We start from the raw sequence: 72,089 nt of genomic DNA, 5'->3' as shown, positions 1-72,089 counted from the left end.
AGTCTCCTTGGATTTTCATATCCATTTCAATTGTTTCAAGAGCTCACAAAAAAATTCAGAAAAATTCTTCTTTGCTTCCTCTTGTTTCGGCACTTCAAAAGAAAAAAAAAATTCTTGTTGTTCCATCAAATCTTTTGATCAAAGGGTAAGTTTAATTGAATTGTTAATTATAGATTTTAAATACAATATATTTTATGTATGATGATATCCTATGACTTATTGGAGGATTGAATGAAAATTTTCTCTAATAATCCTTTAATAAACTATAATTTGTTAAGAGGATTAAGAAAAGGAACTTCATGATCAATATTCTTTAACAAAATTTATATTTGTTATAAGAATTAAGTATTTAAAGTTATATTGATATTTAAATAAATTTCTTATGGTCTACTTTTCTCTAACAAAATTTCAATTTGTTAGATGAAATTTAAATGGTATGGATTAAGTAATATAGTCATCCAAAAATTTATAAATCATTTAGCAAAATTTGATTTGTTTGAATGATTGTTTATATAAATATATATATATATATATATATATATATATATATATATATATATATATATATATATATATATATATGTATATATATGTATATATATATGTATATATATGTATATATATATGTATATATATATATATGTATATATATATATATATATATATATATATATATATATATGTATATATATATATATATATATATATATATATATATATATATATATATATATATATATATATATATATATGTATATATATATATGTCTTGATTTAAAAAGGATGGTTTGGTTTTATCATTCTCTACAAAATTTTAATTTGTTAAGAGAATTAAGTATTTAATTTAATTATCATAATTTATAAAACTTTAAGTTTCTTGAAGGATTTTGTGAATGCGGTCTTGTTAGATGTATTTTGGTCATGGAATTTAAAGGATTAATCATTTGAATAATGTATATATAAAAATAATAATAATAATAATAATAATAATAATAATAATAATAATGATAAAAAAAAAATAATAATAATTTTCGGGGCAGCAGCAGTTCTGTCTCGGTAAAGGTGCCGATCCGGATACGTTAGTTGTGTTCCGTTGTTGTTTTATGTACCGGTGCGTTAAAAAAAAAACTCATTAAACGCTTAAAATAAGTAAAAATAGTAATTGGATGTTAGAAATTATGAAAATTGGTACCCAAGGTAATTGACATGTTCCGGACGCAGTGGCAAAGTCGGATTTTTCATTGGATTTTCTAAACTGTTCGAACTGTTCGTTTAAGTTTCTGGTTAATATGTAAAATTTAGAACTAATGGGTATGGGATGTAAACATTTAAAATTATTAAGTCTTAGTAACATTTGAATAGTATGGAGTGGATTAAAGGTGTAAACACGTTCTAATACGTGGTCGTTTTGTGTGTGTGTTATTTAGGACCTCGATTCATATGAGGGCGAAATTTCTATCGTGATTAAATATCGTTTGGTTGGAGCGCTTAAAGGTACACGTTTAGACCATACTGTTTATGTGGTTGTGCAAGTAGTGTTGTTTCATTTCTAATCGAGGCATTGTAAATCACATAAGGATTAGACACTTCAAATAATTTGAAAGAAATTAATTGGAAATTGAGAATTTATGTATTATGTTACCCAAAGGGGTTAACAAATTGGTTTGGATTATACAATTATTGTTCCTATGGCAGTTTTGGATCATTACGGTCACCATGGGGGTATGCATACTTTAGCCTTTGACGACCCGAACAGGACGGGCAACGTTACAAGTTGAGATTAACTAATAATGAATGTAGTAGAGCCTATGCATGCTAGGATAAACATATTGCTTGTGTTCAACCCGAATGATATTTGTATGAAGTCTCTGACGTGTATTGGTTTGTTTCTTTGGAACCTACTGTGTGTTGTCATACGACGACTAGTAGGTTGATTGCAGGTGGGGTCTGGAGTGAGGTCTCGAATTAGAACTCGTAATCATCAAGACTATGCTGTTATCTTTTTGTCTTGGATTATGAGTAGAAAGAAACTCTGTATTTATGTAACAGGAGATAGTGTAGTTTTCTTTTCGCTTCCGCTTATTTCAGTTAGTCTGTCTAGAGGCCTTTAGGCTCTCGAGTTGTACGTAAGAGCTTCCGCTGACTTATTTTTCTTTCATGCTGGTACTGTTTTCTATTTTAGCTATATTTCTTTATCGACGGAACGTTGACAATTCTAGAATCCTAGAGAAAAGTCTTCTCTAAGGCCCAAAGAGTGAACCGGAGTTTGTATTTCCATATGGATTTCCGAATCACTTAAACCGGACCGTTACAGGTTTCAGGGGTGAGCCATTTAATAGGATGGACATCGATGCTGAGCTGACACAGTTCATAATCCATCTTATCCATGTCCTACCAAAATCTAACTTTTCCATTACAAGTTCCAAAAATGACCAGTTTACCGAATCGTACGCCTTTTGGAAATCTAGCTTTATTAGAGTACCAGGTATCTTCTTTTTTTTCAACCATCTTAGGGATTCATTTGCAATCAATACACCATCTAGAATCTGTCTGTTCATCACAAAAGCGCTCTGGGATTCATCAAAGAGGAGTAATCACTTCTTTGAGGTGTGAGGATAGGATTTTGGAGATAATCTTGTAAAGGGCACCCACCATGGTAATCTTGACTATGAACGGCCTTTTATCAAACATAAATCCATTCATATCACATGCCTTTACTCTATCTTGTTGTTCCAAGAATCTCACAAGATTCACTCCTTTAGCTACCATCACAAATTTGTCTATATTAAGATCCTTCCAAATTCTCTTTACATATCCCTCCATCACATGTAAGGGAGGATTAGCACCCAAAATAAAGCATACAACAGCAAATTCCCAAAAATGAACCTCATCAACGATATCATCAAAGTCAATTTTAATAGGTTTACGGGAGGAATTATTACTTACAGATAGGGGCACACCGTCGGCTGATTTTAGAAGGAGCTGGGCTGACGACATTACAGCAGAGGCAGCCGTAGGACTTCCTGACACCACTTTCGCCCAGCTTGTCCTCTCTTCCTGAAGTTGAATCACCGGAGTAGCCACGGGGCTAGAGAGTTGTTGCTGCGTTGGAGAAGCTACCTTCAAAGGAGGAGAGGTTGCTGGCACCAGATGCTTTCTTAAGGAAACACTTGCCTTCGACGGGAGAAAAGGCTTTAATGGACCAGCTGAGGTAGAACGACTAGAGCTTGAAGATGCTCTTGGAGAAGAAGGATTCTGCTCTTTCCCTGCATTCTTTCTTGGATGCCCTCTATTCTTTGCCATAGTAATGGCGAATTTGCGAAACCTATGGCGGCACACTGAAATCGCCAAAACAGAGGGTTTCTAGAGGAAGAATATTATTATTATTATTATTATTATTATCATTATTATTATAAATATCTTGTTGTTCTTGTTGTTATTGTTATTATTATTATTATTATTATTATTATTATTATTATTATTATTAACTAATTGAACAAAATTATTAAAAGTAAGTTAAAGAAAATTATAATTCGTCGAACAAAATTAGTTGCAAAATTAATAAAAATAAATGGTAGGAATTTTTCGGAAATTAATTTAGTAGTAATTTATTCGGAAATTCTGACTAACGCTTGTCAGTCGAAAAGTTAGTTGAAAATTTCAGACTTTTTTGAGTTAGTCTGAAACTTTCGGTCGGAATTGCTCCTTTTTTTGTAGTGTAGCGCGGTTAGAGAAAGAAAAGAACATTTTCATGTATTCTTGAATTGAAGAGGATGATAAGATCTATTTTTCACTAAATTAAAAATTAGAAAAGTCTTAAAATAGGTTAGAAACAACCTTACTCTCTTTTGTTGAAAATACTTTAATCTTACCTAAAATCATTGTTCAAGGTCTAGTTTGAGTATTTGGTAAGTGAAAAAAGCTTCTCAAAATTTTTTAAATGTTTTTATTTAAAATATATTGAATTTAATCATTGTTTAAAGAATTTTTTTCTTATATTAAATTAAAAAAACAAGGGAAAATAATAATTATTTTCTAATAAATGTAGAACTAATTAAGTTGGATGAAGATTTTGAATTTAAATCATTGATAAATTTTTTTTATTTTTTTTAGTTTTCTCTTAAAATATACTATTTCCGTGGCAAGATCAAAACTTGCGATAAATTTCAAATTCAGGTGTCATAATTTATAACACAATTCCATAATAGCTATTTACTCGTGACCTATAAGTCTTTATTTGCCACGATAAATATTTACCCGTGACATAGTTGGTGGCACAAATTTTTTTGTCACGATAAATATTTACCTGTGACATAATTTTTGGTACAAGTTTTTGTTTGCCACAAAAAAATTTCCCGTGGCATGATTTGTGGCGCAAGTGCTTGTTTGTCACAATATTAATTTACCTGTGGCACAAGTATTTACTTGCCACGGTATATATTTACCCGTAGCATAATTTGTGGCACAAGTGCATCTTTGCCACGATATATATTTACCCTTGGCAAAAATTTTGGGTATGATTGTGATGTTGTCTTGAAATCTATTTTTCCCGTGGCAAGATCAAAACTTGCCACATATTTTGAATTTCCGTGGCATAATTAGTGGCACAAGTGGTAATTTGTAGTAGTGTGAAGACCCGTAATTGAGGATTTGTTGTATTGTAGAGACCTGTTTGCCCTAATTGATGTAGTCAATGGTAGTGATGATGGCGTTGTAGCTAAAACCTAAAAACCTGAAAAAAAAAAAAGGATAAAAACGAATGGGGAAAATTAAAGCGGAAGATTTTTGGTACCATTAGGCAATGGGTAGACACTAGTATCTTCAATCATATATACTAGAAAACCAACCCCTATGAGTTGTGGAAGAAATTAGAGAGTCTTTATGAAAGGAAAACTGCTTACAACAAAGTGTCCTTGATGATGAATTGTAGGCTTTGTTCTTTTATAATTTTTTTGTCAGATAGTTGGAAGACTTTTATAGTGACTATTAGTAACTTTGCTCCAAATGGTGTGATTTCTTTTTATGTCATCAAAGAAAGTATATCCAATGAAGAATTGAGAATAAAGGAGATGAGAGTTGATAATTCACAAATTTTAGTTGTTGAGAACGGAAAAGAAGAAAGAATAAAGGTCCCAAGAGGCATGGTAAATCGCATAATATGTAACACTTCGGCCCCATCACACCGCCAGTGACTACCCATAAAGGCTGTAAACTTACCCAATATACCAACTTAAGTCCTTTCGGCACACTTTGTCCTTACTCGTGCGCACCCGAGAAACTTTCCAGGAGGTCACTCATCCTATGATTGCTCCTCACCATGTATGCTTAAATATGGAGTTCTTAGCAAATGGGCTTCCTTGAAAAGAAGATGCACCTTATTGATATGGGTAATATATCAATCCTTTTCAAAGCTCAACTCGGGACGTCACACTCACCCCTCACTTATAATAGCTACGTCCACATTGGACATTAGTTTCAGTATCCTTTCCCTCACTAGTTGCACTGAACACGCTATTAGCCATAGTCGCAAGGTTGCTCTAATATCACTTGTAACACCCCAGCCCCATGAGACCGTTGATTATTACCCATGGATGTTGTAGACTTACCCTACATAAGTTCTTTTAGAACACTTTGGCATCACTTGTGCGCACCTAGGAAAACTTCCTAAGAAATCATGCTGCCTAAGATTGCTCCCCACTAAGCACGTTTAATTGTGGAGTTCTTAGAAAATGGTCCCGTTTGAAAAGAACATACACCTTGTTGATAAAGCTAGTCTATTAATCATTTTTTATAAAATAAAATATTAAATTTTAAAGGTGTTACATAATAGGTCTAAGTCAAGAGAGGGCAAGGAGACTAGGACATGTCATTATTGTAAGAAGCCCAATCATGTTAAAAATTAACAAGTCTTATATTGAATAAAAATAGAGAGAATTAGGTATCTTCTCCATTGAAGCAAGTACCGTCATTTCTAGGTATGGTCCTGGAATCGAATCTCAACTAATTTCTCTTCTTTCTTCAATCTACTCTATAATCGAAAAAACAAAAATAAAATAAAATACAATGATAAATAAAAAATTAAATCATTGAATCGAATCTCACCAAATATTTTACATTTTTGAGTCAACCTTTTATTTAAAGCGGTAAATAAAAATTGAAAAGGAAAAGGCAAAACTACATTTATCTCCACCGCAACGTTTAAATGTAGAAAGTGGAAAGTACTCGTTTGAATTGAAGTATAAAAGCAGAATGAGAACGACCTGCCTGCCATAGTATTCACTCTTTGTCTATACCACCAACGGCCCACCTTTTTTTTTAAGGAAGACCCAGAATTTTTGAATTTAAATACAAAGTATAATAATTAACTTAATTTTTTAATTAACTTAATTTTTTAATTAATCACTTTAAATTATGAGTAATAATTACTTTAACATATTAAATATACATACATCAAATCAATAGAGATGATTTTACTATGAGATTATTAAATTTAAATAATTAAAAATAAATTATTATTATGACTTCCTCTGTTTCTTTTTGTTTGTCCACTCTACCTTTTGCACATATTTTTATAGTAAATTTTAAGCTTTAATATTTCTAAGTACGCATCATAAAAAATTATAAAAATTATATATTGAAAAACTTTACATCAAGATGAATCTAACAAGATCTCACATGAATATATTTTATTTTCAATATATATACTTCAAAAATCGAATTGAAGTTTTTCTCTTTTAAAGTGGACAAACTTAAAGTGAACAAATAAAAAAGAACTGAGGGATTATTTTTTTTTTTTTTTTTGAGAAATAAGATTTTTATTTCATCAAGAACCTAACCATTTACAAAGAACATGGAACAAAAGGATTAGGATTATTATTATTATTATTATTATTATTATTATTATTATTAATAATAAAAAGTAGATAGTGAAATCGGGCCCACAAATTTTGCACGGAAAATTTATTTGAATATCATTAATATTAAATTTTCGAAGAAATTTATAATTATGTATTAGTATAGTATTATTTTATTATTAATTTTTTTTAGAAAAAATTACCTAGAATAATTCAATTTTTTTATGATTTTCCTATAATAATCTCATCTATTGATTAACCATGAATAATCCTAACTTTTGGGGTATTTGCGTAGAGTGTGCTTGGGTAACCCAATGACTTGCTATAGTAGGTAATTCACCAAAAAAATAAACTAAAAATTAATGTAAAATTAGAAAAAAAAATGAAAATTTACATAAAAATTTATGAATAATTAAAAAAATCAGAAATTTTTTTTAACATTGTTTTACATCTTTTTCGACATTTTATTTTAATTTATCTTTTTTTTTAAAAAAAACTTGCCATAACAAGTCATCCGATTGCTGAGTTTACTCTAGGAAAAATACGCTTCAAAATTGGGATTATTGTAGAAAAATTATGAAAAAGTTGAATTATTCTACGTAATTTTTCTTTTTTTTTACTTTAGAATACATTGTTTGATTACCATCATACCATGTAAATTTATATTAAGAATGAAAATAGAATTCATGGTTATCTAGTACTCCTACTTAATCATCATCATACTCAGTGTATCCCGCTCATAGACAAAAATGGGATGAGAGAAGCTCGAACTCTCGACCTGAGGATTACTCAGAAAAGCTATGAGACCTACGCGCTAGCCAACTGCGCCACCACCCCTTATCTGGTACTCCTTGTTTATAAGAAGTTAAACTTTATATCGATTCTAAATTTTATATTTTTAATTATCTTCTTAAACAAATAAAATTCTAACATAATTTTTAATTGAGATGGTCTTACGGTAAAATCAATTTTATTGAGCTAATACAATCTATACATATAGTGTTAAAGTAATCATTCATAGTTTTAAAATTATTATTTTTAATAGTTTCAGAGTAATCACTTGTAAGTGTGATCACTTGCAATTTTAAGTGGCCATTTATAGCATTAAAGTAATAACTTATAATTTTAAAGTAATAACACGTTTGTGGAATGAAGTGAAGAAGCAGATCACGAATTACAACACAGTGATTAACCTCAACAGCAAGAGAGTGGGCAGAGAAGCAGCAAACAAAATCAAATTCGATGAAGAAAAGTTTAAGGCCATTAAATATGAACTCAAGTGTACTCAGCATTCAGTAGCAAAGCAGATGGAAGTGTCACAAACAACGGTGTGTAGGTGGAAGAAGAACAAAGTCATAATAAAGCACACAAATGCAATCAAACCGACTTTGAATGAAAACAACAAGCTACACTGGTTAAGCTTTGCATTATCTAAATGTGAATATGATGAACAAAATGATGCATTCAAGTTTAAGCCATATACTAACATTGTTCACATAGATGAAAAACATTTCTATCTAACCCGAGAAACACAAACTTATTACCTAGCTCCGGGTGAAGTAGAACCACATAGAGAGTGTCAATCTAAGAAATTCATTCCCAAAATCATGTTCATGTGTGCTGTCGCAAAGCCAATATTTACAACTAACGGTGATGTATTTTTTGATGGCCTTAAGGTTTGTCAAGACACATTTATATTCAACAAGATAATGCGAAGCCACATATAGCACATAATGATAGAGAATTTTTGGAGGAGGCTATGAAAGATGGATTTTATATACAATTAGTGCAACAATCTCCAAATTCCCCTGACATGAATGTATTAGATCTAGGTTTTTTTAGATCAATTCAAGCTTTGCAATATCAAAAAGCTGCTTACAATGTAACACAGTTAGTTAAGGCTGTGAATAATGCATTTCAAAATCTAAGTCCGCAATGTTTAAGGTTTGTAATCATCACTTTACAAGCTTGTAAGATAAAGGTCATGAAAAGACAAGGGGGATTTGACTATCACATCCCTCACATGAACAAAACAAAGGCAGCAAGGGAAGGAACTTTACCAGATTACCTAAGTATTGAAAAACAACTGGTTGTTGATTCACTTTAACATTTATTCACAAAGCTAAGTACAGATAAAATGAATCAGCTTGTGGAACTAATTGGCTATGCAGGGGGATTGATCAAGGGACTATGCAAGTCAATGGCAATGTTGACATTGGAATGTAGAATTATCAGAAAACAACAACAATCAATTTCAACCACAACTTCATTATTTTTGGGAGCAACAAAGCAAATGAAAAACAACACAGCTTCATTATTTCAACAGGAGTAACAAAAACCAGCATATGAAGCACAGAATAGCAACCAACACATATTTTTGGGACACACAGTAAAGCAACAACAACACAGAATAGCAGCCAACACAACGTTAACCAACACAGCAACATGTTTCAAATGTAAATTCCTTTTGACTTTGGAATTATTTTTGGGATCTTTAACATGGGATGTTTCAGACGCAAACAACAAAAATTTTATGTTGTTTTCAATGATACATTTGTATTCAAATATTCATTAATGAAAAAATTGGTTGTTTCAATACTCTCAGGTAAACTTATTTATTTTTTTGAAATCATTGAGTGGAAAATTGAACATCTTTGTGCTTAAAACGTTGGAAAACAATCCAAACCCCGTTTGTTCGATTTATGGTGGATAAAAATTGCTCTCACTTACAGATCACAGAGCAATGAAATAAAATGCATACAGAATTGTTTAAATTAAAAATCATCATCAGTGAATATCAACATGCACCAACACGAACAGAAACTCACTTGAGAAAGGACCAAGCTTATCAAGCCAATCTTCTTCTTCACAATCAGTATTCGAAAAAACAGCATCAATGAAAGAATATTCACGATCAGGATACATATCAGGCTCAGGTGTGTAAATGGGTTCACCTTCAGAGTCAAGTTCTCTTCCCCACTTAGGATCAGTCTCAACAGAAAGTTGAGTCATCATAGTAATCAAAAGACTCTTCCTCAAATGATTTCAGTCCAGATCTAGGGTTTCCATCATCGAACCCCTTAACTCAATCTTAGAAGGCGATTTGTTAGGGGATTTGGGATTCTCAGAAGTAAAGAAGTAGGCGAGTTAGGGTTTTTCATGGGTGAGTTGATTGTCGAGTTAGGGTTCTTCAGGGGTGAGGTTAATGGCAGTTGAGGATTCTTCAAGGGTGAGGTTAAAAGGCGAACTGGAGTTTGCCATGAGAAAAACATGAAAGAAATTAAAGAAGAGGGAGAAAACACAACCTCGATTTAGGGTTATCATAGAAGAACACGAAATAAATTAAGGAAGATGGTGAAGCATCAACCCAGAATTAGGGTTCTTAAAGGGCGGAATATGAAAACATCAAGGGGAATGGGGATGGGTAGGGTTTTACGGTTAAAAAGGAGGGAATGTTTAATGGGTGGGTATGTTAATTAGGTTTTAGATATGTTGATTAATTAAAAGGGAGGAAAATTAGTATGGATAGTGGAGGGTATAATTGAAAATAGGATAAAGCTACTAAGGGCATAAAAGTCAAAAACCCATACCAAAAATAGAAATGTGACAATTAACGTGACTTGACCATAAAAGAAAATGGGACACATAAGTTGAATAGGAGGGAGTATTTTACAATTATTAAAGAAATCAATTGATTGTATGAGTATATTTTCATAATGAGACAATCTCATATAAGCTTTGCAAAATTCTTATTATCAACATCTTGAAATTTAAATGAATTTAATGTTGAGAAATTTGAGAAAAATTATCTTCATTTGACAGATAAAAAAAGTTATATACTCCCATGCAATGATTTTGTATGATTTATTTTTTGCATATTTGCAATGCTATAATTTAATGCTTAATACATGTAATTGTATATAATTAAAAATTACAAAAATTAATATTAATCAAATTTTAAAATCAAATAAGATTTAATTTGACTATGATTTATCATATGGATTAACGAATAAAAAACTAATACAAAATGACCTATGAATATTGAATAATACTTCCTGCGTTCTGAATTACTTATACCTATGAATTAAGATAAATTACTTTCAATTTTTTTTTCTATTTTAGCCATTTAGATGGTAGGTGAAAAAATAATAATGTGATAGGTGGAAATAAAGTATGGGTAAAATATAGAATGATTAAGTTGTTTTTTCTAAAGATTAAAAGTATTATATATGAAACAGAACTAAAAATGACTCGTCTTATACTAGACCGTCTCACCATAAGACATAATCATGATATTATTATCCAATTTTTTTAATTGATCGCTTTAAAATTATAAATAATTACTTTAAAATACTAAATATACATAGGTCAGTTCAATAGAGATATATCACTATTAGACCGTTTCATTTAAAAATTTGTGATAAATAAAATGTAAAATGTGACAATTGCATTGAATTTGAGGGAGTAATCACTCTTAGCTATATCTTTCCATGTATTTGTGATTTTCTCAGCATTTTTCTTATGAAAAATAAGAGAAATCATCTTATCTTTTAATTGATACTTCCTTAGCATATATACATTCTTTGTAAATATTTTGGGGTAAAAATAATGAATATACAAGTATAATTTTCCTTATGAGCATTTATAAAATTGGAAAAAAACAAAACCTCTGGTTCATCTTTGTCTTTGTGTACAAACACTTGTGATTACAGGTCTCTTTTATACCATATTTTAAAATTATCCTATTTCCTTCAGTTAGTTAAGATCTGCTTCAAAACTTTTTGTTCTTTCCTGGTTATCTTTATATGCTTAATTTTCATCGTTTTCTTGTCGTCTTTCTCAAGTTCACTTACTTTTTTCACTGGGTTTTAGTAATTTGTTTTTTATTTGATGGGTTCATACTCAATGTCAGTTTAAAAGAGGTTTTATGCAAGTTTTAGGGTTGTAATCTTTGTTTTTATTTTTTATTTGTAAAATTAATTTCCTTTTTTTTTGGTCACTTCAAAATGGGATGTTTTTCATTCTTATTCTCAAAGAGAAAGATTTTCAAGATTGAAGATACTGACAGGGCAAGATCTGCTTCATGTACTTCAGGTATGAATTTCATGTAAAAGCTGCATAAATTTCTGTTAAAGTTTCTACCTTTATAATTGGGCATTTTAATTGTTATTGATTTCAGTTAAAGTTGCTACCTTTATAAATGGGTATTCTAATAGCTATACTGTTCTAACTTTATATCAATTTTCATGTAAAATTGTTGCTGAAAATGGTTGATTGATGTAGTGAATAACAATGGAAAGGTTGATTTGCATAAGAATGGTGAGTGCAAGACATTTATTGAATATTGTTCTTTTCTGATTTTCTTGAATTGGGTATTAATGAAATTTTGATTGAGGAAATGTGCAAATTTTTGTAGAAAATGGTAATGGTGATGCTAATTTAGGGAATGTTAGAGTAGGTGATCAAACTGCTAGGTCGAAAAGTCCAGCAAAAAGCTTCTCATACCGCGAACTTTGTGTTGCAACCGGAATGTTTAATAGTGCTAATAAGATTGGTGAAGGTGGTTTTGGTAAAGTTTTCAGGGGAAGGCTGGAGACTGGGGAGGTAAACTTTGGTCTTCTTGCATTCACTTTGGTTATCATTTTGCATTATTTGAAGAAATTGTGGAAATTTAAATGTTAGAATACTCGATTTTGGTGTGCCGGGCTCTTTTTGGGTAAAATTGGCCACAATCCTCTAGCCTCTCTGTGAAGGGGTATGGGTATGGATTGTCTGTCACTTTCCTTTACCCAGACCTATTTTTTAGCGTGATATTGGGTTGATGATATGATGAGTAGTTGTCTACATGTGAGGTATTTTAACAATTAATGTTAGATCCTGCATTTGTTGGCAGATTGTTGCTATTAAACAATTGAATCATGAAGGAGTCCAAGGAAGTCAGGAATTTATTATTGAAGTTCTCATGCTTAGCCTTCTTCACCACCCGAATCTTATGAGCTTAAAAGGGTATTGCACTGATGGCGATGAAAAACTCTTAGTTTATGAGTATATGCCACAGGGTAGCTTGGAGGACCATTTATTCGGTAAGCGTTTTTAAAATATATACGTTGAGATTGTTATATATATATATATATATATATATATATATATATATATATATATATATATATATATATATATATATATATATATATATATATATATATATATATATATATATATATATATATATATATATATATATATATATATATATATATATATATATATATATATATGGTATGAGTTGCGATAATTCTTATGTTTGAAGATTGTTCGTTTACAACGAGTTCATTGTAGTTTAGTTGTGTTTTGGCGAAAATATGTACTTTTTTATTTATTTGAATATGTCAGTTTTGATCACTGCAGTGTGATCTAGAAATAAAGTAATGCTTTTTATATTTCTCATGATATCTAGATTTTAGATTTCAAGAATAATGTCTTGTGACTTTGACTATTCGTGCATAGTGCTAGTTTTTAGAGTATTTATTCATGTCGTAAGCATTGAAAATGGTGTTACTATGCCTGGTTCCTCTTTTTTTATTTGTGGGTTGTCTAAGATTCTGTGTTACAACACACGAATAAATAAATCCAATGGGATACGGCAAGTATTGATCTGTTGTATTGTCAACTTGTGACACATGATGTCTTATGGCTCAATATAGTTCATTATGGCCGCCTTTGGGAAATCAATGTAATAAAATAGAATGACATAGGAGTACATGATCTATCAAATTGTACCAGATTGATGGCCCAGAATTATAACTTTATAGGATTAAATGAACCATCAAACTTTTTTATGATGTTTCCTATTTGTGTTAAGAAACGACTTGCTCCGATGAAAATTTTAAATTTAAAGAGTTTCTGGTGGTTTGTTCTGCCCTTTTGGTTCTTGTTGTTTATGTAGAATTGTAATAAAGGGTTTTGGTGCCACCGTTTAATTAAAGTTAGAACAAAAAAAGGATTTGGTTTGAGATTCATTTCATTTTGATCTCAAGCTACCTAGAGATTTACCTTATAAGCCGAAATAAGATTATCTGCTTTCAGGATGCACAATCCTATCTGTTGTGATTGGCTATATAATCAAAAGAGATATATGAAGCTAACATTAGGTGAGATTTGCTGATATATATATTTATATATATGTTTTCTCGAAAGAAATTTTAGTTTTGAGTTTATAGGAAATATTAGCACTTGACAGATGAGTAAGAAACGTTACCACATTTATATCAAACAAAAAAAGAAGAAACGCGACCACATTGGAAGAAGACTGCTTTTGTTGAGTTACAGGAATTTGGCTTTTATTTTACCGGCAACATAACTCCTAGATTAAACTACAAAGGTTCATGTTAGAAAACTCCTTGTGGAATAGCGAGCAGATACATTTGATGGCATGATCCCTTAAACCCATCGAGTAGTTTGGGTACTTCCTCAATATAGTCTTCTTTTATTCTGACCCTGCTTGATGCTTGAAATTTTGAAAATAAGCATGTTATCAGATTCTTTTTGCTTGGTTAGACCATGTGACTCAAGAATACGAGTATACGACATGTCTTAACGTGCAAGAGAGGTGGCAGACCAGTCTAAGGGATTAATTGCGTGGAGACCAACTATTTGTTTGAAACTAATTTTTTTATTCCAAATTTAGCCATCTGAACTTTACAAAATACAATTGCATTGCTATTTGCAGAAACCTGATTTGATCATGCTAACAGCCATTGGTTGCTACACTAAAGAGAAGTTGTTGACTATGTTAAACATTTACGAGCGATTGATTTATCACTATCATACAGCCACTTCCTATTAAGCAGATGTTCCACTAGTTGTTACTTTGAATACTACTTAATTTCTCAAACATTATCACTACTTTTGGATAACATTTTTCTAAGGAAAAGGAAATGTTTCAGAAGGGAGGGAAGGGGCAAGGGGGGATGATGGGTGTGTTTCTCTTCCAAAATTTTCCTATGTTGGAAGGATTTGTTTTGCTAAAATTTTGAAGGAGTTCCTCCTTCAAATTCTCTTTCCTCCATTTCCCTCCCTTCTGCTAAAAGTATCCATTTACGCTTTTAAAGTTGACAATGCCTGTCAGATGTTGGTAACTCATTTGGTAGAAAGTTGCCATAGCAACATGTTGTCGTTCCTCAGTTTTAAGTATGATGTTTGCTCATATATTCAACTATTTGTCCATCTATACCTGCTCAAGTAACATTTTATAATTATAATTTTCTTCCTGCATTCTCGATAGTTGGGGCTCCACACCAACCCACTCACTCTTAGTCTCCTTGCTATGTTTTCTTAACTTTGAGATGTAATGGGGTGCACATAGTAAAAACATGGTTGTATCGCATCGTATCAGCCGTGTTGTAAAGGTTTTAAAAATAAACGAACTGATATTTCCCGCATTGTAAAGGTGCTAAAAATCCGCGTTTTGGACCGTATCAAGGATATCTTATGATTTTGACCCATATTTAGACGTTATGGTAACCGCATCACTCCTGTTACCGCATCAAAGTTCCGTTACCACGATTGTGACCGTTATATTTACTATGATGGGGTGGGTGTTTTTTGGCTATCGTTTTTCGGTCTTCCCGAGATTTATAGGGCAGTACTTCAAAGTGGTACTGCAAGTATGCTTGTTTTTCTCTAGATTTTACCGAGATTCAAGTTGTACTATTTTTCCCTTTCTTGATCTTGCCGTTTTCTTTTTGATTTATATTCATCTTTTACTTCATTGGCTAACTGCTATGATTTGATTAATTGTTCAGAATAAAATGCTAGCTTCTTTTTTCTTCTTATATGCATTCAAAATATTGATACCTCTTTTTTTTCCAATGAGATAAACAGATTTGGTCCCCGGGAAGAGCCCATTGGACTGGAACACGCGCATAAAAATTGCTGTTGATACAGCCAGGGGTATGGAATATCTTCATGTCATAGCCAACCCACCTGTTATCTTCCGCGACTTGAAACCAGCAAATATATTACTGGACAATGACTTCCGTGCCAGGCTCTCAGACTTTGGGCTCGCCAAATTGGGACCTGTTGGTGACAGGACCCATGTCTCTACCCGTGTGATGGGAACTTATGGCTATTGTGCACCCGAATATGCCATGAGTGGTAAACTGACTCTAAAATCCGACATTTATAGCTTGGGTGTTGTTTTATTGGAAATTATCAGTGGGCGCAAGGCTATTGACCCAAACAGGAGTCGTGCAGAGCAAAATTTAGTTAATTGGGTAAGAGATCTTCTCATAGATCACAATAATATTTGCAATTATTTTCTTCTCGTGATTTACTATTAGATTAATATTCTATATGCACATATAGAGCTATTCAAAATAGACTCGATGATCCAAAATTTACGCGACCTCGTAACCGAACTTGATTTGATCCGACTTAAAAAAATGATTTACAATTATGTAAAAAAAAAATATGGACACAAACCCGATTTCAAACCGACTTGAAACATCTAACCCGAAATTAACCAGATGACCCGAATTAACACCTCTATGCACATATCTGACCTACTCTTCCTTTCTCGACCTCCTCCCAACCCCATCCCTCTTAATGAAGGCAATGTGAATACCAAATGCAGAAGAAGCTAAAATGACATGATGCACCTTGGCAATTATGATACGATTATGATACTAAAGCTTTAGTCTAAAAATGACATAAATCGTTCGTTACTCCTTTTTTAAACAATGTTGTCTTCCTTGAGTACTTGTAAGGTACATCTACCTATTAGGTATCTCAGAATGAGCTTCAGAAGTCTGTTCCAGTAACTACGTATAACGAAATGACCTTTGCTTTATTTTTCTCATCCAATATCTTTAGATGATATGGTTTTTTTTTTTTTTTAAGCAATGCTGATGCTCAATTGTTTTCTGGAGTTCACGTTTACGTCTAGCGAATGGACATTACGCTCCCATAATACAGTATTTTCAGTCGGCTGTTTCTGGTCATTTACCAGACACGCGAGAACAAAGCGGGTGCTGCAGGTGGGAATGGAGGGTGTTATAACAGGCTTAAGCTTGTGTATTAGTCGGTTGGCACACCTGCAGCGTCTGTCTTTTGCGTGTATTGGGTTTCTTAGATTACCGACTAGCACACTCGGTTGGGGCCTAATCCTGTAAAAGCAAAATCGGAAAGTGATCAAAACAGAATCTTTGTGTCCAGTTATAAAGCTGATCTATTCTAATCTATCCTTTGCAGGCACGCCCTTGTTTCAGGGATAAAAGAAAATATATTGAGCTGCTTGACCCGACTTTGCAGGGTCGTTTTCCCTGGCGCAGTTTTCAACATTTTGTCGCAATTGTTGCCATGTGTCTTCAGGAAGTACCCGTTTACCGACCCCTCATCAGTGATGTCGTTGTGGCCTTAGAATACTTGGCTTCACAAATGTACATCCCTGAAAGTTCAGGTTCGATAAGCCCTTCTCACCCTTCATCTTCAAGCCGAGATCATAGCAGATTCTAGAACAAAAGGTCATAACATCCAATTAAATGTAAATGTACAAAGTCAGAAGTGTGAATTAAGTTTGTTTTTAGATTTTTAATGCTATATTACATACCTAAAGAGTGCACACAAGTATGGTTCGTTGCTAGCTTAGCTCAAACGGAATAAGGTAAATACTTTATCTACTCCTTTTTCATCTACATCCGATTGATTTTGTGTACTCATCGAGTTTTGTTGGTTTCTTGCAGGTTGTAGAATGGTTCGGGAGATTATCGTTTGTGTATAAAAAAATGTGTTGATATTATTAGATCTTATGATTTGTTCTAGGAGGAGTTACAGTTGTTTCATTGCTGTGGGCTATCTGATATCTATTCAGATCTTGCTTGTTAATCCAATAGTCTTATGGTGAGTGAATAGAGAAAGCTTTTTCATTTGAATTGTTGGCACAAAATGAAGCCTTAACTTTATTTTATGATTGGATTTTGGTACTTTTATGTTTTAATCCCCTCATTTTCCTTCTTTTTGGGTGATTGTTCTTGCTCTTCAACTCTTGTTTGCAATTGGAGATGTTCAATGGGATCATTGCATAATGCATATCCTAGATCCATCTTGGATTTAGGTAGCGGTGTTTATTCGGGTCCATGAGTCGATTCCGGGTTAGGTAATTCAGGCCGGTTCAAAATCGGATCATGTGTTAACATTAATTTTTATATAATTTTAAATTCATTTTAAAGTCGGGACAAATCGAGTTTAGTTGGGTAAATATGGATTGTTGAATCTGTTTGGGATATAAAGTGGGTATTTTGTTTTGCAAAATTTTCACTACACTCACCAAAATTGGCCTAATTGCGATTGGATATTGTTGATTATAATAGGTAGTGGGTGAAGTATGACTGAACTATGAAGACTTGTCAGTTGTCATGGTGATGAATGGGGCTGAGAAAATTTGGAAATCCAATTCGAAAGAACTAATCGGATTAGATACCCAATTTGAGACTATCGATTGGCAAAAATGACTAACTATGCGTATCCAATCTAATCTAATTTTAAAATCGGTAACTTAGGGCACTCGAATATTCGCTATTCTAATTATGTCAACTCGAATATTTGACATCTGATTATTTAGAAATAATATCAAATATATTCAAAATTGAAAACCCGATATTCGTATATTTTGATCGAATATTTGATATTCTAATATTTTGATCGATATCAAATTCAAACTAAATTTTGAATAAAACCTAGTGACACAGTACGAATAATTACGCACTCCATAACGATCTTCAACGCCATATTTCTGAATCTAAGTATGTGTAATTGTATAAGTCTCTAGTTAAAAAAACCAATTAGCAAAATTATGTCATATGTGGAATTTCGCACAAACAAAGAACAAAAACAGAAAAGCGCAAGAACATAAATTATCTTCTTGATGTATTTCATACAGAAAAATCGTTACAATGAATGTCAAATACAAAGGTTTATATAGGGGGAGCAATACAGTAAGATAACACCTATGAAGTTAGTTATAACTAACTCTATACAAGGACACGTTGCAAAACAGAAATATTATACCTCAACTAACAAACAGTCCTAACAAATCCACATGCCAACAGCATGGCTTTCAGTCAGGTGCACCTTGATTCTTTGTCACGTGCAGCATCCCTTGTGTGAACAGCTGTAGCATCTTCAACACCCCCCCCCCCCCCCAACCTAGGAGGGATGGAAGTCATTCCTAGTTTGCCTAAAAGCTCTTGAAACTTGTTGGATGGCAGGATCCTGGTTAAAATATCGGCTAGCTGATGAGTGGTAGGTAGATAGGATAATTGTAGGAGTCCTTCCAAAACTTTTTCCCTAGTGAAATGACAGTCAATAGCAATATGCTTTGTCTTATCATGATATACTGGGTTTTTTGCAATGTTAATCGCAGATTGGTTATCACAATTGAGTGTGATAGGTTTGAGATTTCCAACCCCTAACTCTTCTAGGAGTCGTACAACCCATGTGACTTCTGCTGCAGCAGAAGCCATAGCTCTAAACTCAGCTGCAGAACTAGATCGGGAGACTATGCTTTACTTTTTTGACTTCCATGAAATAGGAGAATTTCCAAGAAGTAAGATGTAGCCTGTAACAGAACGTCTAGAATCAATGCAAGCTCCCCAATCACTATTAGAGAAGGCTTGCAATGTAATGGCAGTGCTGCCTATGAGGGAAATACCTTGGCCCAAAGTTGAGTGTAAGTAATTGAGAGTATGTTGTAGAGCATTCTAATGGGTGTCCCATGGGCTTTGCATAAACTGACTAAGTGTTTGGACAGTATATGCTAAATCAGGTCGTGTATTAGTCAAGAAATTTAGTTTACCAATGAGACTTCTATAAGGTGTGGGATCAGGTAGAAGAGTGCCCAAGGATGCAGAGAGTTTGATGTTAGCAGGCAAAGGTGTAACAACCTTTTTAAAAGAATCAAAACCACTTTCTTCTTTGGCAAACTTATGTTGGGCCAAAACAACTGTGGGTGGAAGGTAACATACTTTCATTCCTAGGAAATATCTCAATTTACCTAAGTCTTTAATACTGAAAACAGAATCAAGATGATTTTTGATTTGTTGTATCTGATGTTGATCATTCCCTGTGAGAATGATGTCGTCAACATAAATGGCCAAAATGGTAATGGAATGAAGTTTTCTTTTTCTGAACAGAGAGTAGTTATTCTTAGACTGTTTGCAATCTTGCTTGATGAGTTCTTGAGCTAGTTTGGCAAACCATTGTCTTGAGGCCTGTTTTAGGCCATATAAAGACTTAAGTAGTTTGCAGACATGGTTGTGAGGGTTAGGATATCCATGGGGTAGTTTCATGAAAACTTCTTCTTTAAGATCCCCATGAAGAAAAGCATTATTGACATCTAGTTGATTAAGGGGTATCCTTTACTAGAAGCTACAGCAATAAGGCACCTAATGGTTGTCATTTTGACAACAGGTGAGAAGGTCTCATCATAATCTATGCCAAACTTTTGATTATACCCTTTAGCAACAAGTCTGGCTTTGTATCTTTCTTAAGAGCCATCTTTTTTCAGCTTTACTTTGAAAATCCGTTTATAGCTTATAGCTTTCTTACCTTTAGGTAAAGGAACAACTTCCCATGTATTATTCTTTTCTAGGGCTTTGATTTCATTTTCCATGGCAGCGTTCCACATATCATTAGAGAGCTATTTCATAACTAGCGGGCTCAACATGTTTATTTTCAATAGGTAAGTCAGAAGGGTTGATATATACAAAACCACATCAGTGATTGTGTGTGCTATGACAGACATAGTCATTCAAGTGAGTGGGAGTTTTGTGAAGTCTTTGTGACTTTCTTACAGCAATGGGGGATGATCATAACTTGTTGGAGGTGCAATGAGGGCAGCTTCTGTTGTTAAGTCAATAGGTTGGCTGTTAATCTCATGCACACTATCAGGATCACCGCTGGGAGTATTAGGGCCATGTGTGATCTCTGTTAGAGTATCTGAAAGACTATGATTGGTATTCACAGAATTTTGTTGTGGTGGAGATAAGACTTCTTCTGGTACAAGGAAAGGATCTTGAAATATTTCGTAGCCCAACTTACTGTCAGAATTAGTAGGTAAAAATATTTGTTTGGAACAAAAATCTTTTGAATTATATTGAAAAGGGAAGAATTTCTCATGAAAAACTACATCCCTTGTAACTGAAACAATGTGAGACTCGAGATTAAAAATCTTGTAGCCCTTTTGAGTGGATGAATATCCAATAAAAATCTTGGCATGAATTTGTGCCTATTTCTTTTTAATGTGCTTACAAAACATACGCACCCAAAAACCTTAATATGGTCATATGTTGGCTTTTTGCCAAAAAATTTTCATAAGGTGTAGAACACAACACATTGGATGCGATCACCCCAAAATTTCATTGGTAAATTTGATTGGAACATTAAGGATCTAGCGATTTCAAGAATGTGCTTATGCTTCTTCTCAACCACCCCATTTTGTTGGGGTGTGTCAGCACAACTAGACTAATTAAGGATACCAAGGGATGCATAAAATTTGGATGCTTCACCTTTGGTGAGCTCCATTGCATTGTCTGATCTAATACAAAAAACTTTGGTTCCCATGAGCCTTTCATATAAGAAACAAATTGCTTAATCACAGTAGGAAAATCAGATTTATTCTTAATTATGTAAATCCATGTCATTTTACTAAAATGATCTACAATTGATATGAAGTTATTACATTGTGTTCTGGTAGGGTACTTCAAAGGCCCCCATACATCTATGTGAAGCATTTCTAAAGGTCTAGCAATTTTGGAATTGGATCTGTGAAAGCAAGCTCTAGTTTGTCTTGCTGTAGGACATACAATACAGAAAATGTGTGATTTTATTAACTTCTCATCAAGATTAGGGAATAAGATTCTTAGTCTATGTATAGGCATATGTCCAAGCCTTAGGTGCTAAAGTTTGGCTTTATTAAGGATTGCTTCAGTTGTTCCTTCTGATAAAATGAGTAGAGAGCATTTTTGGCTGTCAGTAGAGCCTTGGTTGTAATCAACATTTTTGAAAAAATATAAACCATTCTTGACTTTACCGAGAAGCCATTGCTTCTTCCTCAAGACATCCTGTAAAAAACAACCAGTATGATTAAACAAGAGACTATATTCAGTGTGTGATGTTAGCTTCTGTACGGAAATAAGATTGAACTTGAATTCTGGTACATAAAGAACACTTTCCAATTTAATTCCATTAGGTAAATTTATATCCCCCTATGGTTTGAATTCTTATCCTCCTTCCATCTGAAACAGTGACCATATGATTTGTGTTAGAGACATATTTGTGGGTAGTGAATTAGTTTAGGTCATGACACATGTGGTCTGAAGCCCCACTATCAATGATCCAAGAATCACTTCCTAAAGTCATAAAAGAATAGGAATTACCCATCACTTGTGTAGTATTGGCTATTACATTGATACCTTTGTTATCCTGTTTGTTAAGCAAATTAAGAATCTGCTGGTATTGTGCATTAGTGAATATTGTTGTCACTAGGTCTTCTGATTCTTCATTTTGGAACATTGTGAGCATTACTCTTAGTATCCCTTTTGCAGGTGTTTCCTTTGAAATTAGATGGGTATTCAATGATCTTCCAGCATTTTTCTTTAGTGTGTCCACTTATCTTGTAGTGATCACTGTAGAGATTTTGTTTCTTATTTCTTGATTCATTTTTTGTGTAATTCTTTTCTTGATATTTCCTCTTTTCTTCCTTACAAGCTAGAGATTCATTTTTCTCATTCATGTTTGTGCTAATGTCAAGATGCTTTTCTTCTTCAAGAGAAAGTTGTATGCCTGAGCTGAGGTTGGAAGATCAGCCATCATGAGCATGTTGCTCCTAACTTGGCTATATTTCTTGTCTAATTTCATCAAGAAACTAATGACCCTTGAATATTACTGCATCTTGAAACATTTCTTGGGTAGTTTACATGTTCAAGAGTTGTTAGCAGGACAGGTACAAGTAGGGAGAGGGTTTAGGCTATCAAGTTCATCCCGTAGGGTCTTGATTTTTGTAAAAAACTCAACAGTAGACATGTTAGGTGTTTGAATCAAATTATTAAGATCCTCTTCAAATTATTAAGATCCTCTTGTATAGAAAAAAGTTGAGTGTTGGTGCTTTGTCCATACCTTTCAGCAAGCTCAAACTATATATCATTGGCTGTTTTGTATGATAGGACGCTCTTGGCGATAAAACCTTCAAGTATAACAATGATCCATCCTATGACTACGTTGTTGACTCGATCCCATGCTCTTCCTGTTGCTGCGTTGTTAGTTGGTCAATTAGGAAGTGAACTATCTACGAATGCAAGTTTGTTCTTGCCTGAGAGGGCAATGGTCATGACCCTTTTCCAGTCCACATACCCTGACCTAGAAAAAACTATATTGACAAGCTTTTGCCCACAATCTGATGGATGCAAGAAATACACAGAGGCTGGGTTCGTAGTGGGATCAACACTATTCTAATCACTCTGTCCACTTCTGCTTGAACTAGCCATTATGATAAAACTGATACCAAGAAATGGGAAAGAACAAAGAGAAAAAGTAATTTGTTTGGATGAAAACACCAACAGGTTAAAATGCCAGTTTATGGCTCTGATACCATATGGAATTTCCCACAAACAAAGAACAAGAACAGAAAAGCACAAGAACAGAAATTATCTTCTTGATTTATTTCATACTGAAAAATTGTTACAATGAATGTCAAATACAAAGGTTTATATAGGGGAAGCAATACAGTAAGATAACACTTATGAAGTTAGTTATAACTAACTCTATACAAGGACACATTGTAAAACAGAAATATTACACCCCAACTAACAAACAATCCTAACAAACCCACGTGCCAGCAGCATGGCCTTCAGTCAGATGCACCTTGATTCTTTGTCACGTGCAGCATCCCTTGTGTGAACAGTTGTAGCATCCTCAACATCCTAAATATACAACATTTTAGATTCTTTAGTTTCTAAAATTTATTTTTATTTTGGGTTATACCTCTCATTTCATACTTTTTTTTTCATTTCATACTTTTTTTTGGAAATGGGTTCATCACTTTCTTTTAATCACATCCATTGATTTATCTCTTTCAATTTCATTCATATAATACCAAATCCCAAATCCTAAATCTCCTAGTGTAGGAGATGATTTTGATCATCTCATAGCTCATGCCTTGTCTCGCACATTGGAGAAAGATGATGAGTGAGCGAGGAAGTATAACGTTTAGGTTTGGATCACATCATGAGGTGATTAAGGATGTGCAAGAGGAGTGCCTTGAACAAGGCAAGACATGCCTTGAAAAAGATAAGGTACGCAAAGAGAGCCTTAGTTCATGCCTTGAACGAGGCTAGAAGAAGGAAGAGAGGTGCCTTGAACGAGGCACCTTACACAAATTAAAGCTTTCGTGAATGATCAGATGATAGTGCTCATTCGAGCACATATGGTGCTCGTCCGAGAACATTAATGTAGGCCATGACACATGAGTTTTGGAATTTTCTTGAGGAGCAGGGAGTCTACATGTTCTACGTTTATTCTAATGTGTTGTACGCTATATAAAGAGGCCTAATTCGGCATTAAAAATCATTTAGAGAGACCAATACATAGAAAACAACTAGGGTAAAAAGCCAAGAGAGTTTCTTCTTTGTATTAGATAAAGGTTGATCTCCAATAAAGGTGAGATCTTTATACTTGAGAGATTATTCTGAAGTGAGTGAGGGTAGTTCATTGATATATTGTTGAAACATTTATGATATTAAACTTTGTTGAAAGGGAAAGTATCTAAAATACCACATTAATCATATTATTGTGTGTTTTATTGCCTCCATACTTCATAGTTGTTACTTTAGTTTTCTTTTGTTTTTTCTTCTTGTTCCTCACTTGTTAAAGTATTTAAGACTTTCATTTCAAATTTCTATTCATCTATTACCAAATATACACATTTTCTTAAAATATCTCGCTTTCTCTTTAATGCTAAATAAAGAGACGAAGGAATAATTGTTGTGTTGGAGAAGTTAGTGACCGAGTAAAATTAAGTTAGATATGGAAAAATATTATTTAGAACCCAATTTAATTTTTTACTCAAAGCTCCTAAAATTGTTAGATATGAACATGAAAAATATAGTCATACTAGTACATATGCCTGTGCAATGCACGGATGTATAAGTGTGTATCGATAAATATAAATAAAATGCAATAATACATATAAACTAATAATAACAATGTAATTATGATATATTTAAAAAGTGAAGATATATCAATCGGAAACAATTATAACAATATTTTACTTAGTTTATTTAGCTACATATATTTAGAAATTAATGGGTGATTAATGTTTTGATTTTCTTTAAAAAAATCACGGTAAATACGAGACTAAATAGGTAAATATATTCATTAAAATTAAATTAATTTAATTATCTTATACCTTATTTTAATACATGTTATAGCAGTTTATATTTTTTTGTGATGTAATAAAAGCTAATCTATATTTTAGCGCCATTTTAATATCGCTAATTAAATGTGTGATTTTTCTTTTTTTAATTTAAATTGAATTAGCTCCATTTAAACATAGTTAATTAGATATCTAATTTTTCTTTTTTATTTTAATTGATATAAAATGCCAGAGTGTAAAAATAGCTTGCCATAAAATAAAATTTTAACAAATCTCATAAATCCATGTGTTAGAACTCCCAAGGAGTTCGACTTGAAATTTTGCCAATCTTTTTAATAAATAGTACGATATATAGAAAATCAGAATTTAACAAATCTCATAAATCCATGTGGCAGAACTTCCAGGGAGTGCCACTTAGAATTTTGCCAATCTTTTTAATAAATATTATGATATATAGAAAATCCTGTCTATTATTTTTTAATAATATGTAAATTTGTATAAATTACTATCTTTGATACCAATCAGATGAGTGATTATATTTTTAAAGTTAGTGTTTTCCAATCAATAAAGAGTTGGTTGTAACCTGTAAGACGGGTATTATTTAAATACTGACTTGCTATTTTAAACTGAATCTATTTAATCTTCTGCCTCCTATAACCTTTGACTTATCTTTTGAGGAGATGACATGTGAATTTTTACAGCTCTTTTAAAGATTTATTGATACCAATCAGATGAGTGATTATATTTTTAAAGTTAGTGTTTTCCAATCAATAAAAGTTGGTTGTAACCTATAAGACATGTATTATTTAAATACTGACATGCTATTTTTAAACTGAATTCATTTAATCTGATGCCTCCTATAAGCATTTAGCATTTGACTTATCTTTTGAGGAGATGACATGTAGATTTTTACAGCTCTTTTAAAGATTTATGCCTCCTATAAGCATTTAACATTTGACTTATCTTTTGAGGAGATGACATGTGGATTTTTACAGCTCTTTTAAAGATTTATGCCTCTTATAAGCATTTAACATTTGACTTATCTTTTGAGCAAATGACATGTGAATTTTTACAGCTCTTTTAAAAATTAAATTTATGATGTAAAGATAAAAACTATAATATATTTGTAATTCATAATTACAAGTGATAGTTCAATTAATTTTGACTTCTAACTTAAATTAATTACTTATTATTATAATCCAAAGACATGTACATTACCTTTTAGATTCTAATATATATGATCAACATCAAAAGAAATTTCAAGAAACTAAGAAATATTAATTAATTTTCTCAAAAAATAACAAGTCAGAGACGTTTTGTTGGATTTCAAAAATAAGTGGTGACCAAGAAAAGAAAAATAAATCTTGAAATGTTGTTTTCATCAATTAAAAAACGAAGGAAATTGTGTCCTAAACATGAGACACTCTACCCAAAAAATTATAATACTCCATCAAATTATTCTTATGTGTCCCATTTTCTTTTATAATCAAGTCACACTAATTGTCCCATTTTTATTTTGAGTATGGTTTTTTTGACCTTTATGCCCTTAATGGGTTTATGTTATTTTCAATTATACCCTCACTTACCCATATTAATTGACCCCTCTTTTACTAATCAAAACAACTTAAACCTAATTAATGTACCCACTCATTAACCATTCCCTCCCTTTTTAACCCTAAACCCTACCTATCCCCATTTGTGCTTTCTTGTTCTTCCTTTAAGAACCCAGATCTGGGTTGATCCTGTTCATCTCTCTATTCCTTCCTCTCTGTATTCCTCTAAGAACCCTAGATCTGGGTTGTGTCTTCTTCATCTCACTCGTGTTCTTCTCCCTCTTCTTTTGTGCTTATGTGTTCTTCTCCCTCATTTCATGGAAAACCCTAAGTCGCCTTTGAAATCACCCCTGAAGAACTCTAATTCGCCGTTGAACTCACCCTTGAAAAACCCTAACTCGCCTACTTCTTTACCTCTGAGAATCCCTAAATCCCCTTTGAAATCGCCTACAAAGATTGAGTTGAAGGGGTTCGATGATAAAAACCCTAAATCTGGTCTGAAGTCGTTTGAGGAAGAATATTTTGATTTGTGGGGTTCGATGAATCAACTTCTGTTGAGACAGATCCAAAGTGGGGAAGAGAACTTGACTCTTAGGGTGAACCCATTCACACACCTAAGGTTGATTTGTGGGCTGATCGTGAATATTCTTCTATTGATGATGCTTTTCAAATACTGATTGTGAAGAAGAGGATTGGCTTGATAAGCTTGGTCCTTTCTCAAGTGAGTTTTTGTTCTTGTGGTTGCATGTTGGTATTGACTGGTGATGATTTTTTAGTTAAATGGTTTTTTGATGCATTTTTTCCTATTGCTCTGTGATCTGTAAGCGAGAGCAGTTTTTAGCCACCATAAATCGAACAAACGGGGTTTGATTATTTTCGAACATTTAAAGCGCATAGATGTTTGATTTTTTACTTAATAATTTGAAAAAAAAAACAACAACTCTACCTGAGAGTACTGAAAACAACCAAAATTTTCAACTATGTAAATCTGAGTACAAATGTTTCATTGTAAACAACATAAATTTTTTAATGTGTTGTTTAGATTTGAAACATCCCGTGTTCAAGATCCTAAAATATGTCCAAAATCAAAAGGATTTAAATTTGAAATTTGTTGTTGTGTTGGTTATTGTTGTGCTGTTAGCGTTGTGTTGCTGAGATACTATATTTGTTCCCAAAAAAAATATTATTGTGTTCTTGTTGATGTGCTGGTTTTTGTGCTGTTGTTTCTTTTTTCTTTCATCCTCCCAAAAAAACGTTACTTGTTGCTGTGTTGGTTACCTGAGAGTGCTATTGTTGAAATTGGTTCTTGTTGTGTTTGTTACTTGTACCTACCCAAAAAAACCCTGATATTCTTTCATATGACCCAAAATAAGCTCCCCTCTTCCATCAGTGTTGTTGTTGAAGTGAATAAATGTTGAAGTGAATCAACAACCAATTGTTTATCCACACTTAGATAGTCTGGTAAAGTGCCCTCCCTTGCTGCCTTAGTTTTGTTCATATGAGGAATATGACAATCAAATCCCCCTTGTCTTTTCATAACCTCTATCATGCATGCTTGTAAAGTGATGAACACAAACCTTAAACATTGTGGACTTAGATTGTCAAATGCATTATTCACAACTCTAAAAAACTGAGTTACATTGTATGCAACTTTTTGATATTGCAAAGCCTAAATTGATCTAAAAAAACCTAGATCTAGTACATTCATGTCAAGGAAATTTGGTGGTTGTTGTACTAGTTGTATATTCATATTTCACTGTCTCCTCCAAAAACTCTTTGTCATTACGTGCTATATGTAGCTTGGCATTATCTTGTTGAACGTAAATGTGCTTTGAAAATCCTTGTGGCCATTTCGCTCTTATGGTTGGTAGTACATTAATTATAAGCATTGCTCTAATGTGCTCTTTCGTTATTGATTGTATTGGCTTTGTTTCCAACTCCCCCCTCTTCCTGTTCTTGGATCTTCTTTTTGCAGGCTCCTGAGTAATAAAAGGTCATATTCCTATCTCACCATCAAAAAATACATCACCATTAGTTGTAAATATTGGCTTTGCAACAGCACACATGAACATGATTTTGGGAATGAACCTTTTAGATTGACGCTCTCTATGTGGTTCTACTTCACCCAGAGCTAGATAATAAGTTTGTGTCTCTCGAGTTAGATAAAAATGTTTTTCATCTATGTGAAGAACGCTAGTATATGGCTTAAACTTGAATGCATCATTTTATTCATCATATTTAAACTTAGATAATGCAAAATTTAACCTTTGTTTGTTGTTTTCATTCAAAGTGGGTTTGATTGCGTTTGTGTGCTTTCTTATGACTTTGTTCTTCTTCCACCTATACACTATTGTTTGTGACACCTTCATCTGCTTTGCTACTAAATGCTGAATGCACTTCAGTTCATATATGATGGCCTTGAACTTTTCTTCATCAAAATGGATTTTGTTTGGTGCTTGTTTGCCAACTCTCTTGCTGTTGAGGTTGATGACTGTATTGTTATTCATCATCTGCTTCTTCACTTCATTTTATAAACGTGTGATTATTTTCCTACACACTTGAAATTCTGTGGCAAGTGCATCGATTGTACCTAGCACTGTTTACCTTTTTTATTTAATGCAGACAGCAATTTTTGCATTATTTGGGTTCTTTATTGAGTACTTGGATTTATTGAAGGAGTCTTTTTTAGGTTGTTGTGTAATTAATGATGTATTTGGAGTATTTATTACTTCTGTTTTAGGCTTGAGATTTTGGTGTGTGCATTTCATTTTTGGTGCCCAATTTTAGTTTTTGGAATTTTTTGGTACTTTGATTTTGATTTTGATTTTGTTGTTTATCTTCTGTCTTCCTGCTGCTGTGTTGGCACCAGTCTTCAATTATGGTGTGTTATCCTTGGTGGTAGTTTCTGATTTCTTTTTTTTGGACATTATTTTTTGGGTTTTAAAATGAACTTGGGTAATGTGATGAAATTATTTAAATTGAAAATTTGGTTGTTTACAATTCGGTGGTTATGAAAATATTAATGCATTATTTTTGGTAATGTCGAAAATCTGAAGTTAATGATCGCAAAAAAATCCGCACTCACATGATCAGTAAAGACTGCAACTACACCGAAGCTGTCGAAGAATTGAGAAGGCTATCTGAGATTAAATAATCGATCAATGTAATTTTCTTTATTAGTCGGACAAATTTATGTAATTTCAAAAAATTATTGTACTTGTAGGACTTATTTATGTACTTTCGGTTTTAGTAGACGATCTATGTAATTTTGGTCTTGAACTGATAAAAAGTTCAGACTTTTGGAGGTAAAAAAAATTCACCATTTTAATTGGGGTACAAATTGCTTGAAATCGGAGTGTATCATTAAGTTCATAATCCTTTCATTAAAAACCCATAATATCACTCTCTATCCTACCCTTAGGGTTCCATTTAGACCCACCTTAAAATTCGTGAAAAGTCAAATGGGACTCCTAAGAGGAATAGGAGGAAGTTACAGAAATGCGTATGCTGAGGTGGATGTGTGGGCACACATTGATGGATCGAATTAAGAACCAAGAGTTTAGGGAAAAACTAGGTGTAGCCCCTATATCTGGAAAAATGAGCGAAAATAGATTGAGGTGGTTTGGTCATGTGTAGAGAAAGACTTTTGACGCCTCTGTGAGAAGGATAGAAAGCATTATAGTAGAGGGTAAGAGGAGTCGAGGAAGATCCAAGAGAACTTGGGATGAGCAAATGAGAGTTGGCTTGCATGAGGTAAACCTCTCTGCAGACCTGACTAGGGATAGGAGCAGTTGGGGACTCCATATCCATGTCTTAGATTTCTGATGTCCTCTTAGTTTACCTTTTAGTGTCCTTAACCTCTTGCGTTTATCGTTTCCTCTCTATTAGTCCTTTGTTTTCTTTTGTAGTGGTTTCTTTTTTTTTATAGGCCTTTAAGTTATCTTCCAAGTATAATCACGTCTCTTATCTTTCTCGAGCCGGGGGACTCCTTTGGCCGCACTCTCCGTTAGGGGTATGAGTTGCCCCTGTCTTTCCCTTCCCAGATCCTGACCTTAGTTTTTCTTTGAGTGGGATATACTGGATTGGATGATGATGATGATATTTTGTGCTTGCTAACATACTTGATACTTCCTTAGTCCCATATACTTTTTTTCACTATTCACTTATTATCTTTTTGTATTTTATTCTTAATTTATAAGTTAAATTATAGTCAAATGAATTATATTGATTAGTCTATCAACTCATAATTTTAATTCTGCATAATTAAAAATACTGAAAATTAAAACTAATATTAGATTGATAAGTGTGAAAATGAAAAATAAAACTAGTACACGGATAGAAGTGAGTATAATGGTTGACTCTAAGGTGATTTCCAGCTACACAAAGATTAATTATTATTGTCACTTCTTATTGTTTATAGTCAAAACGCCCAATGAACAAATTGATGTGAATATTTAAGTGTTGACTGTAATAGTGTAAAGTAGTCCTTAGTTGTTAAGGGATGTTGAAAAAACATAATTTCAAAAAAAAAATGTTATAAAATATTACTCGAGTCGCGGATTATATCACTTTTTTTAAAACAATTGTAGTACTGAGTAAAATATGTGGTAGATCGTTACAAGTGGTATTCCTCAGAATGAAACATAACAATTAGACAGAAAACACCAAAATATATACGACCCATTTGGTAGGTAGTAATAAACAGTGGTAATAAGAGGAGAAATTAGTGTAATTTTGGTTGTAAAATCTCTTTGTTACCTTGATGGTCATGCTTGTCCAACTTCAATCATCTCATTTTCTTTATGAAATTTATTCCAATGCATTACCATTGGGAGATGTGGTATTAGGGGTAATGAAAATTTGTGAACAAAAAAACTTTTTTGTGATCAAAGTTTCATTACCGGGAATTATATGAAACTTTTGATGAAATTTTACACTATAAATCATTCCCATTACCATTATTTAATATCATTAATCAAACGGGCCGATAGAGTATTAGGCAATTTCTTTAGAGGAAATAAGAGGGAAGAACTGATCTTGTTTGTTATATCTCAAAGGAACTACCCAAACCCTCGTTTTATAGACTCAAAAATCAGTTACAACTTACAAACCATTATGTAACGTTATACTCTCTCCAATTTACATCTAATGTCCGATTTTTTCTTTTTTTTAAATGACCTAATGTCTTATATTGATTTGACACAAATATTAAAAAAAAGAATCACTCTAAAAAATAGATGACGTGTGATTTTAAGGGTAATTTGATAAAAAAAAAATACTTTTTATAATCAAATTAGAATTTTAAAGGTAAAAGAGTTATAAAAAAAAGGATAATATTTAAAGTAAACTCACTTATGAATTGAAAGGAGTAATACTTTGAATATATGGGTATTAAAATGTCAGCGAAAAGTATGCCACAAAGTATAGTACTTCAAATGAGTAACTGACTAGATAAAAAGCCCTGAGTATGGGATAAACATAAGGAATTAAAGTTAGGCAAAAAGCATTAAAAAAAATTAATATTACAATTGATTGAACAACTTGGAAATTTCCGACTAATTATTAAGTCGGAAAGAACTTTCTTGAATTTCATCTCAAAATGGAAAAAAAAATTTAAAAACTTTCAACTATTTTTCCTACTAATTTTCCACTAACATGTAGGTTGGAAAAAAAAACTTTTTTATTTAAAAAAATGATCTACCAACCAATTAGACCCTTATTCAAAACTCAAATCCAAGTATCTGAGATTTAAACCCCTAACCTCTCGCATCAAGGGAAGCAAACAACTCTTCAACCACTAGATACATATTAGTGATTCTTGTGTATTGACTTTATACTTATTGACTCATGACTCATATTTTAATGTTTTTATAACTTATATTTAAATGTGAAAAAATATTTTTTACAATTTTATTTAATATTTATTTATTTATTTATAATAATAATAATAATAATAATAATAATAATAATAATAATTATTATTATTATTATTATTATTAATTGTATTAATGTAGTATTAGTATATTATTAGTCATATTAGTGTTGTATAGTAAAATATTACTCGTATGTATGTAGTATTAATACATTGTTACTCGTAATAATGTACTCCTTCTGTTTTATTGAATTTGCATTATTTTTTATTTTGGTCCTTCCAATTTAATTTGCATCATTTCTATATATGGACAATGACCTAGCACTTTCTTTCAATCTCTTCCATACATTTTAGCTCTCTTCTAATTTTATCCACACAATTAATTCTTTCTCTTTATTTATTTCCACTTATTTAAATTAACTCAATTACTCTTTGATGCAAATCAAAGAGGAAATAGTAGTATATTAGTTGTATTATTATAATATTAGTATTTAATCAATCATATTAGTACACTATTAATCGTATTATTGTAGTATTAGTATATTATTAGTAATGTCTAAATAAAATATTAATCGTATTATCGTATTATTAGTAATTTATTAGTCGTATTAGTAAAGTATTGATTGTTTTAGTATATCATCAGTCGAATTAGTAAAGTATTAATTTAGTACATAATTAATGAATATTAGTTGTATTATTAGATTTTTATTAGTCGCATTTAGTTTAGTATTAGGATAGAAATCCGTACAATGCACAGACATTTAAACACGTTAATATTTTTCAAATATTAAGATTAATAAAAATATTAAACGGAGGTGATTATATAATAAAACAATTATGTATATTGTAATTGGAACAAAAAATTAAAGGAGTATAAAGAAACAAAAAAAATAGGTCATTAAAATGAGTTATAGGTTTTAACTCATTGCAACTCAAACTGAAAATTATTGTGTTGAAAGACAGTTATTGAAATTAACAATAAACGGTTATTAGTCAATAATAATGAATTGTTAATAATTGGTATGCTACATACACGACACATATGGATCTCTAAATATATTAGTTTCTCTCTTTTTAGTTTAAGAAAATAGTATTTAAAAGGCAATTTTTAATTGTAATTTATGTTTACAATTAAAAATTTTGATTTTATTCTATAGTTACAACCATCAAAAATTTTATTTAATTACATAACTATTACAAATCAAAATCACATGTATATCATCTCTAAAATAATAATGTAATCCTGCGAAATCAATGGTTTTCAATACATTATTATTGAGTGATTATAAATATCATTTAATTTTGGGATATTCTATATGATAACGCACTAACTATTGCAAAAGGTAAGTGGTATCAATTTTTAAAACTTTTTCCATAAAATAGCACTCAACTATTGGAAAATTAACTACATTAACATTATTGAGGTAAAAACGTTTAATTTCCGTTAAGTTTTGGTAAAAGTCATAAATGTCCCTAATAAATCTCAAATGTAAAGTTCAACTTAACGGAAATAATACTGTAGTTAATTTTCCAAGAGTTGAGTGCTATTTTGTGGAAAAAATTAAGATTTATTAGGGGCATTTATGACTTTTGCCAAAGCTTAACGGAAATTAAACGTTTTTACTACCATAATGTTACTGTAGTTGATTTTCCAAGAGTTAAGTGCTATTTTGTGGAAAAAATTTTAAGAATTGCTACCACTCGCCTTTTGCCATAGTTGGTGCTTACCATATAAAATATACCTTTTTATTTTCTTTCTATATTCATTATCATTTATAAAATTATCTATACAATGGAATAATTTTTTAATTATTTAATTGAAATAATTATTAATTTTGTTTCTTAGATGCAAAATTGATAAAGGAATTTAAAATTGATAATTGGAAAAGAAATTGACATATTTATGGCAGTTAACACATTTTCATTGACTGATGATAAATATCAGTTGATTTACCTTCTATATTTACTTTGAATTTCAGAATTATAAACAACAATGAATTATTTGTGTCATTATTTATTTAAAATAATCATTAATTTTTTTCCTTATTATAGAATTGTCAGAATTATTTGTGTAATTAATTTGGTAAGGAATCAATTGTCAGTATTATCAATCCAATCAAAAAATAATACATGTCACAAGTTTCCTAAGCCTGCCACATGTTATCATACATCAAAATTAATAGATTATATGATTAGTCTTATTAGTGTAATGTTAGTAATGAATTACTCGTAATAGTGTAATATTTATATAGCCTTAATTTATTATTAATTAGTCAGATTAGTATAGTATCAGTATTTTACCAGTTGCACTAGAATGGTGTTATAGTTTTAGTTTGATTTTAGTTGTATTAGTAGTGTTAGACGCATAATGTTTATCATGTTTATTGAAAATAAAATAAAAAAATTTAAAATTTATCATTATTTATTAGAAATAAATATCAGATTAGAAAGAAAAAAAAACTTTTTATTGAAAATTTTAGAAAAATATGTTTTTTTAGACTAAAATATGGTTAAAAATCAGTCGAAAATAGTTGATATTTTTTCTGATCAAATTTGATTGGAAATTAATAGAAAAATAGTCGAAAATCAAGAGTGGGTAGAAAATAATTTTCGACTAAAGTAGTATAAAAATCAGTCCAAAATTTACGACTCTTATTGATAGTCGTGAGTCGGTCGAGGGACGTTTTCTATAGTGATCTCTAATAAAGATTTTCAAAGTCATACAAAAAATTATTATAATTATTATTATTATTATTATTAGCCAAAGGCTCAAACACTCAAAGCGATGACTTAACAAATTAAGTTAAGATTTAATTTCTTTTTTTTTTTTTGAGATTTAATTTAGTATAGTCCTTCGTTATTAAGGTTGCAAGGTCTTTGTAGAACAATATCAAAGAAAGTTTCCAAGTTGTTGAGATTTTTTCCTTTAACCTTTTCATACATGAAGGTTTTCCTTATTCTTTTTCTAGCCATTTTGTTATGGATAGGAGTGCAAACGATTCGATTCGATCTGATTTGACATTAAAATCAAACTAGACTAAAAATTCTAGTTTGAAAATTTCATATCAGACGAACCGTTTAAACCACCAGAGTAGACTAGACCTTTCTAAAATGGTATGATTTGATCTAGTATACGACTTTTTCATTGAAAATCTTTTTTTAAATAATTATATTTTTATGTAAATATTTCGCAACTAGAATCACTAAATATAATAATTCATAATTAGTTAATTGCATCAACATAATTTTAAGTATATGTTGCTATAAAAAACTAAATCTTGAAATAAATAGGTAGTGTCTTGTTTATTAAAAAAAATACAATTTTTTTTATCATAGTACGATTTCTAGTCTAGTATATTTATTGGGACCAAATCAAAAATCATAAGTTTTTTTAAAAAAGGACCAGACTGTCTACATTATAGACCAGACCAAATACTAAAACAACGGTTTGATTTGTTGTTTAGATTAAACTTTGTTTGACCCTACCGACAGGTTTCTTAAAAGTTAAAGAAACGGTGACGGGTCGAATTTGGACTGATTTTTGTATCTAATTCTAGATCCAATTTTGTCTCAAACGCACAATCATATTTGGTTGGAGGCTGGATTTCAAGGAAAAGAAACAAATTGATGATAGAAATAGCAATTCAATAAATGAAAAATATTGTCCTTATCAGCGATTTTATCTGCCCTAAAAATCCAATGGAAAAGGAATAAGACTAAAATGAGAATTTGAACAACTAAGAATACAATGGGAAAGGAATAGGATGAGATTAGAGGAGATATAGGTTTTTGGTTTGAAATAGAGGGATTCATTGAGAAAGAAATGGAAAAATGAAATGGGAAAGAAGACCGGGATTTAAAGATAGATATTGTTGTTAATCGCTGTGTTTTTCATTTGAGTAAAATTGTTGTCCTTAGCAATGATTTTGCCTTTGCCTTGAAACCTAGCCTCCAACTTAATAGGTTTTAAAGTCTTTATCCGTGACAGCGATTTTCCATAAAGCTTAGTTTGGGAATATTTTTTTAACTGAGCTTTATTATTAAAATTTTATTTGACAAGTTCATTTATATCATGGATTGTTAGTTGTTACTCTTTCTTTCATTCGCAACACAAATTCTTGTATGCGATCCACTGGACCTAAGCGACCTATATGTATGACCCAATAAAAAACTAAATTTATTAAACCCACCAAATCCAAGACTTAAAACTCTCATTTCAAGACTTAAATATCAATTTCAGCTCGTAGAACTATAACTCTAAGTTTTAATTGTCGTTCTCCAAATACTTAATTTTATTTTTTTACTACCTACCTCAGTCCTCAAAACACTCATTTCAAGACATAAATTATCAATTTTAACTCTTTTTATCCCTACTCTAAGTCTTAATTTTCCTTCTCCAATGGTTAACTTTATTTTTTATGTACGTGCTCTAACCAGTAAAATTTTCATTCAAAGTCTTAAAATCCCTACTTCAAGCCTTATTTTTTCTTCACCAATGGTTAAGACAACTACTCCAAGACTTGCAATGTTCATTTCAAAAGTTTAAAGTTGTCAATATTAACACATAAAATGTCTATTTCAAGGTCTAAAAGGCTCATTTCAAACTTTAAAATGACGACTTTAAAAAACTTATATAAAAAATTACTTATTTTGAAAAAAAATTATAAGGATGTCGTTTCTTTATTTATTTTAAGTCACTTAAAAAATTACGCTTAATCGAACGTAGATTTAAATAGGACAAGTGATTTTGCCCCAATTCACTAATTAACAATATATTGGCCCATACATTTATTGTGATGTGTCATTGGCTTAATAATGACCTCCACAAGACTAGAAAATTTGAAATAGATAAGCAAAATTAACAAAAAAAAAAAAAAACATATAATAAGATCCTGGGAAACTAATTTCCAAAGTAAGCTTTTGACTCCTCAAAGCTAGGTTTGGCTTAGTTCGCACTTACTAACTGCGAATAAAGAGTAAAGGTAAAAAAAATAATAAAATAAAGAAAAAAAGTCAATAAAGTTGTTCGTAGTGTTGTTCGTAGTTAGTAACTGCTAACAAAGGAATCCCTGGTCAAACAGGGTTAAACCTTTGTTCGCAGTTACTAACTGCGAACAGCTTCCTTGACTTATTTTGACCAGTTTCACTTTGTTCGCAGTTAGTAACTGCGAACAGTCCCCTTGACTTTTTTTGACTTTTTTCGACTTTTTTCTTGTGGCTTGTGGTCAAACTAGCCGTTAACTATTCAAACTAGCTGTTAATAAAGCCTCTATATATACTAGAACCTTGTAACTTATTTCATTCCATCCAAATTCAATCAAAGTAGCATCCAAAGATAAGGGACTTTATCACTCAAGTTGATTGTTTAATGCTATTATTGAATTTATGTTTAATTTGTAAATTTTATTATTGAATTTACTTAATGATTCTAACTAAATTTATTATGTTATTTCATTAGTATAACTGAAAGCCTAAACCAATGGAAGAACTATGTCATTGTAGTCGAATACGATCGTGATTGGAGCGATTTTGATCCTGGTCGTCAGTATGTTGTCTGTCCACTTTACCAAGATGAAGGGTTGGGATGCACCTATTTTAGGTGGGTTGATCCAAAGGCGCACGGAATGGAAAAAACACATCATTATTAAGCTCGATAATAGAATGAGGAGCTTAGAAACGAGATAGATAACTTGAGAAGGGAAGCAGTTGGTAAGGCGCGTAGGAGTGAAGAAGCCGAGAGGATATATAAAAAGTATAAGAAGCAATGTTAGGTTGTAATGGTTATAGGTCATGAATGCACTATGTATTTGTAATCGATATTAATGAAATTATGGTGGAATTTTCAGCATCATTTGGCCTAATTTTTTAAAAACAAGATATTAAGATATCTAATTTTTCATTAAATAATTAGTTAAATAATTAATTTTTCTATTTTATTTTTTAAAAATTAGAGGATACCAAACCTCAAAACCCCATAATAAAATGAATCGTTATGTTTACTGATATGAATGTCTATAAATGTTTATAAATGTCTATAGTCAGAGTAAAGGAAGGATAGTTAAAAATATAATTCATCAAATACAAGAAGGTTGGCTTAAGTGGAGAGCGGACACTAAAGTGTTGTATGATAAGAAGTTTCCTACTAAACTAAAATGTAAAATCTACCAAGTTGCAATCAGATTAGCGCTGCTATGAAAAGGAATGCTGGCCCTTTAAGAAGGAATTCGAACAAAAGATAGACGTAGCAGAGGTGCAAATATTAAGGTACATGTGCGGGCACACAAGAATGGAAAAAAATTAGCAACCAAGATTTGAGAGATTAAGGGTTGCCCAATGATCAACAAAGATGTGTGAAAAAAGGTGTGAAGTGGTTTGGACATGAGAGAGAAAAACTACAGATTCATCCGTGAAGGAGGAAATTTAACGATCAATATGTGTCAGTTGCATCTCTTGGAGGACCTGAGGAGGAAAGTGAGTGGTTAGAGGCACCAAATCTGTGTCCTAAACGTTTGATTGTTTTTCCCTTTCCCTTACCTCTTTCTGTCTTAGTTAACTTTTAAATTTTTAACTTATTTTTTATCCTTCATATTTATTCAATTCTAATGGCTCAGCCTTAGTTCAAATTATGTTGTGATTTGCATGTACCTTCTTTTATGCATTTTTGGTGTCATCCATCTCTCTCTTTGTAGGGCTCGCTTTGTTTGGGGTTTGATTAACACAGCGCATTCCTCTTATTGCTCTCTTGTTAGAGAGGTACGAGTATGGTCTGTCCGCATGGTCGTCGATTAGAAAGGGCATAGAGGGCTTTTGCCCAAGGCCCAAACTTTTTAGGGCCCAAAACTATATATAATTTATCTATGTGATTATGAGTTATTCGGTTTTTTTTATAAAATAGTTAAAATATCAACAATACAAAATAAAAATATTATTATATAATTTATTACGTTTTAAGTTTTTAAAGGTCCTTTTTAACTTTTCTGGGGCTTAAAATTGAGTGAGACGACACTGTCTGTCTGTTATCTTTTCCTCCTTGAACCTTAATTTTGTGCAAAAATATCAAATTGATGACTATGACTACTGCTATATGGTATAATTTGATTTTAAATATCCCTAATAATAGTAGTATCACATTAACTTTAACTTCAAAAAAAAAAAAATAAAAAAAAATAAAAAAAAATAATAATAGTAATAATAGTAAGAGAATCACATTTAAATGGCGTTACGTGTACACGTGAGAAGATTCAGATAACTTGCATTTACAAATTCATTGCAATTTTCATGACCCTTGGAGGAGAAGGCAACAGCTACGCTCAAAGAGATCAAGGATGAAAATTAAGGAGTTTCCTTTAAGTAAAATAAAAATGTTTGACTTGACCAGTTATTGTTGACTTTTTTACGGCTGGCAAGTCAATGTTTAATTAGTCTATACTAAAGAGCCTTTCATTAAAATTTATTTCTTAGTTTTGACTCAATCCATGAATATATAATACTCATAATAAATATGTATATTGGAATTTCAATTATTAGATTAAATTTTTTATTGAGTAAATTTTTTGATATGATATAAATTAATGTTCGAGTATTAACTAAATCTTTTAATTAAGTTGACTTTTAATACTTATTTCACACTTATTCATCACACTAATTATTATCCAAAATATAATCTTAATGAAAATTAATTGATAAAGGGTTCTCAAGTGTGAAGCCATATAAACTATTATATTTGATTGATAGTGTCCAAGATTTTTGATCAAAAATAACAATTGAGAACACTTGTCTCTATGGTTATTCGAATCCCCATTATGATCTACGATTATACAATCTTACAATCTAAAAATAGGCGACTGTATATCGTAGGTAGGATGTTAATGTGATAGAATCGTGCGATCCTACTTAGCTTAAGAATTTAGGTGGAGGGATCATAACACGATCCTACGATCCAACAATCCGATTCTACATAGGTAGTTTCAATCGTAAATTTTCATATAATTTAGAATTCACTTACGTATAAATATATGTTTAAAATAATTGTATCAATACTTTTATAATATTCAAGTTTTTCTTTATTTGATATTTGAAAATGATTATTAAAAATATTTTTTTTTCAAAACTTAATATATGAAGCCAAATATGTTTTTACCTACACCTTAAAACTTAAAAGAGAATAAATATAATTGATATTCAGTAATCCAAAGTACATTAATGTATATTTGTAGGATCACATGATCCTACGATACGATTCTACCGATTTCGATCCTACCTCCTTAACGATCCTAGGTAGAATCCCGACCCTAATAACCTTGCTTGTCTCTCTTCTAAAATTATGATTAATTATGACCTCTCCTCTTACATCTAAGGGGGTGTTTGGTATAGGAACATAAAATGTAATGGAAAAGGAAATGATAAAGAGGAGTAAAGGTAAGGTATGGATTTTAGTTATATGTTATTTGGTATAAAAATATTAGAAAACACTTACTTGATCATAAAAAGGAATTTCATGGTAACAAAATAAGGATATCCATTACCCTCAAGAAAGGAATTGGATTAACCTAATATTATATCAAACAAAAAATGTGAAGTAATATTAATTGATTTTCGTACTTGGTATTAAAAAGTTCATATCAAACACCACTAAATCTCTACATAAGAAATCAAACTTGACAACTTCGACAATTGTATGTGATTAATAATGTATAAGATTGAACACTCTTTTCGACCGTTCATCTTGCGTTAAGTAAATACTCATATCTTTTGTATTATTCTCATTATTATTACATATTTAGTTGGGATTATATTCAACAAAAACTATGGGATATTCCTTTATGTATTCCTAATTTTAATAACTTGTATTTTTGTTATAGTAATTGCTTGATTTTAGACATTAATCATACTCCCTCCTATTCATATTAAATGTCCTATTTACTTTATAAACTCTATTCAATGTACTTATTTAATTCTTAATATATCTAATTATGTATAATTTAAAATTATAAAACGTTGATATTAATAAACTTTACATTAAAACTAATCAAATAATATCTCACATGACTATATTTCAACTTATAGATTAATAATAAAATACTATTTAAAAGTGATAGATTATTGCAAAATAAAAGAGAGTATATTGCAGTCTTTCTAATCAATTTAATGAGCAAAATAAGTATTGATATTTGTTCTTTATAGTCACATCATGCTTTAAATACCCATGCACATGGAAAGTGTTTGAAAAATAAAGAGTTGAACGAGTGAATAGTGTTGAATATTTTATTTTTTCACATATCTGTATTTTAAAAAGTGTTAATAATTATTTGTATAGACAATGAGAAAATAGTTATATTAAAGATATATTTGGCTGGACGACGTTGATGTCATAAATATTAAAAAACAAATATGGTCGTAATAATTTATTTTTGATGATAGTACAAATTAGTCACTTCCTAAGTTTTTTAGGTACACTTTTATTTTATAATTTTTCAAAGTCTGCAAATAAAAACATAATTAAATGAGGTTTTGTTTAATTTATCTTAGCACTTAGTTTCTTTATATTAATATTTTATAATTTTTTATTATACAAAGCTAAAGATATTTTATATTAAAATAATACATTAAATAACGTAAAAATTTGAGAGTGTAGTCATAGAAAATATAGGGAATAATATTATGCTAAAGTTGATAAAAAGAGTTTATCATGTGTTATTAATTCTCAGTAAATGAAAAGATATCTTTTAGTTTTCACAAGTCTATAATTAAAGAGGCATAATGAAGAACAAAGATATGGTAAAATCAATTTATCTTGTAAGTAACTATTTTTGTCTCGATTTCTATCTATGAAAACTTGAAAAAGAATTACATAAAATACAAAAAAATGTTTTTAGAGGATTTATCTGACACGTTAGAATTTCTATTGAGAGGTTTTTTAACATTAAATAATAATCAACACAAGATTTAAGGTGGTTCACCAATAAATGTTATATCCACCGTATCTAGCCATGATAGTATTACTAATGTGTTTAAAGGACAAACTACAACCTTAAAGGTATTATAATGGAGATATGATGAGGAAGAGTGAAACTAATGAAGAGAATAAAATAAGCAAGAAAGGAGAACTCTTAATAATGCTTTTGGCATACTAACAAATGACCTAGAACTAGTGTAATAGGGAAGCATAGAAGTAACAAATAGGTATGATATCAGCACAAAGGGCAAAAATGAGGGAGAAGACTAATTATCGCTTGTGCTAACAACTCTTGGTTGCTTCTTCGACTTTGTGTAACGTGTTCTATGGTCCCCCAATGCTCCATTTAACCATCTAATACTTTTCTGAGTCTGATTCGTAGCTTTGGTGCCCAATATTGCTTTATCCAATGATTGTTGGAGAGTAGTTTATTAAGTTGATTCTCCCTCAACCAATCCCAAGTGCACACTTGGAGTCTTTTCTTCAAATACTAACAACTTAATAAACTTGCTTAATTAAGTCCTAAATGCTTTGTGACAAATGAGTCAACCATAATTTTCAAAAATTATTTTATTTTTTTCACAAAATTTATTCAAATGCCTTTATACTTAAATGAAACGAATCAACATTAATACTAAAAATCACCTTAAACCTAAAATAACTCCAAAATGCTTTAAAATAAACATATAAACAAAGTGCCACATTTTGACCTCATTTTTTTTTTTTTTTTTTGGTTTAGAGTACTCATAGTGTGAACTCAAACCCCAAACCTTAAAAGAAAAAGGAAAGTCTAAATTATTAGAGCTATCACAATTACATTTTAAAATATTATAATAATAACAAAGTATGAATAGATATATTTGGACATGAACGAGTATTTTGACCAAAGATGCTAGAAAAATGAAAAGGGTGTACATAGAAGAAAATTGAGAGAGTATATATTATGGACCCATTTTAGAAGACATAATTTTGAGCCTTTTGAATTGAGTGACCAAGAAAGTGCGTAACAATTTGACAAAAAAAAAAATGCCAAAGAAATTTGCTTCTTATTCTTCAAGTCAATTATCAAATACTAATCCAAAGAAAACCCCTCTTCATCATATGATCTTGTGTTCACAAAATAAGTAGAAATTTCCCAGAAAATAATCTTAATTACCCCTTTTCATAAGTTAATCCATGGTTAGATTATAGAAGACTTTTTAAGTAGTTTCCGTTTCCTCTTTTTCTTTTCCTTCCATTTTTGTCTTTGCTATAATTGGAATTTACAGTATTGCTTGATAGAGTTAATCATGGGAAATTGCTGGGATTCTCCAGCTAAAAAGCCTACAACTCCTAGCACTGTTGGAAAAATTAGTTCAGGTAACTTAATGTTTGAATTTATTATATGAAATTTCAAGTGTTTTTTTTTTTATTTTTTATTTTATAATTATGAATTTTTGAATTTTGCTATTTGTTCTTCTTTTAATGGGATGATCATGTTTGAAATTGAGGTTAGATTCTTGCTTTATGCCTTGTAATGCATGAATTATTACTTCTAAGTTTACAAGTTCCAATCTTTGGCTGAATTTCCCATGAAAGTTTCCTCCTCTTCCCTTATTAAACTTGAATTTTTCTTTAACCCTTAAATTAAGCTTGAATTTCATATGGGTTAAGACGTTTGATGTTTTTTTCATCTGGGTTGATGCAATAATGGTTGTGCTCTAACATTCGAGAACCGGGTCTTGTCTTAGTTGGACTGAGTACCATTCCCTCGGGAAAGGTTTTAGGTTCGATTCTGACCTAACCCGCTCCTTTCTTCGGCCTACCCTGTAATTGAAAAAAAAAGTTGAAATTCATGGAATTTTTGCAATTGAATGTTTGGGTTGTATATATACTGATTGTAATTTTGAATACAAACAGATATATCATCATCTAATGATAGTCAAACTACATTAATAACAAGTAGCAATATTTCTAGCAAGAGCCACTTTTCAGCATCTAGTAATGATGAGGTATTTCCTGATGGGCAACTTTTACCCACACCCAATCTTAGAGAGTTTACCTTCCAAGAATTAAAATATGCTACAAGGAACTTTAAAGCTGATAATTTACTGGGGGAAGGAGGGTTTGGAAGGGTTTACAAAGGTTGGCTTGAGAGCAAGCATCAAACTAAGAGTGGTAGCGGTTTGGTTGTCGCGATTAAGAAACTCAATTCCGAAAGCTTACAAGGTTTCGAAGAATGGCAGGTAATCGACATCTTTATACTTCAATTAATTACTCATTTTTCGTCCAATGATCAATGTTTTACTATGTTGGTTTGAAATCTTCCTGCACTAAATTGCTACTTGTGGAATGTGGATGTATATTTAAAATGAAATTTGTCGATCATGTGTATGATTGCCACATAATTTTGTCGGTTAAGTACGAGGCGTGATATCTACAACCTATGGTTGCATCATATCCGTGTCAATGCCCTCTTGGGCTCTCAGAAACCCGACCCCCAAAAATGATCCATAGGACAAAAGTGGCTATGATAGGTGACTAGGTGTATAACCGAGGGTGTGAATTCAAAGTAGTTTGTTCTGCATTATATTGGTTTGCACAAATCTTGTGAGAGACGATTTCTTTGAGAGACCATCTCTAACCGGGCTAGTCCATAAAGGAAAATGTAGAGTAAGAGTAAGCATTAAGCTTTAATGTGCTGCGCTTGAGAGACGTCTTTCAGAGAGACGGTCTTTCAAGAGACCGTCTGGTTAGTTTGTACTTTGAAATGTTCGATTGTGAAAGGTTTAAGGCTTAAGTGTGCGCTATTAGAGTGCATAATCCAATTTCTCAATTAAAAACAAGTTAATAAGTCACTTATTGAATTGATTATTCAATCTAATTGGTGAATGACCTTAATTATAATCTAAAGCTTGAAAAAGTGCGGCTTTTGTGCTAATTCAATGCTTTGATAAAGTGTGAAGATTACTTCTGAGATCTTGGACAATGCTATGTTCTTGTACTTGATTATAAAATAAGATTATGTGATAATTTGCATAATGTAATAGCTTGACTTAGACCCTTTTACAATTATTGGTTGTATTTTACTTTTGTACGTCGTTCTTATTTAAATTGATAAATAATTGCGTTTAGAAGAATTGCATGTACATTGTCATTAGTCTAAGTCATGCTTCAGGTTTCTCTTTTATGTTAACTTTGACATTGAAGAGCAATGCAATCTTTTGTAACTAACAGCCTAACGAAGAACAAAATTTTGACTTTTATTATGTGGCAATACATATTATTTGCACTGCTTGCGATTAGAATTATGAATTCACCAACGGGTTTTGTTATTTAAATCGTTAGTAAATGACTAGAGGTGTTCATTCGAGCTATCGGGTTGATTTCGGATTAGGTGCTTTTGGTCGGTTCAAAATGGAGTCTTGTATCCACATTGGTTTTTATAGAATTGTAAATACATTTTAAAGTCGGGTCAAATCGAGTTCAGTTATAAGCTCAGGTGAATATCGGGTCATCGGTTCTGTTTTGATCACCTCTATAAATGACCCATGTTTTTGAACATGAAGTCAAAAACATTGTTCTAAGATCGTATGTAACCAAAATTAACAGCTTGGTTTGACGTTGATTGATAGTTTGCTCAAAAGTTTTGACGTCTATAATGAGAACTGATATTACAGTTGCTCTGTTCGAGTATTACTAAGACATATGTTGACGACTGCTAATTTCATTTCGATATGGTGCAGTCTGAAGTTGGTTTCTTAGGAAGGCTATCGCACCCAAATTTAGTCACCTTAATTGGGTACTGTTGGGAAGATAAAGAACTCCTACTCGTGTATGAATTTATGCAGAAGGGAAGCCTAGAAAACCATCTATTGGGACGTAAGTAAATCTTTTGAACATAATTGACTTTTTATTGCTGAATTTGATTTCGGTAAATTAAGAATGATCGATTTCTTATGTTTGCGCCATATACAGGGGGTTCTGCAGTTCAACCACTCCCATGGCACTTAAGGCTAAAAATCATCATCGGAGCTGCTCGGGGAGTTGCTTTCCTACACTCCTCTGATGATCGTGTCATCTATCGGGATATAAAAGCTTCAAACATACTTCTTGACGGGGTAACTTCTATTACACCTTCATTTCTATATTGATTATTGTTTCTCGCTAAACATTATTTTAATATTGGATCCTCTCTTTCAGGCTTACAATCCCAAAATATCTGATTTCGGCTTAGCAAAATTGGGGCCTTCGGCTAGCCAGTCTCATGTTACAACCCGGGTTATGGGAACCTATGGATATGCTGCTCCCGAGTATATTGCCACAGGTATATTAGCTTTCTTGTTTCTATGTTACTCGGACACTTCATTTTGCTTCACATACCTGTGTTCGATCCTTGATACTCGGACATTGATATAGTGCTTAGACAGTTCATTTTAGGTGTAAAATTGAATATTTAGACGTATTTGACACTTGGACACGTATCAGTCCCTGACATCAGTACCCGAGTCCAAGTAACATAGCTTGAAATATAGCAGTACAATTGACCAGATGTAGTCTAGTTCTAACTAGAAATTTTTGCCATAATTTACAGGTCACTTATATGTAAAGAGCGATGTGTACGGATTTGGAGTTGTGTTAGTTGAGCTTCTTACTGGCCTAAGGGCACTCGATACGACACGCCCTACAGGAAAACATAAATTGGTTGATTGGATCAAACCCCATTTATCTGATAAGAGAAAGCTAAAGAGCATTATGGATACAAGATTGGAGGGAAAGTATCCAGCAAAAGCAGCGGTAGCTACAGCCGAACTTGCTCTGAACTGTCTTGCTCAAGATCCCCGAGATCGACCCTCAATGCAAGAAGTTGTAGAGTCTTTAGAGAAAATTCAGTGCATGGCTCAAGAAAAACAAAAGGTGCCTAAGAGAAGCTCAACAATTCCTTCTCGTCCCCGTGGACATCACCGAGAAAATGGTGTAAAATCTCATCAGAATTCTATGCAATCGCGTTGACAATGGCTCTATGAAGTGTATGAATTGGTTTATATCTATCAAGTATATCGTTTTAGGCCAAACTATGATGTTCTTAAGAGGAACAATACTAAAATAGCTAGTTTTACATTTGTTATTCAATGACTTGATATATTTGTAACTATTCACGCTATACTACGTTTAATTTGTAAGTTAGAAAAATGTAATTGGATCGTCTCTAATAAATCGCCACACTTTATTTTAATTTTACAACATTTGTATTTGAATAGTGTTCCTACCATTTTTATAATTATTTTTTACTCTTTCCTGTTAATCCTGCCATTCATAATATTTGTGTTCCTACCATTTTTAGAGACAAGTTTGTGTTTATTTGTATGATATTTGTGTGTGTGGGTTTCTGGGGCGTGCGAGGTGCCCAACCACACAAGGTCTCCAAATCTAAAGGCACCTCAAACTTAAGGGCTTCATATTAAAAAAATTATAGTTTAACAACATATTATTGTAGTAGATTAGTGGGTAGGAGTTTTGCTTATTATATCAATGATCATATGTTCAAAACGTATTAATTACATTTTTTCTGTCCTTTTTTAATTATTTCCAAAATAACTCTTTACCTTCCAAATATTTTCTTTTACCTCATTTAATGTTTACACATTCATCATATATCAATCATCACTAATTTAATTTATAAAAATAATCAACAGTTTATTTTTAAAATTTTTAACCCTTCAAACTTTTGCTATTTTTATTATTAGTCATGAATTTGTTACTTATTTCTCTTTCATTTTAACTTTGGAGAAGAAAATTTAATTTTTGACAACTTAATTTAAGCTTAAGAAATTAAATTTGTGTTGAATTTTTATTTTGTTTAAAAAAATCTTTTTTTTTTAAATTATGAAGCGCCACAATTTCGAAAATATTTGGAAAAAAAAAAACAGGACCTCAAAATTGTTTGCTTCACTTCTCTCTCTCTCTATATATGTATATATACATATATTTTCTTTGTTCCAAAGAATTATCCTAAATTTTCTTTTCCGTCTCATTTTGCTTAATTTCAGTTAAAGTAATAACCTACAATCTTTTTAAAAAATTTATTCAAATATTTAATTTACTTTTTTATGCTATTTACACATTGAGTTACTCTTTTTACTTCCCCCAACTATAATTGAGACTATTTCCTTGGGAGAAAGCAGTTAGATTTGACCAATATACAATAAAGATCATTTATTTAAGAAATAGTCAAAAATATCAAATCAATGGCCTCTCTTTTGCTCTCAACACCATAGATTAGGAGGTCTTCTAATTAATCTATCTATCAACCACTTGATTGCTAAATGCCATGGAATATATGGTGGAAATTAAAAAGGATTGGGATATATTTCACTCAGCTAATAAAATGTAAATCATTTAAATTCTAATTAAACTAAACTAAAGAAAAAATTAGCATTAACAATTTTACCTTTACTAAAAATATAGACATATTTCGATTATTTTTTCATAATTACATTTATTACACATATTGCTAAAAATGTAACAATAAATCTAAATAAAAACTAGTGTTTTAATAGATTAGAAGTTTTGCTTGAACAGGGATGAAGATTTTTGAAACAATTATGAAACTTAAAGGTGTTTTACTACATAGAATGACAGAAGATAAATTATTTAAGTTGGTACATTTTAAGCGAACATATACAATATTTAAATTTATTCAGGAATAATGAAATGGTAAATTTGTTTTCTTTAGGTTTCCCCTCCCCCAAAAAAAGTCTAGACAGCTAATTGGTATGTCGTACGCTTTGCTTTGCTTTGCTTTTTATTCTTCTTGTACAATGATGTAGGCATATTTGGGGTATGTGTTTTAAATAAGTACCTCAACTCACATTAGCTTACGTACTGATACAAATTTGATAAATATCCTCTTTGAATTTTTATCCTCACCATTTAGTCAGATTTCTCTTTTACTCTAGAATACTCTAATTGTTAAACCTCCATCAAAGTTCATTCAAGAACTTGAAAATTTATTAATTCATCAATTATGAAATACACTAGGTCTGGAGAGGATGTAGATCATATAGCCTGCTTTGCAATTGATTTTGGGATAGTAAGATTGACTATTTTGAATTTCATATTTCTGCAAAGTTCACACACTTAATTGAATGAATAAGGGTGAACGCAGTGAATTGACCCCTTTATTATGTTGGTTTATATATTTAGTGTAGATTTACAAGTTACTCTTATTAGATTTCTTAATTAAAAAATAAAATTATTGAAGTCATATAGTTAATGAGAAAATCACTAATTTTTAAAGGAATTAATATAAGTCAAAAATTATAGAATTATGTCCAAAACTTTTGACAACGATTAGTTCGTGAAACTGCAGAAGGAGTGTTAAATAACTGATTCTTGACGTTCGTAACTTAATTAAATGATTTAGATTCTAACATATATTAGACGATGCAAATCAAATGTGGGTGGCCATGGCGAATACCATTCGAAAGGTGGCAAAGGAGACATTAGGGGTGTCAACGAGGAAACCAAAAGTGCATAAAGAGTCGTGGTGGTGGAACGAGGAAGTGCAAAAGAAGATAAAGGACAAAACCAGGAGATTCAAGGAGCTCATGACTTGAACTGAGGAGGAGAATAGGATAATTAAGAAGGAGAGGTATAGAGATTCAAGAAGTGCGTTTGAAGCCTTTTATCAAAAGCTTGATACCAAAGAGGGGGAGAAGCGTATTTTTAAATTGACAAAAGCAAGATCTAGGCAGAAGAAGGACTTAGGGATAGTGAAGTTCATTAAGGATGAGGTGGACGAGTATTCCTTATACAAGAGGACATCAAAATGAGATGGCATCAATTTTTTCCAACTGCTCAATGAGACTAGGGGTCTAAAGGAGGAAATTCGAAAAACTTCAGACATCCAAAGAAAACAGGATCATGGGTCGATTATTGATATTACCACGACGGAAGTAGGAGAAACTCTCAAAAAAATGGGGGGATCAAAGACAGTTGGGCCTGATAACATTCCGATTGAGGTGTGGAGGGGTTTAGGAGAGGAGGGAATTCATTGGCTTACTAACCTTTATAATGTCATCTTGAGGTATAGTAAGCTGCCAGAAGAATGGAGGGTTAGCATGCTTATCCCACTGCTTAAAAAAAAGGATGATGCATAAGTATGCGGGAACTATAAAGGGATCAAACTTCTAAGCCACATTATGAAACTATGGGAAAGAGTGATTGAGAAAAGAATTAGACGAGAGACGGTAATTAGAGAGAGTCAATTCTGATTCATGCCAGGAAGATCAACCACCGAGACAATTCATATTTTGAGGAGACTGATGGAAAAGTATATAGAGAGAAAAAAGGATTTGCATCTGGTGTTCATTGACCCGGAGAAAGAGTACGATAGCATACCAAGAAGAATCGTTTGGGATAGCCTCAAGAATAGAGATATTTCACGAAGATACATTGAGTTAATACAGGACACATATGACAGAGTGTCGACTAACATACATACACCGATGGGTATGACATATTTTTTCCCTATTAAAGTGGGAGTACATCAAGGATCAACACTAAATCCTCATTTTTACGGTCATTATGGAAGAAATCTCTAAATCCATTTGGGAGACTGTACCATGGTGCATGCTTTTCGGCGACAATATAGTTTTGGTCGCAGAAACCAAGGAGGAGGCTAATAGTAAATTGGAAGAGTGGAGGGAAGCCTTGGATGATAAGGGGTTGCGCATAAATCGTACGAAGACAGAACACTTGCGATGCAATTTCAGTGGGGCGGAATCGATAAGGAAAGTAGAGGTGACCATAGGGGAGAATTTGTTGCATGTACGTCCAAGTTCAAATATTTGGGATCGGTGATTCAGAGTAATGGAGAGGTTGATGGAGACGTTACTAATCGTATACAAGCGGGTTGGCTTAAGTGGCGAGCAGTGATAACCGGTTTCTAGTACGTCGTTAATACTAAGAACCAAGTTATACAAATAATATTTATAATCACCCTGATACTATTACAACGAGTGTAATCGTAAGTCGGGGGTCGAACCACAAGGACAAGGGATGCTAGACTAAAGACTTGGTGTGGGAAGGTTATATGGAAGGTTGGTTGGTGGGTGAACTTAACTAATAACAAGAATAAAAAGCGAAACTCAACAATGAAAGACAAGCGGGGAGTAGACTACGTCCACGCTAGGATGGTCTATTGGAAATAAAGATAAGCTAGGTCAAGGGAGTTCGAACGATAATCAATCAAGACACTCTAGGTATTGAGAGGAAGTTGGTAACCCTATAAGCCACGCGAACAACTTATAATCGCCCTATGTCTCTCTAGGAGTGGTAGGACAAGATTCGAATTGAATATCTATCAACAACCATCATCAACCTCAACCCTAATCCTAAACATTGAAGACAAGACCAAACCTAGGGTTTCTCTAACCTAAAACCTCTAAGGAAACAACTCTAACATACTAGAGACAAAAGCAATGAACAAAGAAAGCATTAAACGAATTGAAGAACATGAAAGTATTAAATCTAAACTAAGAAAGCATTAAATGAAAGCATTAAAGAAAAGCAATAGAAAGAAGCAATAGAGGAAAGCAATAAAGACATCAAAGCATTAAAGAAATAAACTTACATAAATGAAGTGACATGAAAGTAGATGAAAGCATAAATGAAGAACTAAAAATCCATATTAGGGCAAAAACTAGAGAAAGCATTAAAGGGTTTGATGTTCTAAAATGAGGCACTAAGGCACTCAAACTAGGCATCCCCTAAGCATGAGGGGTTTTACAGAAATGAGAGGTATTTATAAGCTAAGGAACAAAAGGGGTAAAAAGCCCTCGGGAATAAACTTGTGAAGAAAACAAGTCACGCAGAAAAAGACCCCTATTCGGCCGAATGGAGGTGTCATTCGACCGAATGAGAACCCATTCGACCGAATGGGGCTTCATTCGCCATTTTTAGCATGTTTCAGCACATCTCCTTGAAGTTCTAAGCCCATTCGCCCGAATTGCTTCTTGGTTCGCTCGAATCTAGCTCCATTCGACCGAATGGTATTTGGATTCGGTCGAATCCTTGTTCTCCTTGGCCCAATCGAATCTTTGAAGCCTTAGATGGCTTCCGGACTTTGCGAGGACCTTGAGTAGGGCTTGGAAAGCATGTCATGGCTCTGATACGTGCCTCTAATCTTCGATCAAAGTGTCTAAGTCTCGTATGCAACGTAAAATACCTTGAAATCTCTGAAAATACCTGAAATTACCTCAAACACCATGGAGACAAGAGCAAGGTAAAATCATGCGTAAAGTGTGTAAAAAGCATTCTAAAACGCGAGACTCGACACTATAGTGAGGAGATAAATGTGCTCTAAAAACGAGCACATCAAGCAGCAATCGGGGTGCTTTTTGATAAAAAGTTTCCGAATAAATTAAAAGGTAAATTTGACCGCGTTACTGTTAGGCCGACATTGTTGTATGGGACAGAATGTTGGCCCATAAAGAAGGTTTTCAAATAGAGGATAGAAGTAACAGAGATGCGTATGTTGAGGTGGATGTGTGGTAACACTATGATAGATTGGATAAGAAACCAAGAGTCAGGGAGAAGTTAGGGGTTGCACCTCTCTCTACAAAGATGCGGGAAAACAGGTTGAGATGATTTGGATATGTGCAGAGAAAGACTCATGACGCCCCAGTAAGAAGGATCGCATGCATCATAGTGGAGGGCAAGAGAAGTCGAGGAAGACCTAAGAGAACGTGGGTGGAACAGATTAAAAGTGACCTGCATGAACTTTACCTCTCTAAGGACCTGACCAGGGATTTGTCCACGTCCTAGCTTAATAAATTTGTCCCTTTTACACATTGTTTGTTATTGTTCATTGCCTTTAATTATTGCTCTTTACTTACTTCTTTACTTTTATCTTTATTTTTAGTTATTTATACGTATTCTATTTATTTTATTTGTAAGTTGCAGGTTTCTCTCTCTTTGAAGACCTTTATCGAGCCGGGGGACTCTTTGACCGCACTCTCCTCTATGGGTATAAGTTGCCGTCTTTCTTCCCTCCCTAGACCCTGACCATAGTTTTCTATGAGCGGAATACATTAGGTATGATGATGATATATTGTATGTTTATGTCCTTATAGTTTACAAATGCATAACCCACAACACCAAATGTTTATATTGTCCCTTATTATATGTATCTTCCTTTCACTCCAAGATTTGCTAGTATTTAACAATTCCCTTTCTCTATATATCTTACAAAAATATTTAAAAATGGGCATAGTGCAAAAATACATCAACAATTTCTTTTATTTAATCTATTTTTATTTTATGAAAATATTTATAAACAAATTTAATATATTTAATGATTGTAAACTTATTAAAGTTACTACTTTTATCAAAATTTTATTAATAAAAGTGAAGAATTCTACATGATTGGACTTTCCTTATTACTTTTACTTTTATCAATATAAGGAAACCACATTAAGTTAATTAAATACAATAAATCATTTGAAAGATAAAACTTTACTAAATGAAAGTAATAAATAGTCTATTTATTTCTCTCATTTTACATCGTTTTTTCATTTTAATTTGTGTTATTAATTTTGCATATTTTTCCTTTTTAATAATAATACAACTCTTCTTTTGTTAGTTTCATATACAAATTTATATTCTCTCTCCATTTTAAACACTTATTTTTTTTTATCTCAACTTAATTTTTATCTCAACTTAATTTTTATCTCATTATTCAATATGTCTTTCCACTAAATTTGTGTATTTTACACATGGGTGAGAAATAAAAGGGACGCAACACAATACAAGCCACAAGGAGTAAAGTACTATGATTTACAACAGAAATTTAAAAATGCTCTTCCCCCATATAGTTAGTTAGATACTATCTTCCTTTCACTCTATGATTTGCTACTATTTATCTATAAGCACAGCGATGAAATTACCTACTACATCATTTATTTTCAGATTAACAAATTGGGATATAAGGATTAAAGAATGTTTATCAAATGGTTTTTGGCAAGATGCATTCTTTTGCTATGTAGGTATAAGAAGATGTGGAGTACAATTAACAGATTTTTCACTCATCCCTTCCATAATGAAAGCAAGCTCAAAAATTTCCTTCATACATGGAGAAATATTCCATGCTTGTTCATTAAAGTTTGGATATGATTCCTTCACTTCTGTTGGGAACTCGATTCTAGATTTTTACATGAAATGGGGTGCACCCAAATCAGCTTTATCCATGTTTCAAGGAATGAGAAACAGAGACTCTGTTTCATGGAACATTCTTACTCATGGGTACCTTGATCATGGTCTTTTAGGTGATGGTTTATGGTTTTTTTTGCAAGGTCGAGTTTCGGGTTTCGAACCAAATGTTTCTACTTTAAATCTTGTAGCTCAAGCTTACCGGGTCCTTCTAGATTTTAATGGTGGAAGGAAATTTCATGGTTATTTATTCAAATGTGGGTTTATTGGTGTTATTTCCATGAAAAATGCTTTATTAGGTGTGTATATGGAGGCGGATTTTGAGTATGCACACAAATTGTTCGATGAAATGTGTGACAGAGATGTGATCTCTTGGAGTTTAATGATTGGGGCTTGTGTGCAAAACGATGAACCATTGTTGGCTCTGAAGATGTTCAAAGATATGGAAGTTGAGCCAGATGGGTTGACTATGGTTAGTATTCTTAAGGCTTGTAGTAACCTTGAAGACATCAATGTAGGAAGATGTCTTCATGCTTTTACTATTTCTCGAGGGCATGCTATCGACGTGTTTGTTTCGAACTCTTTGATTGACATGTATTCGAGGTGTAGCGATCCAGTCTCAGCTTTGAGGGTTTTTGATGAAACAAGTGTGAAAAATGTGGTGTCCTGGAATTCAACCTTATCTGGATTGATTTACAATGAAATGTTTCAAGAAGCTTTAGTTTTAGTCGATTCCATGGTGAAGGCGAAAACTGAAATGGATGAAGTGACGCTTACGAATCTTCTTAAACTATGCAAGTATTATTCTGATCCATCTCAGTGTAAACTATTCCATTCCATAGTATTAAGAAAAAGGTATGAATCAAATATGTTGGTGTTAAATTCCTTAATCGAAACTTATGCCAAGTGCAATCTCATTATGTACGCATGGAGACTGTTTAGCAGAACAGATATCAGGGACATGGTTCTATGGGCCACGATGATTGGTGGATTTGCATATTGTGGCATGCCCGATGAAGCAATTAATACATATAGAAAAATGAGTGAGTTTAGGGAGAGAACTAATCTAGTTGTCATGTTAAACTTAATAGAAGCTTGCACAATTTGTGCTGAACTCAGAAGTTCTAAATGGGCACACTGCATTGCCATCAGAAGTAGCTTAGCTACAGATGTATCTGTGGGAACTGCAATTGTAGACATGTATTCGAAATGTGGGGCCGTAGAAGAAGCAAGAAAGGCATTTGATCAAATACCCAATAAAAACATTATTTCATGGAGTACTATGGTGTCGGCATACGGCATGAGCGGGCGAGCTGAAGATGCAATAGGTCTAGTAACTGAAATGAAGCACCATGGTTTCCAACCAAATGCAGTGACTGCGCTGTCAGTCTTAGCTGCTTGTAGTCATGGCGGGCTAATTGAGTCGGGCCTTTCTTTCTTCAAAGCAATGATTCAAAAATTTGGGGTTCAACCAAGTTTCGAGCATTATGCTTGTATAATTGACTTATTGAGTAGATCAGGCAAGTTAGATAATGCTATGGAGCTGATAGAAGTAATGCCTGAACATTTTAAAGGCAAGGTGAGTATTTGGGGGGCTGTGTTAAGTGCATGTTCAAGGTACAAAAACTTCGAGATTGGCAAAGAAGCGGCTTCTCGTGTGCTTGTGTTGGAGCCCTTTGGTTCGTCCGGTTACTTGTTAGCTTCGAGTTTGCATGCTAGTACAGGGTCATGGACTGATGCAGAAAAGATGAGACGATTAGTGAAGGAAAGAGGAGTGAGAATAATAGCTGGTTATAGCATGATTTGTGTAGGCGACAAGGCTTTAAGGTTTTTGGTAGGAGACAAGTCCACACCACAGGCTATAGAGAGTGGCTGTGTTGTTGAGAAGTTGCACAGATGTATGAACATTGATGAAGTATATGATGAAGTTATAGAATGAGATTAGTTGTTGCACATATGTTAAATTTACAAGCCTTTTTGAAGTGTTTTAGAATTTGAAACAAAGACATGAGAAAGGGTTTAGGAGTCGTAGATACTGAAGAGAAGATGAAAGAGAATCATTTAAGATTGTTTGGGCATCGAGTAATGAAGGGGTATTGTTATATAGGTAAGAAAGATATAAAGCTGAAACTTGGGGCTTTTAAAGAAAGGGCGAGAAAGACCTAAGATGACCCGGATTACTGTAATAGAAAAGGATATAAAGGATTTAGATTATAAAGTTGAAGTGGTAGAATATTTAAATGAATGGAAAAGGAGAATTCAAGTGGGTGATCACTGGAATTGATCATTCATGTAGCCAACCAAAATCAAAACTAGCTTGTTGAGCTATGTATATATCCAATTCAAAATGGATATTGGAATTGCAAAATGGAATATCTATAAGAAAAATTGTCTATCCAAAATGATCTTGACTATCCAGAAACTTATTTAAGCGGTTAATTTTCTTTTTATTTATATCTATGTAGCTCAAAAATTAGAGATTTAATGAAAATTTTCGCCCATCAATATTAAATTGTTGTGAGGATTATTGCATAAGTTTTTTGAATAACTGCATCTCGTTTCCCTTCTTTTGCCCGTGTGTTGTTGCATTTGCAGTGCAGGGTAAGTGTAACTTCTAAGACAACCTCTAACTTCATCGAAGACAAGGGGGAGCAACAGGATGGATGGATATTCTTCATTTCCTTTTCGAGCTGGTGGAACAAGGTCACTCTATTTCTTTACAACTATAACATTGCTTTATGACTTTTATACTCGGCATTTTATTATCCAAGTATCATTAAGCTACTTCTACTTGCTTTGTGACCGATATAAACAAAAAGTAGATGGATCTTTTAATCATGTAATTATCATTTCAATGCATCATCTGTATGACCGACCCACGAACCCAATGAACCATTGGTCGCGGGCCTTGTTAATTCATTTCTTGAACCTTTTGCTCAAACTAAAAAAGCATAGTTGAATTTTTTAGGTTGATAAATCCTTTAGCTCAAAGGTGTAATCTTTCGGTTTTTACTTTACAATGCTAATTAGAAATTACAAATATGATCAACAATTAAAAATATGAAATACAAGATTTTCATGAGGCGGTTACTGGTAGGAAAAAAATTCCCAATGTTCCATTTAGATGGAAAACAAAACTGCTATCTGTGTACACTATTGTTTAAAGATAAGAACAGAGAATACATACATTTTTGGACCATCGAAGTTCCATAGACTTTGAAAGGAAGGCAAAATTTGAAGTTAGGATAAACCGCAACTACCAAAAGAACCGGCCAAGCCTGATAGAGGCGAAACCGTAAGCTTTATTGTGTGGCTCCTAGACGATTTATGTATGTCTATACATTCCTCTAAATCAGCATTACATGTTAAAAGAATCCATTCTTTGTCATCATCCAAGTACTTAATACAAATCTTACTCAAGTCTTCCAAACTAAATCTTTTAGCTATCTCTTTTTGCAAGTCTTGAAATCCCATGTTCGGTAAGATTGAGAACCGGACTTTTTCCTCTCCGAAAGTAACTTTAGCTTTAAAGTGACCTGCCTTTCTCGAATGCAAACTTTTAGTTACTAGCAAAGGCGGTAAAGTTTCAAATAAGGGATGTTCAGCTAGAGTTTTGTTTCTCCGTGATCTTTCTAGGATTTGTTTAGCTCTTTTCTTGCTAAGCACCTGTAATTCTGCCTCGCTTCGAGCCCTCTTTAGGGACCGACCAGGAATCTCTATGAATGATGCTTCTTTACTCTCCGAAGCAATGGCTGTCACGGGAGATGATGTGAGTTTCTCTCCGCTTGAGAAGCAATAGCTAGAACTCGAGGTTTGGCTTGAAGAAGTAGAGGATGAGGAGTTCGAGGCTGTCGCTCCTCCTGAAGGGAACAGACTTCCTTCAGGTTCAGTAGTTAGCTGCTGCTTTGGTTGATTGTTCAAGTTTATAGAGGAAACTTGATTGGATTTTGGTTGTGTGTTTGGACTATTAAGATCAGGAAAATTTGTGTAGAAAGAAGACAGTCGGATGGCACCTTCCGTACCTTCCACTGAGTCGATCACTAGTTGAAGTTTTCTCAAGGAATGATCCACCTTCTTGATCTTTCTAGAAGGCCATCTAGCAATTCCATGTTGCCTACATATCCTTTTCAGAGTAGTTGGGCAAACTGCATAGTTATAGGAAGGAGAGTAAGATAGCATTATAGAACATGTTAAATACCCATGTTCCTAATCTGATCAGATCAAGCAAAGAAAGCTTGACAACGGAAATCTTTAGAGCTGATCATGGACAATTATCTTAGAAATTTCACAGTGAAGTATTAAAAAAGACAATTATTTCAGGAAAGAAGCAGTATTTTCTTAACGTATAGAATTACCTATTTTTCCCCTTTAAGATGACCTTATATTAGAACATTACCTCCAATACTTTTAGCCGCATCTTTAAGGCTACCAGAAAAATATTGCCTAAGCACATCCAAGCTGATGGTTTTTTGTGTCTTGGTCCTTCTCTTTTCCCCAGATTTTCTGCCACCAAGAGGAAATCGGCTTACAGAAGATAAACAAGAACCACTAACGCCTTTTGACTCAGAATTATCTTGGTAAAGGTCTTCATCAGAAAGAGCCTGCCCGAGTTGTAAACTTGGCTCGTTTTCACTCCAGTTCATCACTTCAAACCCTTTGCTAGGCTCATCTTTCCTGAATTCCAGTGAAACCACTACTTCCTTACCTTTTCTCTTTGGGTGGATCATCTGTGACACCCAGGAAGTCTCTTTCGCCTGCTCTCCGATATCTTGGCCTGTGACGGACTGCAAAAACCGACAGTTCTGCTGTATTACCGTTGCTACCGTCTGCCATATCCTAGCATGGAAAGCTAGCCCTTTTTCCTTGATATTTGATGGTAAATAAAATTCCAAAACATAATCATTCACCTCATGATAGATGCTATGTACCTTTACTGCTACTGCTCCATACAGCCCACACATCTTTGCGTAATGGGACAGAGTATATTCAACCTTACTGAACTCTGTGACATCAGTAGCATAGCACGGTTGGTTGGTCTCGAATGCTTTTCGGACTATACCTCCTCGCCTTTTCAGTAAATGGTGATCAGTACACGCCTTGTGAAATTCCTGAACTCGTTGATCATGCACATAACAAGCCGATTCAATGATTGAAACACAGGTGGCATTGTTGTCCGAATGCCAATACCCCTCTTTTCTTTGTTGTGAACATGGAGCCCATGTCTGAGCTAGAGGCAAATCGAAGGTGTCACATACAGTTCTTACTACGTTTAGAATCTCAAACTGTACAGCTTCATAACATACTTTTTCTACCTGGTAAAGATACAAGAAAGAAATACAAATATTAGCTTCTGTTTAAGGAAGCTTTTAATCATATATACACATGAAAAGTGAATTCCTCTTCTAAATCCTCCAGGTACATGTTGAAATCCTGAAACAGCAGTATCATATTACCTGTTGAGGGATGTTGAAGATTTCTGAGCTTCTGAGATGAACAGTCTGCGATGAAGTGAAGCCGCATAAATGAGTAAGTGATGCTTTGTTTTTTCTGCAGAATTTACAGATGTTCCTAGATTTTAAAGCATTTAATACAATCATGATCTGAGACAGCCAAAAGTATCCAATTTCAAGATTTATATTATGGAACATATGCCTTGAGATTGGATATTTTTGTCAAGCTCTAAAATATTTATGCATTTACCACAGTTCACAGTCAAGAGAACCCCGCCCTACCCAATGTATAACCAAAATGAAACTCGAGCTCTGAGATGGAAAATCATCTCATCCTATCAAGTATCAAACTTTGCCTCACCTCCAAGATAAAGAAAACATTCTATTACCCAATGCGATTGAATGACTCTCACTTAGGTTTTCAGCTAGGGATTTGGAGCTAGGTCAGATGAATGCAACCTTGCCCTTGCATTTTACTATTTTAGGCCGTAACCATTTGTCACATAATCTCACCGTGGCCCACTCTTGTGGACACCGGACACCCGTGTGCTCGGGCCTACAAAGCCACGAATCAAGAGTGTTGACTTGCACATACACTTGGTGAGGTTCATTGTTTCCTAAAACCATATGATACTAGGAGGATTAGCTCACCTAATATATATGCAAGTCCACAACCCACTATTTTATCGATGTGGGATCTTGTCTCACATGCGAAGTATTTCCAACAACTATAATCTAATATGATTTATTATAATCCGAAATTAAAGAACTCCTTAACTCTATTGAGAATTGACACCAAGGAAAAAGAGAACAAAAGGAAAAAAGGAAAATTTCAGCAACTTGAGTGAAAGTCTATGGAATAATTTTTAGTTGATATATCACAGAGATAAAAATCAAGAAATCAATACAAATGCAAAGTACGAGACTAACTTTCATCATCCAATGCCATTAAGTGGCTCTCACCTGAGCGGGGTTCGGAGGGGTCGGATGAACGCAACCATACCTTTGTTAGTGATAACAAAAAGGATATTTTCTATTGACCCCTGGTAGTTGGTAGCAAAACATTATTTGTAACTTCACATAAATAAGAAGTACACATCATCCTTAACAAAAACAAAAGTAGCAAAACAATGGATAAAAAAGAGACCTCAAGCGCTTTACAAACACATTCAACTTGAGGACGATAATCAAATTTATCAGTAGTCATGATAATCTCAACAACACCCAAAGAATGATCATTGTCTTTTTCGAATATAGGAAGAGCAATCGAGCCACGAACATCATACTTAAATGCATAAACACTTCTTGGATACTCTTCTTCCCTAAACAACCTAACATCAGGTGTCCATTCAGGTGCTTTGCCAAGGAAGACTCGCCCAGGGAACGACCCAAGTGCCTGTTTAGTATCTTCATCTACTAAAAATTCATACTTCTCTGAAACACCTCTATAGTTATGTAATCTCTTGCTAGAATCTTGGTAGAAGTAAGGTTGTTCAAATGTTGTAAGGTAAATATGTAGTCCTTTCTTTATAGGAACCCATAACTGAATAAGCACATCTCTATCTCCGTTCATGTCTTTTAAGTTATAGATTGCTTTTACCAACCTATCTTTTATAGAACATGAAGGGAACAAGGGATATGGTGGGTAGCTCAAATTCAAACTATGAGAGGTAGATGGTTCAGAACCCTGATCCTGGCCCTGACCCTGAATTTGACCCGGACCCAGACCCAGACTCGACTGAAGAAGGTTTGACTTATCAGATGTTTGTTGTAACCAGCAACCTTCGTCTAAAAATTGATCCATTATATGGACTTTTCTGGTTCATAAGGGTGGTTATTGAAAACTTGTTTTTCCTTAATAATCATGAATGAAAATCAAAAACTAAAACAAAACCATTTAACAAAACAGAAAACCCATTTAAAATCTTTATTTAGTTCCTCAAACTAATCATATACAAGACTGAAAATTGAAGGAGAAGGGAGAAAGAAAGAAAAAAGGAAAGGCACAAACTTTGAGGAGAATCCTAGAAAAATTAAAAGAAGTGTGCATCTATGAGTAGGAGCAAGAAAGATTCTTTGACTTAGATGATGATAACAATGAACTATGGTAGTGAATGTGATGATGATAATTCATATATTGTTGCAAGCTGAAGGAGGTTACTGCAGCTAATTTCCCCCTTGTCCATAGCATATATCAGCAAAGCTTTTAGGAGTAATTAAATCTAACAATTTGCTACAATTGCATATTGTTATTCCATCGGACTAATAGTTCTTCGTTTTTTGGGTTATAATAAAGTATACTAAAAAATTCATCAATTTAAGTTGGAAGTATACACTATTTGGATCTTTTTCGAGTCGAGAGATTCTTTGGTTGCAGTCTTCTTTATAGATATGAGTTGTCGCCTTCCTTTCCATTCTATACCCTGATCATAGTTCCTATGAGCGGGTATGATGATTATGTTTGCACCAAGGTCAATCGATAACAATCTAGAAGTATTTATTATTACTAACAAGAATATATTATATTAACCGCTAAACGTAGCCTAGATAAGGATTCATTTATTGTCACCAAATCAATGGAATTTTATCGTGGAAGTATAGATTTATTTTATCAATTTTATTATTCTATTAAATATAAGTTCAAACTCGAATATAAATTTATAACTAATTTATCAAAATAATTATTTATAATAACTATAAAATTTGAAGTTTCTATATCTATGTATTTTAATACTTTGACGTTGCTCTAACCTAGCTAGCGACTTTTTATTCTGGGGTCTCCTGCTTCTTATGGGTGATAATGGAGAATCTACTCACCTGGGACCCATGCTTACCTCATGTTTTTTCTATTATTTAAAGTTCATTTTCATTTTGGGTGGATTGTTCCCCTCGAATAAAACTACTACAACTAAAATAATCATCCCGATTTACCTTTTGCTAAAATTATATTCTGATAATTAAGAGAGAAAAGGAAGAAACAAAAGTGAACAGAAATGGATTGATGATGATGATATTGGAAATTTGGAAGGCATATGAGATGGCCAAATGGAAATAACCACCTTTAAAAAATAAGAGCCATTATTTTAAGAAACTATTTTTCCGAATTATCTCAAAATAAAGAGTTTATTTGATAATAATTTGTATTAATTAGACTGTTTAACTTATACATAAAATGTGTGTTAAAAAGAGACCATTTTATATAATAATTTGTAAGTGTAACTAACTTATTTAAACATTTATAAATGAAAATATGCCAAATCATATCGTCCCAACACAAATTTGAAAACTAAATTAAAACAAAAGGATTAAAGATGGAAAGATCCAATCATACATAAGTTGGTTGTCTATCCCTATTTAATTAGTATATATTTTTATTTGTTCATTGCATTAAGATAGAGATTTTAGGTATATCCAATAAAATAACATTTTTTTTAAGTTTAAAGCACTTACTTTAATATTATTGTGTATTCGTTAAGTGATGGTTTGAAATTGACCCTTCACTCAATTTTGATTGGATACTACAAAAACACTATCAAGTTGCGACGACAAAAATATATTGTTAGTCCATCATTAATAGCTAAAAGGACTAGCGACATAATTTAATTTTTCGTCATCTGCTTTGTTGCTAAATAATTTTTGTCATCTAATTAGTCGCAAAATAGCTACAACCCGAATTTGGTTGATAGTTCGTACTTAAATGTAGCTACGGATTGGGTAGGGAATTTAATTCATAGCTATTTACCACATATCAATTTCCGTCATCAATTCATAGATATTTTTTTATAAGAAAATAAGCGTATATTGGTTCCCCGGCTAGTTTGTAGCTAATGTTTTAATAAAAATATAAACGTAATATTGATTCGGTACTGTCACAAGTCCGTAGTAAAAATATTTATTAAGAAAATACCCGCAAGTCCTTTCATTATTTGGTTAGGAACAAGTATAACAAATTTCATTTAATAACAAATTTCTCCTAAAATAAATATATAAATAAAATAAATATATACACATATACACGACAAATAAGAAGAAATAATCTCTAAGAATATAATCCGTTTGAATATATAAGAATACTCGATAAAAAATTATTGTATATTTGAATAATATTTTATATAGATTATGATTTAAACATGTTCGTTGTACATTGACAACTTGCTTAATCACTACTAATATAATTATATTATAATAAGCAAAATAACATATATTATCTCTAACACGTATCTATTATTTTTTAAATGACTTCTTAATCACTGCTCTTGTATATGATGGGACCATAATACAAGTAGGAAGTATACCTTTAATTTTTTTTTATCCACCATACAATGAAGTATTAATTTTGTCCTTAGAATTTCCTTAGGGTTAACTCACAAATCGTCGCATCTCATTCTTGAAGACGTAAGCCAACTGTCTTTTCAACAATTTTTTTTTATTATTCTTAGCCTTTTCTATCAATTTTGTCTTTCTTTTAAAAAATAATGTGAAATTTCACGTGATAATTCTGAGGTTTTTGAGTTTTTCATGTGGTAACCAAAACTTTTTAAAAATCCACGCAAAAACTCTAAGGTTTGCCAAAATGTACCATCATAATCTTTTTGATCCAAAAACTTTAGGAAACGTTAAACTCAAAGCTTGAAGACTGCTAAACCCCTTTTATTCGAATGTCCATTACTAAATTTATAAGTTTTCAACATTTTTCCCCAAATCATAAACCTAACTCTACCTTTTTCATCTAATTTACATTATTTCCCCCAAAGTTAAAACCTACTTTTTTTCAACAGCAAAAAGGGTCACCAAATTTTCGAATTTTACATTACCAACAGAACAAATTTTTGAAAAAGCAAGATGAAATTTTCAACAGTAACAATTTAGTGCAATAGCAAGAAGAAATTTTCAACATTTCATGAAGAGCAGGTTCGGTTAGGGCTTGAAAATTTTTGAAATTTCCAAATTTCAAGAAGAAATTACTAACCTTTCTTGATCTAGAACTTGATTGTGATCCTTGTAGATTAAAATTATACCATGTTTGGGAACAATGATTTCATATGAAAATTTAGAATTGGCTTAAAATTTATTGTTTGGCAAACCAAAAATTTTCAAATTTGAATTTGGATGAAATCCACAATTGTTTTTAAAGTAGTTAAATCCACAATTGTTTTTAAAGTAGTTAAAGTTGAGGATTTGAGAATGATTACCCAAACCTTGTCATTCTCAAATTCTTTATTTATGATTTCATAATTGAAATCCATAATTTAAAATGAAATACTTATTTCTAAATACTACATTAGGGAATTTGAAGTCACTTTTGGGGATTTAAGGTTAGGGTTTTAATGGAATTTGGGGAAATGTTAGGATGAGAGAGAGAGAGAGAGTTCATTTTGGGGTTATGTTCGAATGCCATCAAAATCTGATAATGCTGAACACTTAACGTTTTCTAACATTTTTGGTTCAAAAAGGTCACGGTAGTACATTTTGGCAAATCTCAAGGTTACCGCGTGAATTTTTTTAAAAAGTTTTTAGTTACTATGTGGAAAAACCTAAAACCTCAGGATTACCACGTGAAATTTTCCAAAAATAATTGAAATGTTATTTAGGTACGTCTTTAATTAAGAGCAATTGTCCTATTTAATTTTTAACACTATTTATTGATCACTCTAAATATATATTTTATTCTTAATGTAGATGTCAAAATATAATAAAATTGAATTTTGTTTATTCTTCTGAATGTAAATTTGTTGATATCACTTTTTTATAATTTTAAATATTCACTATTAGAGATATTAATTATAAACTAGTAAATTGGAAGAGTGTAAAAACCAAATGAATCAATGAGTGTGATTTGAAGGGACTGAGGTAGTACTCCTATAATAGTAATTAAATTACTACATATAAAGTCATCATTATCCCATTTACTTCGCTTCCTAGTTTGTTCTAAAGTTTCATTATCCACTTCCTCCGGCCTAAGAGTGCTTATGACATAAGCAACGCTGAGATTGATCAATAGAATGAGCATTTTCTTTTGCCAACGAAGGAAATCAACACCGACGAACTTGTCTAACTTGGTGATGGTGAAGTTAGTTCCTTCACAAAAGATTGTTGAAAATATAATGGTATTACAAATATAATTACAGGTACAAAATTACAACAACAAATATATTTGTAAATCCTTGCATTGGCCATGGAACTTCTTCAAAACACCAAGTATGAAACCTCCTTGAAGATAATGTTGCAATAATCAACGTCGCTCGAAAAGTTGATATAAGTAGAAGGCTTTTAATCATCTTCCTTTTCTGATATGTCTCCCACAAGGGTGCTTGGGATGATAATGAAACTCTCAAAGAGATACAATCTAAAACAACAGTCCCTTAGCACAAAGAGAATGCAATGTGCGTTTAATCATCTTCCTTTTATGATATGTCTCCCACAAGGGTGCTTGGGATGGTAATGAAACTCTCAAAGAGATACAATCTAAAACAACAGTCGCTTAGCACAAAGAGAATGCAATGCGCTTTTAATCATCTTCCTTTTATGATGTCTCCCACAAGGGTGCTTGGGATGGTAATAAAACTCTCAAAGAGATACAATCTAAAACAACAATCCCTTAGCACAAAGAGAATGCAATGCAATGTCAATCTATTGTGAATGAGTTAGGTACTTTAAAAAGTAGGAAAGGTTAATTACTCCATCTCTACACTTTATGTAGAAGAGAAGAACAAGAACAAATGGTCATGTTCAAAGCAAATTTAGAAAAAAGAATTAAGAGGATCAAATTTCCTTAGGCAAGCATCCTATGTGTAAGAGAATATATAAACCTATGCCAACACCAAGATAAACCAGATAAAAACTACTTAAACCGCAAAAAATCAAGGCAGAGCATTGGCGACAAGTTGTCGCCCAGAGCATCTAGTCGACGCTTCCCAAAAGCCGACTCGGCTTTTTTTTTCTGTCTTGGAATTGAAGAGATTAGAATACAAGCGACGACTCGTCGATTCCTCACTGATTCGATTTAATGATTTTTCGTTTTGGATAATTTTTGAAATTGACTCGAACCTAATAAGACACAAATATGTTTTATGAAATCCACACATAAAATTAGGTTGTTTTTCTCAGTTAGTATTCTAATTATGATAATCATATTTCTAATCTCATTATGAAAATTAAGAGAAGAAGAAGAACCACAATCCACTGGTTGAGCATCAACATTGAAATCAAGACCATAATGGACCTCATTGGACCGACTATCGTGCCCAACAGTAAGCCCAAGAAACGACGATGCTTTACTTTATTCCAACGGCATCTCATTTGTCGACCCAAAGCCAGTACAGTAGGAAACACCTTTAAATAAATTCCACACTTATAGCCCATTTCAAGGAAATAAACTAAAAATAAGCTTTTTAAACAAAAAACCCAAAATAAGCTTCGGAAAATATTAATTTCCAAAATAAGCGTCTTCGTGTCCGATCGTAAGGTCATGGTTTGTTCGCTGTTACTAACAACGAACAAAAAAAAAGTACCAATCAAAGAGGGATAATGTCATTACGTTTGAAGAGATAAAAAAAAATAAAAAACAAATTTTGTTCGCTATTAGTAACAGCAAATAAACTATTTATTATTTTTTAGATATTTAGCTTTTAGGAATAGCTTTTAGCTTTTTATAACTGTATTTATCTACTTAACTATATTTTTGGTGTTTGGTAAAATTGCTTCTAACAAATGAATCTATGATTTAAAAAATAGCTTTTGGAATCAATTTTGAGAAGCACATTTTTAATAAGTTTTTTAAACTTAACATGATAGACATATTTATCTTCTTTCAAATATAAATGTTATTATCATGTCCAACTAATTTTGCATCTTTTAAATAGAAAAGCTCTTAAATTATAATTTTAAATAATGCAAAATGAATAAAATAGAATATGTAAATTTCTAGCTTTATAAATACATAAAAAGCTAATTAAAAATAATTTAAAAACTTTAGTCAAATACTCTACTAAATTTTAAAGCTAATTAAATAATCTAGAGCTAAAAGATATAAGCTGTTGAAATATGGTGTGACTTGAACACTGCTCCGCGGGGCGCGGAGACTGTTCTGATCAATGTCCGCGGGGCGCGGAGTTGCTTCTGATCTCACTCTGCGGCTCGTGTAGTTTTACACGGGTCGCGTAATGGCGGTTTCTTGGCACGTTTTTGGCCGGTTACTCTTAGTATTTGACGGTTTTTTGTATTTTCTTAACCCTAATTTCTTTTTATTATGAGGTATACTATATAAAGGCCCCATGTAATTAGAATTAGAACGAGATGCAATGCAAAACACAAAGTGAGGAAAACTAAGAGAAAAAAAGCTTGGAGAGCCATTGTTGTGGTTTCTCGTGCTCATCTTGTAATCTCCCGGTTTATAGCGAAAAGTTTATTCTCGGTGCCGGTGGATGTAGCTATCACGTTGATAGTGAACCACGTTAAATTTCTCGGTGTGATTTTCTTTATTGTTTGTTTGAATCTTTATTGTTTCATTATTGTTTTTCGATCTTTGCTTCCGCTGTCGCACAACATAAGCTAATTAGCAAAGAGGGCCTTTGAAAACTATAGAAAATTTTGTAAATTCTTTACTCATAACAGCGTATGGGAAACACATATGATTCTCTAAAAGCAGAAGCTGGTTCTTCTCAGCTAAAAATACAGCAAAGAAACCCATAACAGGATCAAATCCGAAAACTACATCCTGGAAAATACATTGACTAGAATCATATCAAACATTTCACAGAACATAATTCAAATTGTGTATGTACATAACGTTCAAAGACGCAGTAGAGGGGAGAAGGGTAAGAAGAATGTCTAAACATTTAGCCTAGGGAGTGAGATACGAGCCTATATACCCAGAAACACAAGCATAAATAGTAATCCTGGTTCCCGAGCTCTGTGTTTTTCCAATCTTCTGTGAGACTAATCTGGGTGTACCAAATCTTAATCCACAAAAGGTTATGTCCTTTGGTGAACTTGTGTTCAAAAAACAAATCGTCTGATCAATATTATCACTGACCAATATTTCCCAAAAGTCGCTCCACTGCAGCATGGACATTACCAAGAGTAGCTTGTAGAGCCCTAATATTCTCTGCCGCGTCAAAAATCCCATTTCTTGAAGTTGTGTCAATTGAGTTGCATAGAGTTCTTCAGGTGGTACTGCATGGGAAAATAGAGCAGTCAGAGATTGGCAAAGCAGAGTAACATGAGTCTGGAATGGGCTGAGATATTAAGACGATAATCACCATATGCAAAACGTTCAATAATTTTAAAACTTGGTAATTGATAGCGAGAGCAAAAAGACAACGCAATGGGAAAGAGAGAAGTATTGTTTCTAACTTAGACGGAAATGCAAAAAACTTTTGGCACACAACGTATCGGGAAGTGTTAAAAAACAGTAATAAAGTGAAGCTTTGCATAAAACAAGAGAACTGAACCATTTGGATTCTCTGGTGCGCCTAAATCGCCAGTTCCAAGACCAGCAAACATATTCATCAACATATCCAGTCCCATATTGTTTTGTATTTGTAGGAAAATTTAAATGGTAAAATAATGAATGAATTTATTTGGAGAGGAAGATGAGTGAATATGTAGAATGGATGTTGTTCTTCATTGCACAAAAATTGATTACATCAATGGGTATTTATAGTGCAAGTTTACTAAAATATCTTAGATCTTTTTAATTTTTTAATTACTTTTCTAGGATCTTCCATTATATTATCTTAGATATTTTTATTTTTTAATTCTTTAGTTTAGATATTTTTATATTTAATTAAAATTCTAGATTTTTCTAGATTATTTTAACACTCCCCCTAATCTGAAAAATCTTGAACTCTAAGTCGTCTTCTGAAATCGATAAATCTATCAGTTGATATGGGTTTTGTGAAAATGTCTGCGAGCTGCTCCCCCGTCTTGCAGAATTGTAGTTCGATCTCTTTCTTATCTACTAACTCACAAATGTAGTGATATCGTATCTCGATGTGCTTTGATCTGCTATAAAAACACTGGATTCTTCGTCATTGCTATTGTTGACATGTTGTCGCAGAACATTGTAGTTGGTGTCTCTTGCGTATGTTGTAGATCGATTAATATCCTTCTCAGCCAGACTGCTTCACGTGCTGCACTTGTTGCTGCAATGTACTCTGCTTCTGCTGATGATAAAGCTACTGTCGCCTGTTTTTTTGATGACCATGAGACCACCTTGTTTCCAAGCTGAAATACGTACCCGCTTGTACTTTTTCTATCATCCACGCTTCCAGCCCAGTCGCTATCGGTGTATCCTGTGAGTTTGAAATCTTTTTTAGTTTCGTACATGATCCCATAGCTTTTTGTTCCCTTAATGTATCTGAGAATCCTCTTTGCTGCTGTTAGATGATCCTTGCTCGGTTCACTCATGAACCTGGATACGATGCTGACAGCGTTGACTATATCTGGTCTTGTATGTGTGAGATAGATAAGAGAGCCGACCAAGATTCGATACATCGCTCCGTCGACTTTTGGTTTGCCATCGTACTTTGATAACTTCTCATTGATTGCCATTGGTGTAGCCAGCGGTTTACATTCACCCATGTTGAATTTCTTGAGAAGGTCTTCTGCATATTTCTCTTGTGATAGAAATATTCTTCCTGGGCTTTGTTTGATTTGTATGCCAAGGAAGTATTTCATTGTACCAAGGTCTGTCATCTCGTACTCCTTCATCATAGCCTTTTTAAATTCTTCAATCATCGTTGGGTGTGTGCCTATATAGATTAGATCATCCACGTATAGGCATAAAATGAGAAAGTTGTTACCTTGTGTCTTGATGTATAGTGAAGGTTCACTCGGACTCTTGATGAAACCATGTTGGAGAAGAAAATTGTCGATGTTGCTGTTCCACGCTCGGGGTGCTTGTTTGAGTTCGTACAGAGCTTTTCGAAGGCGGTATACTTTGTCTTCTTGGCCTTTGATGACGTATCCCTGCGGTTGCTCGACGTATACTTCTTCTTCAAGTTCTCCATTTAGAAATGTTGATTTGACATCGAGCTGAAAGACTGGTAGCTGATGCTGTGCTGCTAATGCCAGGACTGTTCTGATTGTCTCCATGCGGACAACTGGTGCATATGTTTCGTTGAAATCGATTCCTGGTTGTTGCGCATATCCCTTTGCTACGAGCCTTGCTTTGTACTTGTTGATGGAGCCATCATCATTATGTTTCACCTTGTAGACCCACTTGAGTCCGATGACTTCCTTGTCTTGTGGTTTGTCTACAAGTTTACATGTGTGATTCTTCTCGATCATTTTGATTTCTTCGTTCATAGCCTCAATCCATGTTTCTTCTTGTGCTGCTTCTTGAAATGTTTGTGGCTCACTAGAGAAGAGAGCCATCATTGCTTGGTCACAATGGTAATCTTGTAACCATGATGGCGGTTGCCGATCTCGTGTTGATCTTCGGGCTTCTTGATGTTGAGGAGTTGAACGTGATGTTTGGCTTCTTGAGCTTAGGAATGATCTTGTACTTTCAGGTATACTTGGACTTGTAGATGATGGGTTTGTTGGTTGGTCTACTTCGTCTTCTTCAGTTGGATCTCTTAGGAGAGTATCTCCTTCGCGAGCTTCAGTTTCTTTTTCTTTCCACGTCCATTCGGCTGCTTCGTCGAAAATTACATCTCTAGAGATGATTAACTGTTTAGATTCAGGCTTGTAAAGGCGATATCCTTTTGTTTCGTGACTGTATCCAATGAATATGCATTTTTCTCCCTTCTCATCGAGCTTTTCCCGATTCTCCTTCGGGA

The 72,089-nt window shown here is 32.7% G+C and overlaps 5 protein-coding genes across 6 annotated transcripts; 3 read left to right on the top strand and 2 right to left on the bottom strand.

Annotated features, from left to right (window-relative positions):
• Window positions 1–11,496: 11,496 nt before the first annotated feature.
• Window positions 11,497–18,419, top strand: LOC130806320 (probable serine/threonine-protein kinase PBL21). Its single transcript, XM_057671340.1, has 7 exons — window positions 11,497–11,948; window positions 12,138–12,173; window positions 12,271–12,458; window positions 12,748–12,937; window positions 15,738–16,129; window positions 17,106–17,517; window positions 17,597–18,419. Exons 1-6 carry the CDS (start codon window positions 11,861–11,863, stop codon window positions 17,367–17,369), a joined length of 1,158 nt encoding a protein of 385 aa, XP_057527323.1. The 5' UTR covers window positions 11,497–11,860; the 3' UTR covers window positions 17,370–17,517; window positions 17,597–18,419.
• Window positions 18,420–43,562: 25,143 nt separating this feature from the next.
• Window positions 43,563–47,946, top strand: LOC130805381 (probable serine/threonine-protein kinase PIX13). The gene is made up of 6 exons (XM_057670154.1): window positions 43,563–44,020; window positions 44,561–44,886; window positions 46,387–46,522; window positions 46,619–46,761; window positions 46,844–46,967; window positions 47,235–47,946. The coding sequence occupies exons 1-6, from the start codon at window positions 43,951–43,953 to the stop codon at window positions 47,651–47,653; spliced, it is 1,218 nt and encodes a 405-aa protein (XP_057526137.1). The 5' UTR covers window positions 43,563–43,950; the 3' UTR covers window positions 47,654–47,946.
• Window positions 47,947–54,480: 6,534 nt separating this feature from the next.
• Window positions 54,481–57,944, top strand: LOC130805380 (pentatricopeptide repeat-containing protein At2g17210). The gene has a single exon (XM_057670153.1). It carries the CDS (start codon window positions 54,549–54,551, stop codon window positions 56,790–56,792), a length of 2,244 nt encoding a protein of 747 aa, XP_057526136.1. The 5' UTR covers window positions 54,481–54,548; the 3' UTR covers window positions 56,793–57,944.
• On the bottom strand, window positions 57,944–62,813 carry LOC130805379 (protein NLP2-like). Of its 2 annotated transcripts, XM_057670152.1 has the most exons (5): window positions 61,451–62,813; window positions 60,307–60,351; window positions 59,782–60,165; window positions 59,250–59,637; window positions 57,944–58,998 (listed from the first exon to the last, which is right to left on the bottom strand). In XM_057670152.1, exons 1-5 carry the CDS (start codon window positions 62,105–62,107, stop codon window positions 58,094–58,096), a joined length of 2,379 nt encoding a protein of 792 aa, XP_057526135.1. In that variant the 5' UTR covers window positions 62,108–62,813; the 3' UTR covers window positions 57,944–58,093. The 2 variants fall into 2 exon arrangements, with proteins under 2 accessions (XP_057526135.1, XP_057526134.1); XM_057670151.1 differs by having other exon boundaries at window positions 59,250–60,165; window positions 61,451–62,806.
• A 6,079-nt stretch (window positions 62,814–68,892) lies between these two features.
• On the bottom strand, window positions 68,893–69,921 carry LOC130805378 (uncharacterized). The gene is made up of 2 exons (XM_057670149.1): window positions 69,756–69,921; window positions 68,893–69,477 (listed from the first exon to the last, which is right to left on the bottom strand). Exons 1-2 carry the CDS (start codon window positions 69,829–69,831, stop codon window positions 69,146–69,148), a joined length of 408 nt encoding a protein of 135 aa, XP_057526132.1. The 5' UTR covers window positions 69,832–69,921; the 3' UTR covers window positions 68,893–69,145.
• Window positions 69,922–72,089: the final 2,168 nt, after the last annotated feature.

The sequence above is a fragment of the Amaranthus tricolor genome, chromosome 2 (genome assembly GCF_026212465.1).
Source record: "Amaranthus tricolor cultivar Red isolate AtriRed21 chromosome 2, ASM2621246v1, whole genome shotgun sequence".
NCBI classification, from domain to species: Eukaryota; Viridiplantae; Streptophyta; class Magnoliopsida; order Caryophyllales; family Amaranthaceae; genus Amaranthus; species Amaranthus tricolor.
The sequence above is the reverse complement of the archived record's forward strand: the minus strand, read 5'-3'. Positions and strand labels throughout refer to the sequence as shown.

What these genes read in the sequence shown, in the direction of transcription:
- LOC130805381 (XM_057670154.1), top strand. Translation starts at nt 43,951, where the DNA reads ATGGGAAATTGCTGGGATTCTCCAGCTAAAAAGCCTACAACTCCTAGC. An exon ending in TGTTGGAAAAATTAGTTCAG is followed by an intron (nt 44,021 to 44,560) that starts GTAACTTAATGT and finishes GAATACAAACAG; the next exon opens with ATATATCATCATCTAATGAT. An exon ending in AAGGTTTCGAAGAATGGCAG is followed by an intron (nt 44,887 to 46,386) that starts GTAATCGACATC and finishes GATATGGTGCAG; the next exon opens with TCTGAAGTTGGTTTCTTAGG.
- LOC130805380 (XM_057670153.1), top strand. Translation starts at nt 54,549, where the DNA reads ATGATTTGCTACTATTTATCTATAAGCACAGCGATGAAATTACCTACT.
- LOC130806320 (XM_057671340.1), top strand. Translation starts at nt 11,861, where the DNA reads ATGGGATGTTTTTCATTCTTATTCTCAAAGAGAAAGATTTTCAAGATT. An exon ending in GAAGGCTGGAGACTGGGGAG is followed by an intron (nt 12,459 to 12,747) that starts GTAAACTTTGGT and finishes ATTTGTTGGCAG; the next exon opens with ATTGTTGCTATTAAACAATT. An exon ending in AGCAAAATTTAGTTAATTGG is followed by an intron (nt 16,130 to 17,105) that starts GTAAGAGATCTT and finishes TATCCTTTGCAG; the next exon opens with GCACGCCCTTGTTTCAGGGA.
- LOC130805379 (XM_057670151.1), bottom strand. Translation starts at nt 62,107, where the DNA reads ATGGATCAATTTTTAGACGAAGGTTGCTGGTTACAACAAACATCTGAT. An exon ending in GTGTTTGTAAAGCGCTTGAG is followed by an intron (nt 60,352 to 61,450) that starts GTCTCTTTTTTA and finishes ACTTCATCGCAG; the next exon opens with ACTGTTCATCTCAGAAGCTC. An exon ending in TGCGGCTAAAAGTATTGGAG is followed by an intron (nt 58,999 to 59,249) that starts GTAATGTTCTAA and finishes ATAACTATGCAG; the next exon opens with TTTGCCCAACTACTCTGAAA.
- LOC130805378 (XM_057670149.1), bottom strand. Translation starts at nt 69,831, where the DNA reads ATGGGACTGGATATGTTGATGAATATGTTTGCTGGTCTTGGAACTGGC. An exon ending in CGCACCAGAGAATCCAAATG is followed by an intron (nt 69,478 to 69,755) that starts GTTCAGTTCTCT and finishes TTTCCCATGCAG; the next exon opens with TACCACCTGAAGAACTCTAT.